Source organism: Megascapheus bottae, chromosome X, assembly GCF_031878675.1.
Source record: "Megascapheus bottae isolate mThoBot1 chromosome X, mThoBot2.hap1, whole genome shotgun sequence".
In the NCBI taxonomy this organism is placed as follows: Eukaryota; Metazoa; Chordata; class Mammalia; order Rodentia; family Geomyidae; genus Megascapheus; species Megascapheus bottae.
Window position 1 is genome coordinate 26,633,330 of NC_143547.1, and position 72,089 is coordinate 26,705,418.

General features: G+C 41.1%; 2 protein-coding genes and 1 long non-coding RNA gene across 12 annotated transcripts in view; 2 read left to right on the forward strand and 1 right to left on the reverse strand.

Moving 5' to 3' along the window:
- Window positions 1-12,879: 12,879 nt before the first annotated feature.
- On the reverse strand, window positions 12,880-36,402 carry LOC150040631 (uncharacterized). Of its 2 annotated transcripts, none has more exons than XR_016533885.1 (3): window positions 36,160-36,402; window positions 32,641-32,739; window positions 12,880-12,964 (listed from the first exon to the last, which is right to left on the reverse strand). It is a non-coding gene; the product is annotated as an uncharacterized LOC150040631 (long non-coding RNA). The 2 variants fall into 2 exon arrangements; XR_016533886.1 differs by lacking the exon at window positions 12,880-12,964 and adding an exon at window positions 21,035-21,169.
- A 195-nt stretch (window positions 36,403-36,597) lies between these two features.
- On the forward strand, window positions 36,598-37,475 carry Dusp21 (dual specificity phosphatase 21). Its single transcript, XM_090325670.1, has one exon. The coding sequence runs from the start codon at window positions 36,732-36,734 to the stop codon at window positions 37,281-37,283; it is 552 nt and encodes a 183-aa protein (XP_090181796.1). The 5' UTR covers window positions 36,598-36,731; the 3' UTR covers window positions 37,284-37,475.
- Window positions 37,476-55,199: 17,724 nt separating this feature from the next.
- Window positions 55,200-72,089, forward strand: part of Kdm6a (lysine demethylase 6A) — a 140,226-nt gene continuing 123,336 nt past the window's right edge. For all 9 annotated transcript variants that reach the window (XM_090327071.1, XM_090327064.1, XM_090327072.1 and 6 more), the window contains exons 1-2: window positions 55,200-55,696; window positions 55,904-55,967. In XM_090327071.1, the coding sequence (XP_090183197.1) occupies window positions 55,536-55,696; window positions 55,904-55,967 (225 nt within the window). In that variant the 5' untranslated portion in view covers window positions 55,200-55,535. The remainder of the gene's footprint in view (window positions 55,697-55,903; window positions 55,968-72,089) is intronic.

Sequence of the window (72,089 nt, forward strand, 5' to 3'; positions counted from 1 at the left end):
AACTTCCGGCCCTCTTTCATCAACCTTAAGTTTTGTTGATGAGGTATGGTGTCTTTCCATTATGTTCAACTCATGTCCCTCAACATACCTACTTGTGAGAGGAGTGTTGATAGTTGAACTTAATGTCAAGGGGCTTAGAATTGATCTGGAATCTATTTCCCAGTTACCCTAGGGAACAGACTAGCATCTTGTGTAGTCTATAGTGCTATGGAAGCCTTGTTCTCAGGCAATAGGGTTTCCCATCTATTTATTCATAATTGATGATGAGCCTGGTATGTGTTCTGTCTTATGATTTTTAAGTAACTGTTGTATTTTATTAAATGATTATTTTACTAATTGCTATATTTATTAAAGTAAAATATGCACACAGTTACAAACAAGAAATGCTAAATAATAGCTTAACTTAACCCTGATTATCTTTTGAGATTTATCTCTGTATCTCTAAACAATCTTTTCATACAACCACATCTTCCTTTTGACATTTTTAGACGTGACTTCCTGGTATGACAGTGGAGAATTTAACTCACTTACACAACCCCCCTCCATTACCGCTTCCTCTCCAAATACAGTAAGAGCATATTTTTACTTTCCTCTTTGGTTTCCTTATATTTTCTTTCCTTTGCATATTTTAAGCTTTCTACAAATGTCTGGCAAATCTTTATTCTCATATATAAGAATGAAGCACTACAAAATCATATTAATGACTGTACATTTGGTAAGTATATTAATCAGACTTTTCATTACTATAATAGATCTCAAAAGAAATTATTTTTAATATATTTTATTATTATTGTAGAGATGATGTGCACAGGAGTTACAGAAGTGAGGTAATTAGTACATTTCTTTTTGGACAATGCCATCTATCCCCTTGCACTTTCCCAGTTTTTCCCTCCCAACCCCACACATAAGCTATACAGTTCATTTTCCCCATAGTGTCTAGTGAGTACCGTTGCTGCATTCATTCACCCTTTTCCCACCTTTTCTGTGCCCCTCTTACCCTCCCAAAGATAATCAGATAACAAACAAGACCAAAATAAAAAGACAACAAAAACAGCAACAACAACAAAAATCTGGCTTTCTTCTAAAAGAATTGATTTAGAAGAGAAAAGTTTGTTTTGGCTCATAGTTTCGGAAGTTTCTGTGTATGGTTAACTGGTTCCATTGCTTTGTAATCATATGCAATGGGGCATAGCTGCTCATCTCCCTGCAACCAGAAAGCAGGGTAAAAAGGCTAGGGAAAAATTCACCCTTCCCTGGGCATTGGTAGTTCACAGCTATAATCCTCTTAAGAGGCTGAGATCTGACGAATGACGTTCAAAGCCATTCCATGCAGATAAGTCTGAGATTAATCATCAAAATGCCAGAAATGAAGCTCTGGCTCAAAGTGGTGGAGCATTAGCCTTGAGCACAGAAGCTCAGGGACAGGAACAGAACACAGGCTGTCAATTCTGTCAATTCAAGCTCCAGGACCCAGAGAGAGACAGAGAGGGAGAGAAAGAGATAGAGATAGACAGAGAGAGAGAGAGAGAGAGAGAGAGAGAGAGAGAGAGAGAGAGAGAGAGAGAGAGAGAGAGCGAGCCTTCAATGACCCCTCTCAATGACTTACTTCTTCCAGCACCTTCCAATAATGCCATCATGACACAAATCCATCACAAAATTTATCTATTGATTAGGTCAAAGGCCCCACTAACCAATATATGAGCATTTGGGAGAGAGAAACCCTTCACATCCAAGCCATAACTTAAGGTAAATGGGCTATTGTCCTGGGATTCCTAATAAATGCTATAACTGTAACCCCTCTGTATATCACCTTTATACTAACATTTTTTGCCAGTCCTGGGCTTGAGCTCTTGGACTTTCTCAAGGCTAGAGCTCTACCACTTGAGCTTCAGCACCACTTCTAGCTTTTTTTTTTTCTATGTATGTAGTACTGAGGAATTGAACCCGGGTCTTCGTGCATGCTAGGCAAGCACTCTACCACTAGGCCAAACTCCCAGCCCTACATTTTTTTTTATTTTAAAGAAAATGAACTGAGCCGGGTGATGGTGGCTCACGCCTGTAATCCTAGCTACTTAGGAGGCTGAGATCTGAGGATCGCAGTTCAAAGCCAGCCGAGGCACAGAAGTCCTCCACGACACTCTTATCTCCAATTCACCATCAGAAAACCAGAAGTGGTGCTGTTGCTCAAAGTGGTAGAGCAATATAATATTGAGCTGAAATGCTCAGGGACAGCACTCAGGTCCAGAGTCCAAGCCCTATAACCAGGAAGAAGGAAGGAAGGAAAGAAAGAAGGAAGGAAGGAAGGAAGGAAGGAAGGAAGGAAGGAAGGAAGGAAGGAAGGAAGGAGGGAGGGAGGGAGGGAGGGAGGGAGGGAGGGAGAGAGAGAGAGAAAAAATAACACATTCTAACTAAAACAGATTAATTTCAGGAGTGCCAGAATGATTTAATATTAGGAAAACAATTTATTCACATAATTTTCTGCATAAATGCTAAAGGTATTCTATAACATCTGATATCATCTTTTATTGCTACTTTTTTGTAGTGGGGTGTGTGAGTGTGTGTGTGCGTGTACATGTTCAATCAGGAAATGTAGCTATCTCAGAAATAACCAACACAGGGCCAGGAGTGTGGCCTAGCAGTAGAGTGCTTGCCTAACATGCACAAAGCCCTGGGTTCGATTCCTTTGTACCACATACAAAGAAAAAAGCCAGAAGTGGTGCTATGGCTCAAGTGGTAGAGCTCTACCCTTGAGAAAGCTCAAGAAAATTGCCCAGATCCTGCATGCAAGCCCTAGTCCTGGCACAAAAGAAAAAAGAAAAAAAAAGGGAAGTGGGAGCCGTGGCCTAATAGTAGAGTGTTTGCCTAGCATGCACAAAGCTCTGGGTTTGATTCCTAGGTACCATGTGCACAGAAGAAGCCTGAAGTGGTGCTGTGGTTCAAGGGGTAGAGTGCCTTGAGCAGGTCAGGGATGGTGCCCAGGCCTTGAGATCAAGCCCTAGGACTGGCAATAAATAAAATAAAATAAAATAAATAAATACCAACACAAATGAGTGCTGGTGGCTCATACTTTTTTTTTTTTTTTGGCCAGTCCTGGGCTTGAGCTCAGGGCCTGAGCACTGTCCTTGGGCTTTCCTCAAGGCTAGTGTTCTACCCTGAGCCACCACACCATTTCTGGCTTTTTCTATGTATGTGGTACTGAGGAATTGAACCCGGGTCTTCGTGCATGCTAGGCAGGCACTCTACCACTAGGCCAAACTCCCAGCCCCTCATACTTCTAATCCTATCTACTCAAGAGGCTGAGCTCTGAGGATCTTGATTTGAAGCCAGCCTATGCAGAAAAGCTCATGAGCTGTTTATCTCCAATTAACCAGCAAAAAGCTCTAAGTAAGGGTAATTGTGTCTTAAGTAGTAAAGCACTAGCCTCAAGTGAGAAAGCTAAAGGACAAAGCCCAATTCTTGAGTTCAAGTTCCTAACTGACAGACACACACACACACACACACACACACACACACACACACACACAGCACAGCACAAAAAGAGGGCTGAACAAAGTGGAGGTGTGGTTCAATAGTAAAGGTAGAGCACCTGAATAACTCTGAGTTCAAACCCCAGTACCAAGGAGAAAAAAAGTATACTTTTTTGTTTTGAAAAATCAAAACAATCAACTACAAAACATTATAATATAATTCAAATGTATGTAAAATTAATAAAAAGGAATTGTATACAAAAGTAATATATAACCTTCACATACCCCAAACAGAAAAGCTATTGGAATAAAAAATTCCATTTACAAAAGCCATGAAAATGATAAAATACCTAGTAATACACTTAAAATACTTGCATGATTTATATGAAGAAAACTTGTACATGTTCCAAGAGGCACAAAAGTCTTATAAATGGCAAGAAATAGCCAATTTGAATAATAAAAGCATCATAGAAATGGTTCCTTTTCCCCAGATTAATCTGTAACTTTAATGTGAACTCAATGAAAAAAAAAATGACGACAGGGCTTCTGCTGGGAATAGACGGACTGTTTCTAAAACTTGTAGGCAAAAAAATAAAAGAAAAAAGAAAACTCAAGAGTAGATAAGAAGATCAAGGACGGTTTTAAAAAGAACTAGATTTATGACATATTAAAATTAAAATTTATTTAAAAGCTATTACAAGGAGCATCGTGTGATAATGATACATGGATTGACAGCTCGCTTCAACAGAAGGTTCAGAAATTTGATATTTACACACAAATTTAGTATATGATAAAAGCTACATGTCAAAGCAATGTGGGGATGCTGTAAGCTTCAATAAATTAGAATGAGACTGCTGGTGAGCATATGGTTATTTCCTATCCCTCGCTTATTACACACAGATCCAAGATTTAGATGTCAAAATTGGAGCCATAAACTAGTAAAAAGAAGCATCCATTACAGAATAGCCAATGAAAGGCCAAACCCTAGAGCCATAAAAGAAATGATTGATATCAATGACTATAGATTAAATATTTCTGCATGACAAAAATCACCACAAGCAAAGTCAAAAAAGACAAACAATAAACGGGGAGGGGGAAATGGTTGCAATTCAAATGACATATTTAAAGGGCTGCTACATATCAAAAATAAAATACCATCCATCTGAAAGAAAAATGGGTGGTGGCAGTTTGCAAGGAGAGGGAAACACAAATGGCTTTGAAATGCATGAAAAAATATTCACCCTCAGCCTCATAAGAGAAATAAACAACACAGAAACTTTCTTCTTGGAGATTCACAGAGCACAAACATTTGATAATCCAATTATTAGCAATGAAGATGGAGAGAAACAGGCTTCTTCTAGCATTGCTGGTTGGAAATATAAATAGATACAAGCCCTGGAAAGGGAGAATGAATGCCTGTGAAAACTGTGGGAATGTATCTTACAGATATTCTTATACATACACAGAATGGGATCTGCAGCACTGTTTGTGATAACAGTTTGGAAACAATCTAAACACTGCTCGCTAGGGAAAAGATTTCAGAAAACTATCTTATAGGCATACTGCACAGTAGATAGCACCCAGACCCTGAGTGCAAGCCCCAGAACCGGTGCAAAATTGATAATGATAATAAAGAGGAGGGTTAAGGAAAGAAGGAGGGAAGGGAGATAGAGAGGGAGGGAGGGAAGGAGGGAGGGAAAGGAAAGAAGGAGAAAGGAAATCACAAACTTCAGAGGTCTTACTTTTTATTTAATTATGTATTGTACCCGTCCTGGGGCTTGAATTCAGGCCCTGAGCACTGATCTTGTGCTTTCTCAAGGCTAGTGCTCTACCACTTGAGCCACAGCACCACTTCTGGCTTTTTCTGTGCATGTCGTACCAAGGAATCGAACCCAGGGCTTCATGCATGCTAGGCAAGCACTCTACCACTAGGCCATGCTCCCGGCCTTTATTTATTTTTTTTAATACTGAAGATATCCAGTGCTAATGATCTTCAACAGGGACTCCATAGGTGAATTTTAGTATGTCTACCAACCTCTACATTGCATGACATTTTTTAAACTTAGGGTTATTTCTACATGCGAAGACTCCAGTATTCCCATTAGATTCTCATGGACTTGTGGGCACACTTCTACTAAATTAATGCATATGGCCCAAATTCATCTGCTATGGCTTCAGAAGATTTTACATTCAAGGCAGCTTAGAAGGAAAAAAAATCTGAAGCACTTACTTTAGATTCACTAATATTAGCCATAATAGAAACGCATCATTGCCTGAAGAAAAGCAGATTTTGAACATCTAGCCTCCTCCACTCCACCACGTCAACGTACCTCCATTTTTACTCTCTCCAAGGAAGATCTGGAAATAATCCTTTGTTTATTTACCTGTTAAAGCCACTGAGCATGAAAAGAATCTCTAAGGCATTTGGCATCTTTATCCTTCATAGTAACTGTTTACCAGGAAGCACTGGCAGTTCTGCAGAACTGCCTTCAAAAAACTGTTACAAGAGTTGAGTCTTGGAATTTATTTTCTCAAAACAATTGGCCAGTTTCAGGACTTTGATGAGGAACAAATGCACAACAGCTCAAGTATATATTTTGAAAATGAACTACACAACTTATAGGTGGGGCTGGAAGAGAAAAACTGGGAGAGAGCAAGGGAAGGAGTGACTGATACCAGTGGCTCACACCAGTAATCCTAGCTACTCACGAGGTTGAGATCTGAGGATCATGGTTGGAAACCAGCCTGGGCAACAAAAAGTCTGTGAAACTAGTATCTTCACTAAACTACCAAAAAAAATCCAAAAGTGGAGCTATGGCTCAAATGGTAAAGCATTAGCCTTGAGTAAAAGAAGCTCAGCACTAAAAAAAAAGGGAAAGTGGGCTGGGAATGTGGCTTACTTGGTAGAGTGTTTGCCTAGCAAGCATGAAACCTGGGTTCAATTTCTCAGTACCACATAAACAGAAAAAGCCAGAAGTGTAGCTGTGACTCAAGTGATAGGGTACTAGCCTTGAGCAAAAGAAGTTGAGGTATTGTGCCCAGGCCTGAGTCAAGCCGCAGGACTGGTTTTAAAAAAAGAAAAAAAAGGAAAGAAAGAAATGTATTCATTTCCTTATTTATATAACTGTAGCCCTTCTGTTCATCACCTTTATATATAATAACATTTTTAAAAAATAGCCAGGTGCCAGTGGTTCACACATGTAATGTTAACTACTCAGGAAGCTGAAATCTGATGGTTGAGGTTCAAAGCCATCACAGACAGGAAAGTCCATGAGACTCCTACCTCCAATAAACCATTAGAAAACCAAAACCAAAAGTGGTGGGTGCTGTGGTTCAAAGTGGTAGTGTTAGCCTTGTTTGGAAAAACCTCATAGAAAGAGCACATGCCTTGAGTTCAAGACTCACAACCAACCAAAAACAATAAATAAATAAATAATTTAAATTTTAAAAAAAACCTTATCTTTCTGTTCTCTGTGCCTCTGTCTCTCTGTGTGTCTCTGTTGTCTGTCAGTCTGTCTCTCAGACACACACACACACACACACACACACACACACACACACACAAACACACACACATACTCTTGTGTACAAAGGTACAATCAGGATAAAATACCACGTACTCTTCTGGGAAGAAGACACTCTTTATGTAGTAATAGACCAAACTAGAGCATTTATTTTCTATGTAGCTTTGGGCAAGTCATATGCTCTATCTCAGGCCCAGTTTGTTCACCCATAAAATAGGAGTAATATCCAACTTTCAGAGTTGTGCCAGGCCCTCAAGCATTCAGTAATGGTGGCTATTATTGTAACTGGGTGCTGTTCCCAGCTCCGGGCCTCAGCTAGATTATCTTCTGTGGAGCAGTCCAGAACAATATCCACATAAAGAGAAAAGAAATTGACTTAGGACATGGAAATGGAATTATAGTGCATACTCTTTTTCCTAAGGCTTCTTCATTCAACACCATACTTTTGTATGTGGGGTGAGGGGTCATGGGGCTTGAACTCAGGGCCAAGGCACTATCCCTGAGCTCTTTTGCTCAAAGGCTAACGCTCTACCACTTTAAGCCACAGCACCACTTCTGGTTTTCTGATGGCTAACTAGAAATAAGAGTCTCACAAACTATTCTGCCTGGACTGGCTTTGAATTTTGATCCTCAGATCTCAGCCTCCTGAGATTATAGGCTTGAGCCACCAGAGATTAGCTCAACACTGTATTTTTTTTGTCAGTCGTGGGGCTTGAACTCTGGGCCTGGGCACCTCAAGGCTACCTCTCTACAACTTGAGCCACAGGGTCACTTCCAGTTATGCAATGAATATTATGACTGCCTTCTCTTCCACCCTTCTTTTCATTCATCTAGTGCCCTCCCCCCACACACACATACTTGACCTTCCTTTTCACACACATTTCAAGTTCCAACTTGCTGGTATTAATTTTGTTAGACTGTGACTTAGTTGTTCTAAGGAATTACACCACTGGAATTCTCCCCTGTGTAAACCACACTTTCAGTTAATATATTCATGTGTATATGCATACAAGGTCTTTTGTTAATGACCTATGAACTCTTCTTCAATCTCCGGTAGGCTTTAAAGACACGTAACTCCCTCTCAGAGAGGAGCTAACTTGAGCTAATTGAGATTTTTTGGAAATACACAAAAGATGAAATGTATATCAAATCAGCCACTCACTCATCATAAGAATCACCGAGCCTTCAATGGTTTCCCTCATTTGTCATAATCAGTAGATACCTTGGGCTGTCCTAGCAGAAATTTACAATAGAGCAAAACCTAGATACATAAGGCCATATAGTATGATGCTAAATGAAAGGACCTCCAGGATATAGAAACAAAAGCCATATAATGAGTGATTGTTGACCTTAATGTACTATGCTATTTCCCATCTCTTTTGCTGTCCCTTGGTTTTTTCATATTGTTACAGTATTTTACCTTGTTATCTGATATATTGTATATATGTGTATTTGGTTATTTGAAATTGGATAGGGAAGGGGGGAAAACAAGATGAGGGGTGGGGGTGTGGAAGGGAAATGGGGACCAAGACATGAGAAAGGGTATCAATGTTTGTGAAGTAATGCACCTTCTATCTGGTGAATATAATGTAACCCTTCTTGTTGGGGGCCGAGTAACGCCATTCTATAACTTTCTGCTGAGACCTGTAGTAGGGGTAAACAAGTGGACCTCTTTATCCTGCCCACCTGTTGTGCTGATGGGCTCCCGCACCCAATATAAGGAGGGGAATTTTAGAGAGAGAAGGAGATTCCTGCCTTGATGAAGCTTAGTGGCATCTCTGTTCGTGCTCCGGAGAAGCAAGGCTGAGTGCGGGAGGACAGTGGGCCCTCTCCTCTCACAGCTTGGACTGGTTGAGGTGTGTTTTTCCCCATCCCTCCTCAAGAGGGACTGGGGATGAAGGACCCCGACATATTGGTGCCCAACGTGGGGCACGAAAGAGGCACAAAATGGGGCATGAAAGGGGCACGACTGTGAGTTGAGCCAAGTGAGAGATACATGGAGGAAAGACTGAAAAACCAGAGAAAACCTGAAAGGCACAAAAAGACTGAACAACCAGGGAAACCTGAAGGGAAAATGCAGGCTGAAGTCGCTCACAGGGAAAAAGAAAATGACAGGAAGACAAGGAGAAAGAGAAAAAGAAAAAAGGTGATAAACAGGAGAAAGGGAAGCAACTACCTGCAAAAGTCAAACTCAGACTGAAAAACCAGAGAAACCTGAAAGGAAAATGCAAAGAAAAAGAAAAAGGGACTGAAAGGCCAGGGAAACCTGAAGGGAAAATGCAGGCTGAAATTGCTCACAGGGAAAGAGAGAAAGACAGGAAGACAAAGACAAAACTACTCAAAGACTGAAAAACCAGCGAATGTGTGTGTGAAAGGGATTTTAATCATTCCCAGATCACCTGGGTCATGTGGGTCACTTCGGGTATGGTAGGGAGGAACCTCTCGGAGGGCGAGGCAATGTCCCAGGAAGGGAGGAACCTCGAGGGAGTCTCTGGCCAGAGCAGTAGGGTGAGGCTAATGATTACCTCGTGGAGGGAGATTTTAGAATAGAACCGAATGGGTTCAGACTGGAACGACCTCGAATGTGTGTGTGAAAGGTAAATCTAAGTCTATACGGGAGTAAACAGTTTAAGAACAGGTGAAAAGCACAGACTTGAGAAAGAGAATTAAGTGAAGTGATTTAGAAAGCCTGTGCTCGGGTTCAGAATAGTTGAAAACAGGCTAAAGCTTTTTAAAGTCCCTGACAAAATATAGAGACGACACCCCTGAGTCAGCTTGAAGAAGTTACAGAAAATGGATCTTCGCCCATAACTCCCTTAAAATGAAGGGACCAGAGTCATTTTTGGACAGTAGTTTAAAACAAAAAGTGGGGGGGGGGGGACTGGAAGACTCCTCTAATTCTTCCATTGCCCTGCTGTTCCCTATGGCTTGTGTGAATGTTGTTTTCTTAGTTAATGTTGGAATGTTTCCCTATTTTCTCTGTTGTAGTCAGAGCCACTCAATATACTAGTGCCTGTACAGGCAGAGGAGAATGCTTTCCAGCTCATCAGTAAAAAAGACTTTGGTATTTTCCTGCCCTTACTGCTGCAAGTATTGTCCTTGCCACTGTGGTTCCTACAGAGAATGCTTTGAATGTGAGGACTGGAATTGTTATGTGCACAAATGACAATATTCTAAGTTTGGGTGATTGTTATCTTGACACTATTTTGGGATTGATCAGTTTGGATTTGTTTTTATGCACTATGATTGTAATATGTCTATTGCCTGCCTACAAGTCAACGCAGAAAGTGTTAATGAGACAGGCATCTGCTCCCATGGAAGTAGGTGCATCCCCTCAGGTCTGATTTGCTTAAATGGATGGCTGGTAGTCAAAGTCGGGCAAGTCCCAGCTGTTAGCCAATCAACCTAAGACAGGAGCCAAGTAAAAAGGACTTGGTGATCCCCCATGACGGGTACTAGTGAGCTTGGAGACACCTAAGACAGGCACAGCCGATCTAATATGGTGGTAGCCCCACATATCCTAAGTTTTGTCTTTTTTTAAGATAAAAACAGGGGAGATGTTGGGGGCCGAGTAACGCCATTCTAATAACTTTCTGCTGAGACCTGCAGTAGGGGTAAACAAGTGGACCTCTTTATCCTGCCCACCTGTTGTGCTGATAGGCTCCCGCACCCAATATAAGGAGGGGAGTTTTAGAGAGGGAGATTCCTGCCTTGATGAAGCTTAGTGGCGTCTCTGTTCGTGCTCCGGAGAAGCAAGGCTGAGTGCGGGAGGACAGTGGGCCCTCTCCTCTCGCGGCTTGGACTGGTTGGGGTGTGTTTTTCCCCATACCTCAAGAGGGACTGGGGGTGAAGGACCCTGACACCTTCTGTTAATTACAATAAAAATATATGAAAAAAGAATTACTGAGCCTTGTGTTACTGTGAATGAATATTTAAGAGCTATTTATCTATACAATTCAAGGTTGACTATATCGCTATATACTGAACCTTGTCTGTTAACTGAATTCCATTCCAAGAAACCCTTTTGAGCTGGGCACTGGTGGCTTTTGCCTGTAATCTTAGCTATTTAGGAAACAGATCTGAGAATTGTGGTTCAAAGCCAGTCCAGGCTGGCACCAAAAAACAGCAAAAGTGGAGTTGTGGCTCAGGTGGTAGAGTACTAGCCTTGAACACAATATCTCAGGGATATTGCCCAGGCCCTGAGTACAAGCCCCAGGACTGGCACCAAATAGAAGAGGAAAGAAAAGAACCCCTTGCAGATTTATTAAATCTAATACAAGAGAGAAAAGGAATTTTTCTGTTACCAACAAGCTTACATTTGGAAAGACTCTGTCCCTTGCAGAATTTTATAGGATGAAAGGGCCCTCAGATTCATTTAACCCACTGAATCTCAGCCTCTGATATGCATAAGAAGTTGCCTCATTTAAAAGATGGGCCAAACTCAGACAGTCTAAGCCCAAGGATTGTCTTCTTTTCTTTTCTTTTCTTTGCCTGCCTTTCTTAGCCAGTTCTGGGGCTTGAACTCAGGGCCTGAGCACTGTCCTTGGGCTTTCTCAAGGCGAGCACTCTACCACTAAGCCACACTCCTGGCCCCAAGGATTTCCATAATTAATAAGCCTCTACTTAATTCTCTTGTGAGTTCCTCAAGATCTTAAACTACAATTTGGGGAGAAAATTGATTCAATCCATCCCCTCTTTCTCTGTGAAAAACCAACTGATGATGGAATAGTGATGAATCAGAACAAAAGAAGAAAATGGATTTCCTTTAGTTTACAGCTCTTAGAATTTCGAAGGCTCCTCAGGCTGCCTTGGGGAAGAAAAAAAATTAAGAGCTTATGATGCTTTTCAAAGTCTATTTGCAAAGCCTCTCCATTGTATACATTCTTACTCTCAAGCTGTTATAATGTATTGTTTTCTGAATATCATTCAAGGAATAATTTTTAAGAGATCATTGCCTCTGACCAAGAAACAGGGTCTGATTCTCAGCATACAGAATGAGAAGACAGAAGGGACCAGGACCACACAATCTCCAAGAATCTCAGTATGGTACCTATACATTGTACCACAAGGCTCTACTTTGCCAAGCTCTTTAAACTCTCTTAGGAAACAAGATGACTTGAAATGTGATATGTGGCAAAGGTCAATGAGAGATCTAAGTTTTCCATAATCCAACTCACATGTACTAAAAGCTTTCCTCTGTAATAAGGTCTCAGGTAAGCAGCATGACAGAGGCTGATTCTGCATATACCATTTAATTTGCCCAGGGTTTGCTCAACTTAATACTTCAGAACATTAAAAATCATGCTAACAAAAGAGAAGATGATGATAACCAGGCATAAGCATGTCACTTCTGTTAATCCTAGCTTTGATCTAAGGATCAGAGTTCAAAGCCAACCCAACTAGGAGGGTCCAGGAGACTCTTATGTCCAATTAATCACCAAAAGCTGGAAGTGGAGCTGTGGCTCCAGTGATAAAGCTCTATCCTTGAGCACAAAAGCTCAGCAACAGCACTCAGGCCTTGAGTTCAAATCCCAGGAACAGTGTGTGCATGCGCGATTGTGATTGTTTATGAATTCATACATAATTCAGCATGTATGTGATATGCTATTGTTTCTTTATAGATATTTGGAAGATTCATTCTTGATTATATCAATGTCTAAATAGTCTCTGAGTGATGAATCCAGAAATGCCTGCAGTCCATACACAGCTGCTATATTGTTGTTCATGGTGAAATTGGCTCCATTTGCTTGGTTTATTCTGATGCAGAGCATAGAATAGATTGCATGATTATGCAGGTATCCCTCAACTGAAGGCATGCCTGAATTCCAACAAAGTGTGCTGTATAGCAAATTTAAGTTAAATGAATTTGACTTACCCATTGATGATATTATAAAAATCAGAAATTCATACTGCAGAGATGGGAAAAATTGGTCCTTGGATGTAATACATTCATACTTAATAATGCAGCAGTGCCTGTAATGAGATACATTCAAAGGAAAAACAATAACTCTCTGATAAAATATTAACAATAATGAATTTGTACTGACTACAAGTCACATTATTTTACAAACCACCATGAGGAGAACTGCCAAATGCTAGATTTGATTGTGTTCTTTATATATGGTTTCCAAGACACAATCAACTGTTAAACTTCCACAGTTTACCAGGCTTAAGCTGAACACTTCTAAATTTCTGTTAGAAGTAGTTAGCTTAGGTTAAAGTAGTCAGGTTACCTTTTTTGCCCTATTTTGAGATGGTGAAGTAGTATTAGAGTTCTTGCTGCTTTGGAAATTTCATTTGGAGAGCTCAAAAAATAAAAACAAAAATGGAGGTTTGGGTGAAGGGTTGACCTGGATGCATTAATTCACTCATTCACCCACTCAGCTGAATGTTTACTGGGTCTCATTGCTGAGGTTAAGAAAATGAAACACAACCTGGCACCGGGGGCTCACATCTGTAATCCTAGCTAAACAGGAGGCTGAAATGTGAGGACATAGTTTCAAGCTAGACCAGGCAGAGAAGTCCATGAGACTTATCTCCAATTAATCACAGAAAAAGCTGGAAGTGGTATGGCTCAAAATGGTAGAGTGCTAGCCTTAGGCAAAAGGAGCTCAGGAAAAGTGCCTAGGCCCAGAGGAAAGGAAGGGAGGGAGGGAGGGAGGAAAGGAGGGAGGAGAGAGAGAGAGAGAGAGAGAGAGAAAGACAAAGGGGCTCAGTGGCTCATGCCTGTAATCCTAGCTACTCAAGAGGCTGAGATCTGAGGATCAAGTATCAAAGCCAACCCCAGGCACAAAAGGACCTGTGACTATTATCTCCAATTAACTTCTAGAAAATCCAAGAGTAGGGTGGTAGCCTTGAGCTGAAGAGCTCAGGCCAAATTCAAGCCCGATGACCCATCCCCCCCAAAAAAAAAGAAAGAAAGGAAGGAAAAGAAAGAGAAAAAGAGGGAGAGGGAAGAGACCGGGCGGTGGGGAGGGGGGGAGAGGGGAGGAGAGAGGGAGAGAAGGAGACCTGGTGCTTGTGGTTTTTGCCTGTAATACTAGCTACTAAGGAGGCTGAGCTCTCAGATTGCAGTTCAAAGGCAACCTGGGCACGAAAATCCATAAGACTCTTTCTTATCTCCAATTAACCACCAGGAAACCAGTGATGCTGTGACTCAAAATGGTAGAGCATTAGCCTTGAGCTGAAGAGCTCAGGGACAGCACCCAGGCCCAGAGTTCAAGCCCCATGACCAGAAAAAGAGAGAGAGGGAGGCAGGCAGGAAGGAAGGAAGGAAGGAAGGAAGGAAGGAAGGGCGGAAGGGCAAAACCGGGAGCTTGGTAGAGTGTTTGCCTACCATGCATGAAACCCTGGGTTTGGTTCCTAGGTACCACATACACAGAAAAAGCCAGAAGTGGTGCTGTGGCTCAAGTGGTAGTGCTCTATCCTTGAAAAAAAAAGCCCAAGGACAGTGCCCAAGGGCTGAGTTCAAGCCTCAGGACTGGTACAAAAAAAGAATTCTGCATTCAGAGAGAGCAATAGAAAAGCAGACAAGAATTCCCATAACGCTCACACAAGATGTCAGTGCAAATATGAAATGCTTTCAAAGTCTTACGTCAGATTTGAAAATGTACTGCTAACCCCCAAACTGGTGATCCAATAGCTAAAACCAGCTGGAAGTTATGAGAGTGTGTGTGTGTGTATGCTTGCATGCCTGATATGTTCATGCTGGTACCAGGCCTTGAACTCAGTGACTGGGACTTTCCCTTAGTTTTGTTGGTTTTTTGTGGTTTTTTTTGAACTGTATTTTTTTTGTCTTTTCTTTTTTGGCACTGGGGATCGAACCCAGGACGTTGCACTTGCTAGGCAAGCGCTTTGCCAGTGAGCTACATCCCAGCCCTTTCCCTTAGTTTTTTTCACTCAAGGCTAACTTGCGGTCACTTGAGCCAAAACTCCAGTTCCAGAATTTTGAGAATAAGTTGGAGATAAGAATCTCACAGACGGGCGGGGAGTTTGGCCTAGTGGTTAAAGTGCTTGCCTAGCATGCATGAAGACCTGGGTTCGATTCCTCGGTACCACATACATAGAAAAAAGCCGGAAGTGGTGCTGAGGCTCAAGTGGTAGAGCTCTAGCCTTGAGAAAACCCAAGGACAGTGCTCAGGCCCTGAGCTCAAGCCCAGGACTGGCAAAAAAAAAAAAAAAAAAAAAAAAAAAAGAATCTCACAGACTTTCCTGACCAGGCTGGATTTAAACTATAAAACTCAAATATCAGTCTCCTGAATAGCTTGAGCCAAGAGTGAGTGCCTGACTAAAGTGGCTTTTGACTTTAGAATAGAGCTAAATGCATGCACTGGAAGATTTCAAATACACAAAAAGCAAATGATCTAACTGTGTGTGTGTGTGTGTGTGTGTGCGCGCATATGTGTCATAGGACTGAAACTAAGGGTCTGGGCACTGACCCTGAGCTCTTGCTCAATGGTAGTGCTCTAACACTTTGAACCATATCTCTACTTCCAGTTTTCTGGTGGTCAATTGGAAATAAGAGTCTAAGAGACCTTCCTGCCCAGGCTGGCTTTGAACTGTGGATCCTTAGATCTCAGCCTCCTGAGTAGCTAGGATTACAGATGTGACACACCAGTGCACAGTTCATCTGACAATATTAATCATTAGGCAATATGAGACTGGAAATGGTGCTGTGGCTCAAGCAGTAAGGTGGTAGCCTTGTGCTGAAGAGCTCAGGGACAGCGCCCAGGCCCAGAGTTCAAGCCCCATGACCAACAAAAATAAAAATAAATAAATAAATGAAACTTGAAGAGATAATAGACAATATTAGATTGGCACGCTCTCATGTGACAGCATTTGATAGAATTGAGTACTGTTTGCTCCCAACAATCCTGTGTTCAAAAGGGGATCTGGATGCCATTGATCAGCACACTTGAATCGTTTTTCTTTCAGTTTCTTGGTGAACTAATCCTTGGAACCTGTGTCTCTATATGAAGTATGAAAAATGAAAGGTGATGGGGCTGGGAGTTTGGCCTAGTGGTTAAAGTGCTTGCCTAGCATGCATGAAGACCCGGGTTCGATTCCTCGGTACCACATATAGAAAAAAAAAAAAAAGCCAGAAGTGGTGCTGAGGCTCAAGTGGTAGAGCTCTAGCCTTGAGAAAGTCCATGGACAGTGCTCAGGCCCTGAGCTCAAGTCCAGGACTGGCACCAAAATAATAATAATAATAATGATGAAATGGATAAATTCATTTAATTGATTTCTGTAGAACTATGGGAATCTGAACTACAACTGCACATAAGAGCATGAATTTCAGAATCATACTATCAAGTACAAGAATCCATCAACCAAAAAAAGTCAATGATACATATTGCAATTTATATAAAGTGGGAATCATCAAACTATGGCCTGGGAACTGGCCACCCATTTTTGTAATTAAAGTTGTATTGGAAGATAGCCACATACTCGTTCTTGTATTATCTTTGATGGCTTTAGTGTTATAACTGCAGAATTAAACAGATGTGAAAGAGACCATCTGGCTTGTAAGCCTAGAATATTTGCTATCAGACTCCATAATAAAAAATTGGCCAACCCTTGAGACAAAGTTCAAAAACAAGCAAAATTAAAATATAGCATAATGAACCAAGGTAATATCAGACCAGAGAATGGTAAACATAATATTTATGAACTTATTCTATTCTCAAACCCACTAAAAAACATTTCTCCTAGACTACAAGAAGTGGTAACCATTACCAATAAGAATTTCTGGGTTTTATTCATTGCTACTGTGTACATAATGGTGACCTCATTTTGACAGGTTTCCATGGACACATTTCTAAGGCTAGAAGCAGAGGTTAAACATTAATCCAGAAAACAAAGAATGTCTCTAAATTTGAGAGTAAATCAAAACATAAATTTCCTCTATGACAAGGAGTTATTGTTTTGATTAGTGCTTTTCAACCAAGGACTGTTTTGCAATCCCAAGCAACACTTGGCAATATCTGAAGCCATTGATGGATTGTCACAGTTGGTGTGAAGGTTTCTGAAGGCATTTGGAGGGTAGAAGCCAGGAATTCTTTTTGACATCCTGCAATGCAATGGACAGGTACTGTGTTCATCAGTTTATTTTACTATTTATTTTATTTTATTTTTTGCCAGTCCGGGGCCTTGACTCAGGGCCTGGGCACTGTTCTTGGGCTTTCTCAAGGCTAGAGCTCTACCACTTGAGCCACAGCATCACTTCCGGCTTTTTTCTATGTATGTGGTACCGAGGAATCGAACCCAGGTTTTTGTCCATGCTAGACAAGTACTCTACCACTAGGCCAAACTCCCATCCCCTTACTATCTATTTTTAACATTCTGACACAGTACCTGAAAACATAAAAGGAAGAGATTTCTCCTTTTTTGCCGGGGCGGGGGGGGGGGGGCGGTGAGGGGAGCAATACTTTCATAGGTTTCAGTCCATGGCCCTCTATCTATACTACTTTTAAGTCTCAGGTAAGGTTGCGTTTCAGAAGGAAGAGCACATGGCAGAGGCTGCTCACTGCTCACTTCATGAAGGCCAAGAAGCAGAGAAAATAAGAGGAAGAAGGCAGGGTCAAGATATATCCTTCAAAAACATTCCCCACTATGCCAGCTTTGGGTTGAAAAATTGTTCTCCAAACTTTTTTTTTTCCTTTGTTAGTCCTGGGGCTTGAACTCAGGGCTTGAACTCGGGGCCTGAGCACTGTCCCTGGGTTTTCCTCAAGGCTAGGACTCTACCACTTGAACCACAGCATCAATTCTTGCTTTTTCTATGTGTGTGGTACCGAGGAATTGAACCTGGGTCTTCATGCATGCTAGGCAAGCACTCTACCACTAGGCCAAACTCCTGGCCTTCAAATTTTTTTTATCTGGGCTGGCCTCAAGCAGTGATCATCCTGATGTCAGCCTCCCATATATCTAGAATTACAGACATGAATCACTGGTTCCTGTTTGTCAAACTCTAAAACACCTAATCTTTTTTAATATATTTTTATTGTAATTAATAAAAGGGTTACATGATATTTGCCAGATAGAGGGTGCATTAATTCACATACATTGATACCCTTTCACATATCTTGGTCCCCATTACCCTCCCCCCCACCCCACCCGTGTCTTGGTTTTCCCCCCTTCCCTATCCAATTTCAAATAACCAAATACAAATAAATCCAATATATCAGATAACAAAGTGAGATACTGTAACAATATGAGATACCGAAGGGACAGCAAAAGAGATGAGAGATAACATAGTACATTAAGGACAACAATCATTCGTTAGATGGCTTTTGTTTCAATATCCTGGAGGTCTTTTCAATTAGCTTCATACTATATGGCCTTATGTATCAAGGTTTTGCTCTATTGCAGATCTCTGCTAGTAGAGCCCAAGGTAAAACATCTAATCTTTTTTACATCTTTGATACTGCTTACCCCTATTTATTGTCCTAATACCAAATTATTAAAAGATCCAAAGAAACTTTGTGTTTGGGAACTGAATAACTTTTGTGATGATTTTATGTTTATTTTTAGTGGTCGGGGGATTTAAACTCAGGGCATCACATTTTTTTCAGCTTTCTTGCTCCATTCATTGGTGCTCTACTATTTTTGAGCCACACTTTCAACCTGGTATTTTTCTGATCATTGTTGGAGAGAGAGTCTCACAGGTTTTTCTGCCTGAGATGGCTTCAGACTAAAAACCTCAGTATCTTCTCCCCCTGAGTGGTAGGATGCAAACCAGTTGTACTTGGCTTTTAATTATTCAACTGTGAAATATTTCACACTTAACATGTATAAGAAATAATCCATCAGGCATCCATATACCTACCTATTGGCTAGATTAGCATTCTAAGGCTTGGAGTATTTTTAAACATTTTTATTATGGAAGTGTTTCATAAAACATGTAAGTAGATAAGAGTAGCATAATGAATTTCCATCACCCAGTTTCCATAATTATCAACATTTTGTCAATATTGCTGGTTCAAGATCTTTAAAACAAAAACATGACAGATGCACTTGAAACTAAGAATTTAATCATGTATTAACTTTGAAATTTTTATGGGTGCACTGATAAATGTTTTTCCCTTTTACTCTGTTGTTATATTGCATGGCATTAATAGATTTATTTTTCTTTTTGTGCCAGTCCTGAGGTTTGAACTCAGGTCTTGAGTTCTCTTACCTAGCGTTTTTGCTCAAGGTTAGCCCTCTATCACTTGAACCACAGTTCCATTTCTGGCTTTGGTTGGTTAATTGGACCATAAGAGTCTCACAGACTTTCCTGACTGGGCTACCTTTGAATTCAGATCTCAGCCTCCTGAATAGCTAGGAATACAAGCATGAGCCACTGGTCTTGGCCTCTATCAGTTTTAATCTATACTATTAGTTGAATAAAAGCTCATGTTATAATACTATTTAAAAGCTTTCTATGTTTCTTTGTTTACTTATTAATTTTTTTTTTGCCAGTCCTGGGCTTGAGCTCAGGGCCTGAGCACTGTCCTTGGACTTTCTCAAGGCTAGAGCTCTACCACTTGAGCCTCAGCACCACTTCCGGCTTTTTTCTATGTATGTGGTACCAAGGAATCGAACCCGGGTCTTCATGCATGCTAGGCAAGCACTTTAACCACTAGGCCAAACTCCCGGCCTTACTTATTAATTTTATAAGACACATATAGCTGGATTATGTTTTTCAGTCAGTTGTGGGGCTTGAATTCTGGGCCTGAATACTGTCCTTGAGCTCTTCAGCTCAAGGTTATTGCTCTACCACAGTGCCACTTCCAATTTTCTGGTGGTTAATTGGAGATAAGAGTCTCGTGGACTTCTATGCCCAGGGTGGCTTTGACCACAATCTTCAGATCTCAGTCTCCTGACAAGCTAGGATTTCAGGTGTAAGCCACTATGCCCAGCTATAGCTGGACTTTGCTAGTGTCTGACATTTGAGTTCATCCGTAAATATTCCTGATGATTAAAGATATTTGGAACAATTTTGTCAGCTTATTGTTTCCGGTTTACAATCCTTTCCGTTTTCCTTTTATAAAAATCTTGTTCTTTTGCATTTTTGTTTTCTTTCCCCTTTTTTTCTATCACTTTCCACCCACTTGCTTGAAATGGTCCATTGCATTTCTACCATTTTAATGGTTACCCTCAATGTTTACATCCATACTTAATTGGAGATAAGAATATATTGAATTTTCTGGCCTGGCCTGGCTTGGAACCTCAGATCTTAGCCTCCTGAGTAGCACAGTATTATAGATGTGAGACACGCATGCCTATGTCCCCTTAAAGGCCTGAACAACATTTCAACAGCAACCCTGTGCTGTTCAGAACCTACAAAATTGTCTAGCACATAGTATATGCTCAGTAAATGTGTTTGTTTATTTATTTTTAGTCAGTTCTGGGCTTGAATTCAGGGTCTGAGTACTGTCCCTGACCTTTTTTTTTTTCCTTTATTTTATTTTATTTTTTTGCATATTTTTATTGTAATTAGTAAAAGGGTTACATGATATTTGCCAGATAGAAGGTGCATTAATTCACATACATTGATACCCTTTCACATGTCTTGGTACCCATTACCCCCCCACACACACCCCACCCGTCTTGGTTTTCCCCCCTTCCCTATCAAATTTCAAATATCCAAATACAAATAAATTCAGTATATCAGATAACAAAGTGAGATATTATACCAATATGAGATAACCAAGGGACAGCAAAGGAGATGAGAGACAACATAGTACATTAAGGACAACAATCATTCATTATATGGCTTTTGTTTCAATATCCTGGAGGTCCTTTCAATTAGCTTCACATTATATGGCCTTATGTATCAAGATTTTGCTCTATTGCAGATCTCTGCTAGTAGAGCCCAAGGTTTCTACTGATTATGACAAATGAGTCCCTGACCTTCTTTTGCTCAAGATTAGCACTCTACCACTTGACCCACACCGCACTACTTCTGTCTTTGTGTATGTGATACTGAGGAATTGAACCCAGGGCTTCATGTATGCTAGGCAAGCACTTTACCATTAAGCCACACTCCCAGCCCCAGTAAATGTGTTTTATTAAACTGAAAAGAACTGACTGAGCAAAATTCCCAAACAGCTTCAAGAGGGCTGTGTTTCAAATGCTGGTATCCAGCCTCTTAAAGCTTTGGTAATGCTGTACTGCTGTCTGAACATAACCTTCAGTCTGAAAAAAAAAAAAAAAGAGGACAGTCAGGAATTATTTCACTAGTAGAATCAATGAAACTTGATGTCATGCTAGCTGTGATAGAGCAAGGGAGTGAGAGGAAGAAGAAGACATTAGAACTAATTTCAGAAAGCAGGATGCGGTGGTTCATACCTGTAATCCTAGCTACTCAGAAGGCTGAGATCTGAGGATCAAAGTTCAAAGCCAGCCCTGACACAAAAGGACCTGAGACTCTTATCTCCAATTAACCTCTAGAAAACATGAAGTGGGGCTTGGCTCAAGGGTAGGTGGGTAGCCTTGAGCTGAAGAGATCAGGGACAGCACCCAGTCTCAGGGGTAGGGCTGTAGCCTTGAGCTGAAGAGCACAGGGACAGCGCCCAGGCCAAGTACAAGCCCCATGACCAACCCCCACACCCAAAACAGAATTAATTTCAGAGTTTGTAACTCAGATAAATGCTAGCTAACAGAATGGAAACTAAGGAGAATACAGATTTATAGGAAATAAATATGAATACAGATTAGATTAAGCTATGGAGAAAGGTATGCCACCTTTCATACATTACACATCTGTGCTTTAGATTGCTGTAGAGGTGTCATACATATAGCATATTTGAGAAAAAAAATCTCTGAACATAAAATTTCATTTGGGATATAAATGGTGTGATATGTTGATAAAGTTATTGGAAATTATCCACAACAATTTAGGAAATGTAATAAATAAAAACATCTTGTATAAAATTGTCATTCTCCTAGAGTTTGCATAATTTCTCTTGATGAGGCATATAACTGTTGAAGCATTTGCTTAATTGATAATTTGTGCATAATTTTCTAAACTTTGGAACATAATTATCATCACTTGTGTCAGAGTTAACACTGAAATGAAACACTTTGGTGAAATGTTTTAGGCACCAACAAAGTTTTAAAGACAGAAAATAAGGAAGAAAGAGAAAAAAATTTAATTAACTAAGAACAGCAGGCTTCTGTCAAAACTGTATATAACTTAGTATGTCTCAGGGTGAAATAAATTTGGACATAATCAGAACATTAATCTAAAGCAAAATGGGGTAAGATTTTAAGTTAAGCCAAGATCAGAAGAATGGAGGCTTAATTCCAATTTTCCATTACCTATTTGACTGAGAACAGAACAAGTCATTTAAAATTCCCATGCCTTTAGTTTAATTATCTTTCCAATGAAATTACCACTGAGCACCTTTCCAGTCCCACCAGTTTGGTTTTCAAGCATCTAATCTACATATTTCCTTGTCTTTTGATTTTTTATTCATTAATATCCACCTTGCTTATCTCATAAATCTCTTGGAAAGGTTAGCTGAAATAAGACATATAAAGGATTTTGCAAAGTTGAAAACGCTTTGCAAAGTTAAAATACAATGATGAGGCCAGGTATGGTGGCTCACGCCTGTAAACCTAGCTTCTCGGGAGGATGATATCTGAGGATCAAGGTTCAAAGCCAGCCCAGGCACAAAAGGGCCTGAGACCTGAGACTCTTATCTCCAATTAACCTCTAGAAAACGGGAAGTGAGGCTTGGCTCAAGGGTAGGGCAGTAGCCTTGAGCTGAAGAGCTCAGGGACAGCGCCCAGGCTGAGTTTAAGCCCCAGGACCCACTTAAAAAAAAAATACAGTGAGTAAGCCAGACTCAAAGGAACTTAGGCTCAATGGTTTCCCTCATTTGTCATAATCAGTAGAAACCTTGGGCTCTACTAGCAGAGATCTGCAATAGAGCAAAACCTTGATACATAAGGCCATATAGTATGAAGCTAATTGAAAGGACCTCCAGGATATTGAAACAAAAGCCATATAATGAATGATTGTTGTCCTTAATGTACTATGTTATCCCTCATCTCTTTTGCTGTCCCTTGGGTATCTCATATTGTTACAGTATCTCACTTTGTTATCTGATATATTGGATTTATTTGTATTTGGTTATCTGAAACTTGATAGGGAAGGGGGGAAAACCAATACGGGGAGTGGGTGGTGGGTGGTGGGTGGGGGGAGGGTAATGGGTACCAAGACATGTGAAAGGGTATCAATGTATGTGAATTAATGCACCTTCTATCTGGCAAATATCATGTAACCCTTTTATTAATTACAATAAAAATATTTAAAAAATACAATGATGATATAGGATTTTTTGTTGTTGTTTTCTTGTTTCTTTTTCTTTTTTTTTTTTTTTTTTGCTTTTTTACTGGTCCAGGGGCTTGAACTCAGGGCCTGAGCACTGTCCCTGAGCTTATTTTGTTCAAGGCTACCACTCTACCACTTGAACCACAGCGCCACTTCCAGCTTTTTCTGTGTACGTGATATCAAGGAATCCAACCCAGCGCTTCATGCATGCAAGACAAGCACTCAACTACTAGGCCACATTCCCAGCTCAGGTGTTTTATTTTATTTTACTTTATTTTTCCCAGTCCTGGGGCTTGAAATTAGGGCCTTGGCACTTTCCCTGAGCTTCTTTTCCTCAAGGCTAGCATTCTATCACTTGAGCCACAGCACCACTTCTGACTTTTTCTGTTTATGTAGTACTGAGGAATGGAACCCAGGGCTTCATGCAGACTAGGCAAGCACTCTACTACTAAGCCACATTCCTAGCCCATATAGGAATTTTAAATCATACTGATATAAGTGTTTTGAAATGGAACAGGGCTCAATTGGTTACTAGCAGAATCTAAATGCTTTAATTGAGGCAGAAAAGTGAACATAAGATTCTTTGCATAGCAAAGGAGTTTAGATAGCCCTTCCAGAAATGAAATACAAATACATCATACGGAAAGGTCTTTTGCTGTGGTTACTGTTACTACATAATATATCATTTGAAACTTAGAACAATAACAATCTTTTTTTTTAATCTTTCATGGCTTCTGTGGGTCAGGAATGTGGAGAAAGCTTTTCTGCAAGTTTCCAGTTCTCTGTTTCACATTGAATTGCAAATGATGGTTGGTATTGGAATAGAAGGGAAGAGATGAACTGGAACCGTTGTACTGTTCAGAGTTACCCATTCATTTTAGTAACCTTCTCTCTCTCTCTTTTTTTTTATTTGGTTAGTTATGGGGCTTGAATGCAGGGTCTGGGCACTATCCTTGAGCTATTTTTGCCTAATGCTTATGCTCTATGACTTTAAGCCACCACATCACTTCCAGGTTTTTTTTGTTTGTTTGTGGTTAATAGAAGAGTCTCACAGACTTTCCTTCCCAAGATGGTTTTGAACCCTTATCCTCAGATCTCAGCCTCCTGAGTAGCTAGGATGACAGGCATGAGCCACCAGCACCAGGCTATAACTTTTCCTCTTTAGCTGCTTTGGCTTCCTCATTGTATGGCAATTGTATAGCTGCTGACAGCTATTACAAGAGAAAATGAGAGCTACATCAGACTCTCATGAACCTGTCTCATGGCCTTGTCTTGGGAATCTCACTGTGCTGCTGATTCTAGAATCTAATGGGCCAAAACAATGATAAGAGCCCACCAAATTTCTAAGGGATGGTGTATAAACTCCACTTCTTGATGAAAAGAGTATTGAACGACAAGATCATATTCTAAGAAGCATCAGTGGGATGGTATATAATGTGCAGCTTTCTTTCATAAATGTAACTGGTAACAGTACAATTAGTAATATAATAATATTATACAGCTGGGTGCTGGTAGCTCATGTCTATAACCCTAATCACTCAAGAGGCTAAGATCTGAGGATCACAGAGTTTCAAAGCCAGCTTAGGCAAGAAAGTCTTTGAGACTCTTATCTCCAATTAACCACCAGAAAGGTAGAAATGGCACCCTGCTCAAAGTGGTAGAGTGCTGCCTTGAGCAAAAAGAGCTCAGAGACAGAGCCCAGGCCTCAAGTTCAAGCCTACAACTGAGGAAGGCAGAAGGGAGGGAAGGAAGGAAGGAAGGAAGGAAGGAAGGAAGGAAGGAAGGAAGGAAGGAAGGAAGGAAGGAAGGAAGGAAGATATAACACAATCCTAAATATAAAATAACATAATTTGGTAAATATAATTGTTATAAGTTGATTTGGTTTTACGTAGTACTTTTTTCATTCACTTTTCCACATACTTTGTTACAAACATACAATTTCTTTTTTTTTTTTTTTTTTTTGCCAGTCCTAGGCTTTAGCTCAGGGCCTGAGCACTGTCCTTGGACTTTCTCAAGGCTAGAGCTCTACCACTTGAGCCTCAGCACCACTTCCAGGTTTTTTCTATGTATGTGGTACCGAGGAATCGAACCTGGGTCTTCATGCATGCTAGGCAAGCACTTTAACCACTAGGCCAAACTCCCGGCCCATAACATACAATTTCTTAAATATAGAAAGTCTGCAGTTGTAAGGAGTACACAACAGGAAAAGGATTCTCAACTTGTTCTGTGAGTTTTCGGTCAGTTTTGCTAGTTACTGGTAAATATGGGGCCTGCCATTTTACAGACCCATCCAAAGCTTCTGACTGTATTCACACTGCTCTTTTGAAGCAGCTCTGCTTGTCGAGAAATTGTTCAGAATCTGAGTTTCAACCTACAGTCAGTGAGAGCAACAGTCTGTTTGGATTTTGCTTCTGAATGGTTTTCAGAAAGCGTAATTTCTGGAAGGATATTGTATTTCATGGATTTGTTTGACTTGCCTATGAAGCTCTATGGCAAAGTGCAAAAATAACCAAGGTACTTAAAATAATGATCTTTTTGGTCTTTCAGCAGATACTCTCAAATCCTGCCACCTCAATTCCCATAATCTATTTACAACATCTTTACAGTTCTGGGTAGAGGAGACCTTATAAAATGACAGGTGCAGCTTCACTTGAAGCAGAAATTAGCTCTATACAGGCTGGGGTGTGTCTTAGTGGTACAGGCTGGGAATGTGGCTTAGTGGTAGAGTGTTTGCCTAGCATGCATGAAGCCCTGGGTTTAATTCCTCATTACCACAGAAACAGAAAAAGGCAGAAATGGTGCTGTGGCTCAAGTGGTAGAGTGCTAGCCTTGATCAAAAGAAACTCAAGGACAGTGCCCAAACCTTGAGTTCAAGTCCCTGGACTGGCAAAAGAAAAAAAAACAGCTCTACAAATTCATACATAGGCATACACACTTGCCTTACAATACATAAGGTTGCTGGTATTTACACAGAGTTTGAAGATATCCCTCTCCTCCCTGCCAAAACAAAACAACAACAACAAAAAACACTTCTTTTAAAGTAATTACCAACTTAAACTCTAATTGTACATTTAGATCAAGAAGCTGTCTCCTGATATTAAGATTTGGTTTTAATTCAAATAACTTCAGTAGATTCTCTACTGGAAGGATGTGAGTCCTCATTTTAGAGTGAAGAGCTGAGTCTAACAAAGGTACCGATAGAACTGTCTGTGAAGATTCCCACGGAACAAAAACATGTTATGTAGAATTGTATCATAAAACAGGTGATTTTAAAATATTTTTATTATGATTAATAGAAGGGTTACATTATATTCACCAGATGGAAAGTGCATAACTTCACAAACATTGATACCCTTTCTCATGACATGGTCCCCATTTCCCTCCAACCCTCCCCCCATTTATCTTGATTTTCCCCCCTTCCCTATCCAATTTCAAATAACCAATTAAGCACATATAAAATATATCAGGTAACAAGGTGAAATATTTTAACAATATGAGATAACCAAGGGATGGCTAAAGACATGAGAGATAACATAGTACATTAAGGACAACAGTCACTCATTATATGGCTTTTAAAACAGGTGATTTTTAAAAATGGTTTTAGAAAGACTTCTATATGAAAGTCCAAAAGGAAGAACAAAAGCACCTATAATACAAATGTTCTATGACTTCAGGGGAAAAAGTGCAGATATACTGATAATCTTATTTACTACTGATATTGATGCCATTGAAAAATAACTCAAATATGCTTGACTCCTACCAGAATGTGCAAAGCCATAAGACTATAAAAAGTGTGTCTAGCCAGGAGTTTGGCCTACTGGTAGAGTGTTTGCCTAGCACAAACGAAGCCCTGGGTTCGATTCCTTGGTACCACATACATGAAAAAACCTTAAGCAAAAAGTGTCCAAGGACAACACTCATGCCCTGAGTTCAAGCCCCAGGACTGGCAAAAAAAAATTTTCCCGAAGTAGGACAAGGTGGCTCATGCCTGTAATCCTAGCTACCCAGGAGGCTGAGATCTGAGGATCATGGTTCAAAGCCAGCCCCGACACTAAAGTCCCTGAGACACTTATCTCCAATTAACCCCTAGCAAACAGGAAATGGGGCTTGGCTCAAGGGTAGAGGGGTAGCCTTGAGCTGAAGAGCTCAGGGACAGTGCCCAGGCCCAGCTCAAGCCCCACGACCCACCCACCCACCCCACCCCCCAAAAAAATGTTTCTACACTGATTGAAAGTCAGTTTCTAGACTTTATGTCTAATATATTGAGTTTTAAGAATCCAAGGTCTTGGGCCGGGAGTTTGGCCTAGTGGTTAAAGTGCTTGCCTAACATGCACAAAGACCTGGGTTCGATTCCTTGGAACCACGTATATACAAAAAAGCCAGAAGTGGTGCTGAGGCTCAAGTGGTAGAGCTCTAGCCTTGAGGAAGTCCAAGAACAGCGCTCAGGCCCTGAGCTCAAGCCCAGGACTGGCAAAAAAAAAAAAGAATCCAAGGTCTTTTTTTCTTCTTGGTAGAACTGGTATTTTGAACTCAGAGCCTTGTGCTTATTTTGACAAATGCTCTACTACTTGACCTGTATGTCCAGCTCTAATTTTTTTGCTTTATTTTTCAAATAGAGCCTCTCTCTTTCTCTCTCTACCAGGGCTGGCCTTGGACCATGATCCTCCTACCTCTGCCTCCCAAATAGCTGGGATTATAGGCACCACCAGCTCAGTTTTACACAGTATTTAGAACAAACTTGGTTATCAAATTGAATACTAAAATATTTTTATCATCTTTTCTTATGGAAAAAGTACTATTAAGTTACTTCAGACATGGATCACACGGTAGAGCACCAGCCAATGAATGAAAATATCAGAAACTGAACTCAATTCCCAGTCTAGACAAAAAAAAAAGAAAGAAAAAAGAAAGAAAGAAATTACTTCAATGCAGTAATCTGATTACAGCAGCAAAAGGAAAATCTAATCCCATGCATTTGATTTTCTCTTCATTTCTCCATCTTTTTCAATAGAAAGATAATTGTGTGTGAGTGCAAGTGAAAATGAAGAAAATAATGATACAAACACATTGTCTAGAGCTACTTAAACCAACATAATAACCACTAACCATGTGTATTTACTGAATATATTTGAAATATGGGAATGAGAAATTTAATTTTTAACTTACTCTGTTGCAGGTTCTTTTCAGCTCAAAGTAAAATGAAATGAGACTCGTGCAGGCTGATACAGAGTGTGACAAAGATAGTGGTCATGTTTTATTCAAAACTATATAGCTGGATGCCAGTGACCCATGTCTGAATTCCTAACTACTCAGTAGGCTGAGCTGCACCCGACTTTCATGAGACTGTCATATCCAATCAACCAGCAAAAAAATCCAAAACTGGGGGCCAGAGTTTGACCTAGTGATGGAATGCTTGCCTAGCTTGCACGAAGACCCAGGTTCGGTTCGATTCCTCGTTACCACATACATAGATAAAAGCCATAAATGGTGCCGAGGCTCAAATGGTAGAGCTCTAGCCTTGAGAAAGTCCAAGGACAGTGCTCAGGCCCTGAGCTCAAGCCCAGGACTGGCAGAAAAAGAAGCCAAAAGTGAATGTGTGGCTCAAGTGGTAGAGCACCAGATTTAAGCAAAATAAGCTAAAGAATAGTGCTCAGGCCTCGAGTTCAAGTCCCAGTACCAGAACAAAAAGAAAGGATGGAAAAAAGGAAGAAAAGAAAAAAGGAGCCAGGCATGGTGACTCATGCCTGTAATCCTAGCTACTCAGGAGGCTGAGATCTGAGGATCAAGGTTCAAAGCCAGCGCTGGCACAAAAAGACCTGAGACTCTTATCTCCAATTAACCTCTGGAAAATGGGAAGTGGGGCTTGGCTCAAGGGTGGGGGGGGGCGTAGACTTGAGCTGAAGAGCTCAAGGACAGCACCCAGGCCTAGGGGTAGGATGATAGCCTTGAGCTGAAGAGTTCAGGAACAGGGCCAGGCCAAGTTTAAGCCCCATGACCCACAAAAGAAGAGGAAGAAGAAGAAGAAGAAGAAGAAGAAGAAGAAGAAGAAGAAGAAGAAGAAGAAGAAGAAGAAGAAGAAGAAGAAGAAGAAGAAGAAGAAGAAGAGGAAGAAGAAGAAAGAGGAGGAGGAGGAGGAGAGAGAGAGAGCGAGAAAGAAAAGAGGGAGGGAGATAGAAAAGAGGAAGGGAAGAAAAGAGGGAAGGAAGCAGCAAGGAAGGAAGAAGAGATCTCAAAAAAAGAGATACCTAATTCACAGTAGCTATAAAACTTTATGAATATTTTGTGATACTGCAAATTTGTCATGAAGCACAGCAATCCTCTGTAACACAAAGTATAAATTTTATGGAACCATTGAAAAGAAGACCCAAACATATTACACCCTTGAAAGGAATGAGTATATAGCAACATAAATTTGTACCAGATTTATTTAATATAATCTCACTCAAAGTCCTAGTGAAAGTATATGTAAATATTTAAAATACAGAAAACCAGTCTGGCAGTTCTTCAAAAAGAAACAAAGAATTACTATATGATCCAACAATTCCACTTTTGGGTAGATACCCCAAAGAATTGAAAGCAGAGATTCAAGCAAATAGTCGCATGCACAGTATTATTCACAACAGTCAAGAGGTGGAAATAATCCAAATATCCATCACCACCTGAATCTATATGGTATATACATTTAAAGTAACATTATCCAATCCTTAAAAGCAAAATCTAATGCATGTCATATTGCATTAGACATATTCCCGTGAAAACAATGTGCTAAATGAAATAAGCCAGATGCAAAAAGATAAATATTACATGATTCCATTTATATGAGGCACCAAAAATAAGCAGAATCATAGAGGCAGAAAGTAGACTAGTGGTTACCAGAGATTTGAGAGAGACACAAGAAAGTTATCATTTAAAGAGGACAGATTTGCACTTTAGGATGATGAAAAAGCTCTGAAAATAAAAATAGATAATTCTGGAAACAAACAGATGGCTACACAACAGTCTGAAAATACTAATACAGCAAAATTGTACTTTTGAAGAGGTTAAATGGTAGTTTTCTTTCTGCATGCTTATGTGATTCTAGCACGATGTGGACAGTGTTTAATCCTGGGATACACAACAAGAATCTGTCTCAAAATACCAATAGTAGCTGGGTGCTGCTAGCTAACACCAGTATTCCTAGCTACTCAGAAGGATCACAAATCTAAGGAGGACAATCCATGAGATTTTTTCTTTTTTTTCTTTTTTCTGGTCCTGGGGCTTGAACTCTGGGCCTGGGTGCTGTCCCTGAGCTCTTCAGCTCCGTGCTACTGCCCTACACCTTGAGCTACAGTGCCACTTCAGGTTTTCTAGTGGTTAACTGAGATAAGAGTCTCACAGACTTCAGTGCCCTGGCTGGCTTTGAACCACAATCCTCAGATCTCAGCCTCCTGAGTTGCTAGGATTACAGGCACCAAAAAGCCAGAAGTGGAGGGAGATGTGACTCAACTGGTACAATGCTAGCCTTGAGGAAAAAAAGCATAGGGACAGCACCCAGGCCCACAGTTCAAGAGCCCGAAACTAACCAAACCAATCAACCAAACAACCAACAAACAAACCAGCTAGAATAAAGCAGATGCATGGCTTTATACACCACTATAAGATATTTTTAGGCATTTTTAAGTACAAGGAAAGTTTGATCTAGTCACGTTGAATTTATAATCTGATTTATGGGATTAAACCTGTTTGAACAACTATTTAATTTAAAAAGAAAAAAATTTTTAGTGGGCTGGAAAAAAAATAGTTTGGCCTAATGGTAGAGTGCTTGCCTAGCATGCATGAAGACCTGGACTCAATTCCTCAGTACCACATTCATAGAAAAGCTGGAAGTGGTGCTGTGGCTCAAGGGGTAGAGTGCTAGCCTTGAGGAAAGCCCAAGAACAGTGCTCAGGCCCTGAGTTCAAGATCCAGGACTGGCAAAAAAATTAAAGGAAATAAGAAACTGAACTACGAGATGCTGGGACCAAATATAAGAGAGCATTTGTTTAAATCTTGGGGTTGGAAAGTCTTTCTAAAGAAAACAAACCTTGGACAGGGAGTTTGGCCTAGTGATAGAGTTCCTGCCTAGCAGGCACGAGGACCTGGGTTCAATTCCTCAGTACCACATACATAGAAAAAAGCTGCAAGTGGTGCTGAGGCTCAAGTGGTAGAGCTCTAGCCTTGAGAAAGTCCAAGGACAGTGCTCAGGCCCTGAGCTCAAGCCAGGACTGGCAAAAAAGAAAAAAGAAAAGAAAAGAAACCTCAGCAGCTACAAAGGGAATGATTTACAGATTAAGTAATATAGTCATTTTAAATATACAAATGGCGAAATAGTCTAAAAATAAAATTGAAAAAGAACAGATTCAGAGAAAATATAATTCCCATACATAACAGATAAAAGATTAATGTCGGTCTGTCACTGGTGGCTCAGGCCTGTAATCCTAGCTACTGAGAAGGCTGAGTAAGATCTGAAGATTGTGGTTTGAAGCCACTGGGGCAGAAAAGTTCCCATGAGATTCTTATCTCCAATTAACCACTCAAAAACCAGAAGTAGCTCTGTGGCCCAGAGTGGTAGAGCTCAGGCTTTTAGTAAAAAAAAAAAAAAAAAAAAAAAAAAAAAGCTCAGGGACAGCATCTAGGCCCTGAGTAATAGCCCCATGACCAACATAAGAAAAAGGAAAAAAGATTACAATCCCACAATTTAAGTTTCTACATATCATCAATTAAAAGAACTAGAGTCGGCCTCATGTAATCCTAGCTACACAGGAGGCTGAGATCTAAGGATCTCGGTTCAAAGCCAGCCCAGGCACTAAAGTCCCTAAGAGTCTTATCTACAATTAGCTACTAGAAAACCAGAAGTGGTGTTGTGGTTCAAGGTTCAGGGTGTTAGACTTGAACTGAAGAGCTCGGGGACACTGCTTAGGACCAGGGGTAGGGCAGTAGCCTTGAGCAGAAAAGGTTAGGGACAGTGCCGAGGCCCAAAGTTCAAGCCCCACACCAACAAAAAATAAATAGACTTGAGGGCTGGAAGAGTGGCTTAGTGATAGAGTGCTCACCTAGCATGCACAAAGATCTGGGTTCTATTCCTCAGTTGGACTTGAGTCCAACACCAGTGACTCATATCTGTAACCCTAGCTACTCAGGAGGCTGAGATCTGAGGATCAGGGTTCCAAGCCAGCTGAGGCAGTAAACTCCAAGAGACTCTTATCTCCAATAAACTGCTCAAAAAAAGCCAAAAGAGGGACTGTGGCTCAAGTGGTGGGGGGGAGGAGAAGGACTTGAAAGTTATTTTGGAATGTGTAGGGACATTTACCTGTGTGCACACACATTTAAGGTGCTGGGGATGGATCCCAGGGTCTTGAGCATGCTCAGTGAACACTCCACCACTGAGCTACATTTCCAGGGCAAGATACTTTGGTAAATGAGAAAGAAAAGAAGAAAAAAATATGTTGTTATTCATCTAGTAATCCCTAATTTCTTCAATATTAAAGAATCGTAATTCTTTTAAATTTTGACCCATCATTAACAAATCGCTGCTGCTATAGTATGCTCTATTGGAGAATCTTTGAGTGTACTGGAAGGACCCATTTCAAAGCACTCTTCATTGAATTGCCCACAGGAGAAGCTCTGTCAGAAATCAACGCCTGAAAATTAGAGTCTACCACTGAGCTATCTAACTGAAAGCCTTTGTTTTTTCTGAACACAATATATATGTGCATCTTTCTTGTCCAACATTCCCAGAGGCTCATTTTTTTTTTTGCCAGTCCTGGGCTTGAGCTCAGGGCCTGAGCACTGTCCTTGGACTTTCTCAAGGCTAGAGCTCTACCACTTGAGCCTCAGCACCACTTCTGGCTTTTTTCTATGTATGTGGTACCGAGGAATCGAACCCAGGTCTTCATGCATGCTAGGCAAGCACTTTAACCACTAGGCCAAACTCCCGGCCCCCAGAGGCTCATTTATATATTGTTTCCACCCTTCCATAAGATAACTGTTGTATGCCTCTCTCTGTCTCTCTCTGTCTCTGTCTCTGTCTCCCCCTCCCCTTTCTCTCTGGCTCACTTGCTCACTCATTCTTTTTACAGAACTGAGGAACTTAGGGCCAGGCAACTGCTTTTCCACTGAGCTAAGTCCCCAACCTGTTTTAGGTATCAGAATTCCCTACCATGAATTTCAGGTATGCCTTGTGACCTATGGTATACCTTAAACTATCTTAAATATTCTATCTAAGTTTAGTAACTGAGTGTGTGGTGTGGTGTGGTGGTGGTGGTGTGTATACATACGTTCAGATGAAGATCAGTTACTTCTCAGTAAAGGTACAGGATTGGGAAGTGAGTGACAAGAGGCAATTCAGTTCTGTTTTGATGGGGTTTTTTCCTGGTCTGACACTGGGACTAGAACTCAATACCTCATTGGCTATTATTCTACCAACTTAGCCATACCTCCAACTCTAGGAAATTCAGGTTTTACTGTAAAGTTTCTATATTAGTATTATATTGAAAATAAGCATGTATTGAAGTCTATAAATTATAACATAATATTTTGTACTATGTCAACAATTTCAAATTAATTTCAAATCCACCAAACAACTTACCTAAGGTTGCCCATGAGATTCAAACTGCTACTTGTGACCCCTGGTAGGTCTTCTCAAAATCCTTTGTTCTATGGCTTCTTTCCTCAGGAGAGCCTAAGCTACTTCAGATACATGTTCTAAGTGACAGAACATCCAAAATACTCCAACAGGGGCCAGGAGTTTGTCCTAGTGGTAAGAATGCATGCACAAAGGCCTGGGGTCGATTCCTCCGTACCACATACATAGAAAAAGCCAGAAATGGTGCTGTGGCTCAAGTGGTAGAGCTCTAGCTTTGAGAAAGCCCAAGAACAGTGCTCAGACCCTGAGTTTAAGCCCAGGACTGGCAAAAAAAAGTGCTCCAACAATGAGTCTGTTGTCTCATAACAATAAATCTAGATATATATAGACTGGAGTAGGTTGCTTTAAAAGACAAAACAAACAAACAACAAAAAAAAACTTTGGTGTGCCTAGTGCTTGTGGCTTATGCCTATAATCCTAGCTACTCAGGAGGCTGAGTAGATCAGATCTCAGGCTGAGATCTGATGACCATGGTTCAAAGCTAGCCTAAACAGGAAAGTCTGTGAGATTCTTATCTCCAATTAACCACCAGAAAACCAGAAGTGGCACTGGTTCAAGTGGTAGAGCACTAATCTTGAGCAAAAGAAGCTCAGCTACAGTGTTCAGGCCCATAGTGCAAGCAAATCAATTCTAAGGGAGGGAAAAACGGAGAGAGCCAGGGAAGGAGTGACATTGTTCAAAAAGAAATTTACTCTTCGGTCATGGGGCTTGGACTCTGGGCCTTGGTGCTGTCCCTGAGCTCTTCAGCTCAAGACTATCGTTCTACCACTTGAGTCACAGCACCACTTCTGGTTTTGTGATGGTTAATTGGAGAGAAGAGTCTCACAGTCAGGTGTGGTGGCTTACGCCTAGCTATTCTGGAGGCTGAGATCTGAGGATGGTGGTTCAAAGCCAGACCAGGTACTAAAAAGTCTGTGAGACTCATCTCCAATTAAACATTAGAAAACAGAAAGTAGGGCTGTGGTTCAAGGGTAAGGCAGTAGCCTTGAGCTGAAGAGTTCAGGGACAGTGCCCAGGCCCAAGTTCAAACCCCATGACCCACAAAAAAAAAAAAAAAAAAAAAAAAAAAAGCATTATGGGGTTCTTTGAAAAGAAAGCAGTAGAGAAGATAATTCAAGTTGTTGTTTCAGGTAATAAGGTAGAACTGAATGATAAATCATTTGGGCTGTATATATAAATGGGCTGTGACACAGCTAAATTAGTCATGAATATCCAATACAAGCCAACTTCAGGATAGATAAAGGGCTATATAAGGCCGGGAGTTTGGCCTAGTGGTTAAAGTGCTTGCCTAGCATGCATGAAGACCCGGGTTTGATACCTCGGTACCACGTACATAGAAAAAAGCCGGAAGTGGTGCTGAGGCTCAAGTGGTAGAGCTCTAGCCTTGAGAAAGTCCAAGGACAGTGCTCAGGCCCTGAGCTCAAGCCCAGGACTGGCAAAAAAAAAAAAAAAAAAAAAAGGGCTATATAAATCACTGTTCTTTTACAATCAGCTGTCATGTGTTTGTAAGCAGGAACGTAATTCTATGGTTGTAAACAACAAAGTTATGCCACCTACTAAGCGCAGTCAAACCCTTATCTCTGAGTTTTTTGTAGGGTTATGATATCACCTGATCCAACAGTTTCAACTTAAAATATCACATACACACACCTGTAATCCCAGCTGTTCAGGAGGCTAAGATCTGAGGATCACACAGTTCAAAGCCAGCCCACACAGGAAAGTCTGTGAGACTCATATCTCCAATTCGAAGAATTGACCCTCACTCTATTACCTTAGCCTGTAAGGCCCTGAGACTGAGCTATGAGGCCAGGAAAGGGTTAAAGAGGTTGAAAGATAGAACTAAACCCTGTGAAGGTCAAATTTGCTAGGCAAGAGAGACATAGAGCTATCTGAACATTTTAAAAGTTTGAGACCTTGGATAAAGGAATACTTACCCTATTCTTTGCCAGTGTCTGCATTCACCCCCCCCCTTCCCTTATACTAAAGTCAAGTAACCTCTGTGTCCTTGCTCAGGCTCTGTAACACCCTTGATTTACTCCCCTGCCCCCCAAGCTCTGCCTCGAAGCCTTCAGGAAGGCTGGCTTCCTTGCCGTTGTACCTCAATAAACAGTCGTAGCCTGTTGTGAAGGGAGTCCAGCCTTTTTCTTTTCCTTTCTCTTCCATTTTCCAAACACAGATACTCACCAAAAAGGCTGGAAGTGGAGCTGTGGCTCTTACTGGTAGAGCACAAAAGCTCAGGGACAGCACTCAGGCCCTGAGTTCGAGCTCCATGACCAACTAAAAGAGAGAGGGGGGAGGTGGGAAGAGAGGAGAGGAGAGGAAAGAAGAATGGAGGGGAGAGGAGCAGAGGGGAGAGGAATGGAGGGGAGGAGAGGAGAGGAGAAGAGAGGAGAGGAGAGAAGAGAGGTGAGGAGAGGAGAGAGGAGAGGAGAGAGAAGAGGAGAGGAGAGAGGAGAGGAGAGGAGAGGAGAGGAGAGGAGAGGAGTGATGGGGGGAGGGGGGAGGGGGGAGGCATGTTCATCCCAATTTCTGGCTGCAGTTGCCTTGGAAACTGTTAAAGCAGGGAAGGGCGCTTGAAGATTGTGACGCCAGCAAGCTGGCATCATAGAGGTAGCTCGGGGGGATACTTGGTGCTTGATCCTCTGGCCACTCAGACCCTTGCCTGAGGCCTCCCAGCGCGGTCGCTTTGTTGAAGTAGCTAGCAAAGATCCCAACCCTGAACGTGGCACGGAGAAACTGCAGAGCCCACGGCCTCGATGACAACCCTTTCGAGTCCTCTTGCATCTCAGGCTGTCCAAGAGGTCACCAACCAGGATCTCTCCCAAATAACAAGTACCCTTTATATTAGTAATGGGGCTGCCGCCAATAATCAAGAAGTGTTATCCAGTAATCGCATCACCTCCGTGATCAATGCCACCAAGGAAGTGGTGAACACCGTCTTTGATAACATCCGGTATGTACAGATACCCGTGGAAGATAGTCCCACGGCCTACCTCTATACTTTTTTTGATCCAGTTGCCGATCACATCCATAACGTGGAACTGAAATTTGGCCGAACCCTGCTGCACTGCGCTGCAGGAGTGAGCCGCTCCCCTTCACTGTGCATGGCGTACCTCATGAAATACCATTCCATGTCCCTGCTGGACGCCCACACCTGGACCAAATTGTGCCGCCCGGTCATCCGGCCCAACGATGGCTTTTGGGAGCAACTAATCTATTATGAGTTCAGGCTGTTTAATAAGAACACCGTACGCATAGTCAACTCCCGGAGGGGTTTAATCCCCAGCGTCTACGAAAAGGACTGCTAACTGACCATCGAAAAACACCTAGCCAGCCCCTAACATCTATGCTAGATCTATGAACTGTACTCGAACTTTGCTCGTAGATGGACACAAACAAAAAAAAACGAAGAAAGAAAAGAAAAAGAAGGGGGGAAGAGGCTCAGGAGTTTTTAAACACGTGCAGTAAATCCTAAGTGAAAAAAAATAAAATTCAGTGAATGGAAGAATATGAAATGTCTCTTACTCGATAAGGGGAGATCTGGTTGTGGAGACCTGCTGGGTGGGGGTGGGACAATGATACCTACTTTATGTGGATCTGATAGCAGTGTCAAGTGGACATGGCACATTTGCAATCCTGAGCCTTGCCTCAGGTAGGCTAGCCCACAAATGAGCTCACTAGCTACTCCTGACCAAAGTCACAGTGTTTGAAATGATGGAATTTCCGGTTGCATAAATGACCTTCAAATCTTCTAGCCGGATTCCAGCATCCTTTGGAGAAGGATACCCATTCCCCCACCTTCAACAACAGTACCCCAACTCTAGTTGCCTAATATATATTTAATTAATTTAGGACTGGTTCTGGCACTTGAACTCAAGGCCTAGGCTATGTCTTTGACTTTCTTTTGCTCAAGGCTAGTGCTGTACCACTTGATTCACAGGTTCACTTCCAGCTTTTTCATAGTTCATTGGAGGTAAGAATCTCTTGTACTTCCCTGTTCTGTGTGGCTTTGAACCAAGATCCTCAAATCTCAGTCTCCTGAGTAGCTACAATTATAGGCATGAGCCACTGGTGCCTGTCAATATGTTTAAGAAACTATTTCTAAGCCAGGCACTGATGATTCACATTGTATTCCTGCTCAGGAGGCTGAGATCTGAGGATCATGGTTCACAGCCACACCAGACAGGAAAGTCTGAGACTCTTATCTTCATTTAACTTCTAGAAAACCAGAAGTGGAGCTATGACTCAAAGTGGTAGAGCACTACCCATGAGCAAAAAAGCTAAAGGACAATGCCCAAGCCCTAAATTCAAGCCCCATGACTAACCAAAAATAAAGAAATAAATAAATAAATAAATAAATAAATAAATAAATAAATAAATCAGGCTGGGAATGTGGCTTAGTGGTAGAGTGCTTGCCTAGCATGCATGAAGCCCTGGGTTTGATTCCTCAGTATCACATAAACAGAAAAAGGCAGAAGTAGTGCTGTGGCTCAAGTGGTAGGGTGCTAGCCTTGAGCGAAAGAAGCTCGGGGACAGAGCCCATGCCCTGAGTTCAAGCCCTAGAACTGGAAACATAAAATAAAACAACAAAAAAAAAGTCTTTCATCTATAAAACTTCTTTGACCTTTGATGGAAAGGTCTTGCGATGGCCCCACCAGCTTCTGCAAAAAGGGACATTAGTTTCTTTCACAGGACATACACTGAAAGCAGCCCTGAGATGAGTCTTGAAGTAGAAGACTGGAGCTGCCAGCTACGAACTAGCCCTGTGACTTTTGACACCCCCTTCCATTGAGAAATGGGCCTCTCAAAACCTCTGTTTCCTGTCAAAGCAACCACCAACTTTCTATCTATCACAGAGCTATAATAAAGGTTAACTTCCTTCAGTACCAGAACCAACATCAGAGTAAAGCATAAATATAACCCTTTGGCTCTGTTGGTTAGGGGGTGGAAGGTTCAGCATATTCATCTTAATGACATTTCCTCCCTGTCCGAGCACAGTTTTTGTTTATAACATACTCTTCCAATAGCATCATCTAATATATAAAAACAAATAATTTAAGATGTTTATATACTGCCTCCAAAGAGACCATGATTGAGAATCTTTTCAGAGATCTCATTGACTTAAATATATTTAAATATCTTGTTTAGAATCACTCACCACCAAGGGCTGGGAATGTAGTTGTCTTAGCGTGCTTGCCTAGCATGCATGAAGCCCTCAGTACCACAAAACATTCCTCAGTCCACATAAACAAAAATCACCGGAAGTGCCATTGTGGCTCAAGTGCTAGAGTGCTAGCCTTGAGCAAAAGAAGCTCAGGGACAATGCCCAGGCCCTGAGTCCAAGCCCCAAGACTGGCAGAAAAAAAAAAAAAAAAAAAAGAATCACTATCAGAGCCAGCCCCTTGATCTTGCTAACTACAGGATCTGTGGAAGCATGTGGTAAAGAGATAGATGAATGAGCCCCTGGTGAAATAAGGATACTGAGTCTAAGTAACATTGCCTTGTTCTCAGTCATTCTGGTGCCTTGCTGGGCAATAGGGACCTTTCACCCAGCTGTCATTCAGATGTCATGCTGCTCAGCCCCAGGTAAGTTTTTTTTTCTTTCCAGGTAAGTTTTGTTCCTGAGAATGCTGGCTCCTAACTGTTCCCCAACCCAAGCACGTGGTTTCTGCCTTAAGACTTTGTGTTAACAGTATTCTGGGCTGCAGGTCTTTTGTGACAAGAGTCTATCTGCAGTGTCCACCTTTCTTATAAAGACTCCCAGTTGGACCTTTCAAAATGTCTTCTCTGTTTCTGGAGACTGGATTCCCATATATCCCTGGGGCTTAAACTTGGGACCTGGACACTGTCCTTGAGCTTTTTTACACAAGGCTAGTACTCTACAATTTGAGCCCCAGAGCCACTTGCAGCTTCTTCTACTCATGTGGTGTTGAGGAATCAAACTCAGGGCTTCATGCATGCTAAATATGCACTCTATCACCAAGCCACATTTCTAGCTCCAATATAAGTTTTTGTAGTATAGGTCTGCCTTGAATTACACCTCCAGTTCTGGCTTTTTCAGTGGTTAATTGGAGATAAGAGTCTTATAGTCTTTTCTGCCCAGGCTGGCTAGGAAATGTGATGATCAGATCTTAGCCTCCACAGTAGCTAGGATTACAGGTCTCAGTTCAGTAACTCTAACCTTTCCATATACCTGAGCTTGGATCTAGCTGTTCTAAACCATTGGTGTGTTTTGTTTTGCCAGTACTGGGGCTTGAACTTGGGCCCTAGGCACTGTTCCTGGGCTTCTTTTGCTCAAGGCTAGCGTTCTATCACTTCGAGCTTTTTATGTGGTATTGAGGAATGAACCCAGGGCTTCATGCATGCTAGGCAAGCACTCTACCACAAAGCCACATTCCTAGCATTCTGTCACTTCGAGCTTTTTATGTGGTACTGAGGAATAGAACCCAGGGCTTCATGCATGCTAGGCAAGCACTCTACCACAAAGCCACATTCCTAGCCACAATTCATAGGTTTTTAAACAACAGAACAAAAAATATATATGAGAAAACACAGTTTCCAGGTTGAAGCTGACCTGTGAATTCAGCGCCTAGTGAAATCCAGAAGCCCCTTTGTCCATAACCATCCCATCCCTCCCTATTCCTGTTGTCACAAAGGAACTATCAAGAGAGCAAGGAGCTCCTGGTTCACACCTGTAACCCTTGCTATTCGGGAGACTGAGGTCCCAGGATTGCCATTCAAGGTTTGAAGCCTGCCCAGGCAGGAAAGTCTGCGAAATTCTTTATCTCCAATTTAAGTACTAAAACAAAATTTCAGAAGTGGTTCAAGTGGGAGAATTCTAGCCTTGAGCAAAACAAGCTTAGGGACAGCACCCAGGCCCAGCACAAAAAAAGAAAAAAAGAAAAAAGAAAAAGAAAAGGAAGGAAGGAAGGAAGGAAGGAAGGAAGGAAGGAAGGAAGGAAGGAAAAGATAAAAGAACTACAAAGAGAAAGGGGAAGAGAATGACAACCACTATTCTAGACAGAGCCTCTCCTTTTATGTATGGAAAAAGAGGCCCACAGAACATTAAGGTTGATGTGGCAGAGCACCTCACAAAGTAACCTTTCTGACAGAAATCATGATTGGAAATTTCTTTTGAAAGTATCTCTTAAAGGAAAGTTATTTGAGCATAATGTGCATGTGTTTTAGGCTTTTCTGTTTTGTTTTGTGTTTTGCTTGGTAATGGGACTTGAATTCAAGGCCTGGGTACTGTCCCCTGAGCTTTTTTTCTTTTTTTAAATTACCAGTTCTGGAGCTTAAACTCAGGGCCTGGTCACTGTCCTTGGGATTTCTCAAGGCTAGCACACTAGTACTTAAGCTACAGCACCATTTCCATTTTTTTCTGTGTATGTGGTACCAAGGAATTGAATCCAGGGCTTCATACATGCTAGGCAAGCACTGTACCACTAGGCCACGCTCCTGGCCTGACCCTGAGCTTTTTTGCTCAAAGCTAGCACTCTACTACTTGAGCCAAAAGTTTACTTCTGAGTTTTAGGTGGTTAATGGGGGATAAAAGTCTCACAGGCCGAGGGTTTAGTGGTAGAATGCTTGCCTAGCATGCATTAAGACCCTGGTTCAATTCCTTGGTACCACATACACAGGGGAAAAAAAGCCAGAAATGGTGCTGTGGCTCAAGCGGTAGAGCTCTAGCCTTGAGAAAGCCCAAAGACAGTGCCCAAGGCCCAGGATTGACAAAATAAAATAAAAATAAGAAAAAGAAAAGGGAGCTGTGAGTTTAGCCTAGTAGTAGAGTGCTTGCCTAGCATGCATGAAGACCCGGGTTCAGTTCCTTGGTACCACATACATAGAAAAAAAAAAAAGCCGTAAGTGGTGCTGAGGCTCAAGTGGTAGAGCTCTAGCCTTGAGAAAGTCCAAGGACAGTGCTCAGGCCCTGAGCTCAAGCCCAGGACTGGCAAAAAAAAGACAAAGGAAAAAGACAGAATTTGGGGCTGGGAGTTTGGACTCGTGGTAGAGTGCTTGCCTAGCATGCACGAAGACCTGAGTTCGATTCCTCAGTACCACATACATAGAAAAAGCCAGAATTGGTGTGGTGGTTCAAGTGGCAGAGTGCTAGCCTTGAAGAAAAATCCCAAGGACAATGCTCAGGCCCTGAGTTCAAGCCCCAGGACTGACAAAAAAAAAGTCTCACAGACCTTCTGCCTGGGCTGGCTTTAAACCATGATCCTCAGATTTCAGCCTTCTCAGTAGGTATGATTATCGGTATGAGCCACTAGCACCCAGCAATTCTGTTAGTTTTAACACATGATACTACCATCAGGATACAGAACAGTCATATGACTCTAAAAAAAAAACAAAATCCCTTGTGCTTGGAGTTCGGCCTAGTGGTAGAGTGCTACCCAGCATGCACAAAGACATGGGTTTGATTCCTCGGTACCACATACATAGAAAAAAGCTGCAAGTGGTGCTGAGGCTCAAGTGGTAGAGCTCTAGCCTTGAGAAAGTCCAAGGACAGGGCTCAGGCTCTGAGCTCAAGCTCACGACTGGTGAAAAAAAAATTCTTTTTAAATCCCTCATCCTTTCCCTTTCCAGTCCAAGAAACCTTAACCTCTGGCAAATGCTGATGCGTTTTCCTTCCCTTTAGATTTGTCTTGAACAGAATGTCACATAAACAGACTCATACAGGTCATAGTCTCTGAAGACTGACTTCTTTCATTCCGCTGAGATCTTTGAGAGTCATTCATAAAATGCTCCATTGTGTGACTGTACCATTATTTATTTTAGATCTACCTGTTGATAGATATTAGGGTTCAAATTATTTTCCTAAAGGATGCCTTAAAAACATCAAAAACCGGATGACTTAAAACCACAGTAATTTATCTTCTAGAGGCCAAGTCCAAAATCAAGATGTTGGCAGACACCTGCTTACCTCTGAAATGTTTAAAGTTGAAGCTTTCTTTTTCCCTTTGTAGCTTCAGGCAATTCTAGGTGTACAGCACTTGATTTGTATCTTTCTATTCTCTGCCTCAGTGATCACATGGCCATCTTCTCATCTATCTTCCCTTGATGTATATTTGTGTTCAAGTTTCCTTTTTTTTTTTTTTTTTTTTTGTGGATCATGGGGCTTGAACTCGGCCTGGGCACTGTCCCTGAGCTCTTCAGGTCAAGGCTACTGCCCTACCCCTGGGTCTGGGCATTGTTGTTGAGCTCTTCAGCTCAAGGTCCTTTTGTGCCTGGCTGGCTTTGAACCTTGATCCTCAGATCTCAGCTTCCTAAGTAGCTAAGATTACAGGTGTGAGCTGCTGCACCTGGCTTATCCTATTTGTAAATAAGATAATTTTCTGAGGTTCTGGAATCAAGACTTCCACCTCTTTGGGGGAGTATACAAGTGAATTTATATTAGAGTTGTTTCCAGCTTGGAGCAATTGTACATGAAACACCATATAGAAGATGGCAAAAGGAGAGTATTACTGGAAATATAGCATGGCTAAGCAAAACATGAATATAGTAAAAGTGAAAGCAAAGTTTATTAGGAAAGACATGGAGTTCATACGCTGGTGGCTCACTCCCGTGGCTCTATCTCCAATTAACCACCAGAAAACTGGAAGTGGCACTGTGGCTCAAGTGGGGAGCACTAGCCTTGTGCCGGAAGAGTTCAGCGACAGCTACCAGGCCCATAGTTCAAGCCCTGTAACCGACAAAAAAAAAAAAAAAAGATATTTGGAATAGAGATTTTTAGACATGCCATGGAAAGAGCAGATTACCTCCAACCATATTCTGCTTTTGCCAAGGATTGGTCTTCAGTTAAATAGGGGATTATGTAAACCTTCCTGCAGGGTGCAGGAAGGTATGTATAATTAACAGTCCCAAATCTGCAGTAAACTCAGAAAGGACCTAGGTAGTAGTCTGCTAGTCCATTGTCTCAGTGAAGATGGTCAGGCAGAGGCTTGGTACAATGAGTTAATACCTGGCAAGTGGTGTTAACAACTTGGTATCCAACCCTTTCCTGGATTCTAAAATGGCTGCAAAGTCATTGCAGTAAAGAATGGCTCAGCAGCACTAAGACTTCCCCAAGGGCTGGGAATGTGGCTTAGTAGTAATGTTTTCCTAGTATTTATGAAGTAGATTGATAAAAGGAAAAATTTGAGTCCCATTCCCCGTCCCCCTTTTTTGGTGCGGTCTTGACGCTTGAACTCAGGGCCTGAGATCTGTACCTGAATTTTTTTTTTCTTTTTTGTACCACTTGTGCTACAGTTCCACTTCCAGCTTTTTCTAAGTAGTTTATTGGAGATAGTCTTATGGACTTTCTTGCCCAGGCTGGCTTTGAACTTCGATCCTCAGATCTCAGCCTCCAGAGTAGCTAGGATTACAGGAGTAAGCCACCAGTGCCAGACTTGATTCTTGAATCTTGTAATAACAAACCACTAGGGAAATTCTTATTATATGGATATATAGCCTTACTTCAGAATCTGTAGCTCTAAAGCTATCGCAGCCGACGGCTCCTCCTCCTTCTCCTCCTCCTCCTCCTCCTCCTCCTCCTCCTCCTCCTCCTCCTCCTCCTCCTCCTTCTTCCTCTTCTCTTCCTCCTCTTTCCTTGTTTTTGTCTTGATCTTCTCTCAACTATATGAGCCACACCTTCAACCTTTTTTGGCCTGTTTGTTACTTATCAAGTAGAGTCTCACATTTTTCCCCAGGGCTGGTTTTTTCCCGTACCTGCAGTTTCCCAAGTAACTAGGACCACAAGCATGTGCCAACATACCCAGCTTTATAAGTTGTGGGTCTCACTAACATTTTGTTTCAAGTCACCTTAAATGATGTCTCCTAATCTCTGCTTCAGGACTGGCTGGTATTACAGGCATCAGCCACCATGCCATCTGGAGCTGGTTTTTTAAATTTTTTTTTCCAGTCCTGGGCTTGAGCTCAGGGCCTGAGCACTGTCCTAGGTTTTCTCAAGGCTAGAGCCTACCACTTGAGTTATAGCACCACTTCTGGCTTTTTCTATGTATGTGGTACCAAGGAATCGAACCCAAGTCTTCCTGCATGCTAGACGAGCACTCTACCACTAGGCAAAACTCCTGGTCCCCCAAGCCCAATTTTCCACAAATATTTTACTGATAAAATTGGAAATCTATCATTAATCATAGTGTAAGTTTGTTGTTTTTTGTTTTGTTTTGTTTTTGTTTGTTTTTATGGGTCCAGGGCTTGAAATCTGGGCCTGCATACCATCTCTGAGCATTCCAGCTCAAGGCTACCACCCTACCCTTGAGCCATAGAGCCACTTCATATTTTTGAGTGGTTAATTGGAGGTAAAAGTCTCATGGACGTTAGCGCCCAGTCTGGCTTTGAATCCCGATCCTCAGATCTCAGCCTCAGGTTACAGACATGAGCCACCATGCACGTTTTTTGTTTATTTGTTTGTTTTTTGGCCAGTCCTGGGGCTTGAAATCTGGGCCCTTGGCACTGTCCTTGAACACTTTTTGTTCAGGCTAACGCTCTGCTACTTGAGCCACAGCACCACTTCTGGCAATTTCTGTGTATGTGGTACAGGGGAGACGAACCCAGGGCTTCTTGCATGCTACGGAAGCACTCTACCACTAGGCCACGTTCCTGACCCACAGTAAAAGTTTTTGTTGATTTTTGTTTTATTTTGTTTTGTTGCCAGCCCTGGGGGTTGAACTCAGGGGTTGGGCACTGTGCCTGAGCTACTTTTGTTCAAGGCTCTTTTTTGTTTGTTTGTTTGTTTGTTTGTTCCTTTGCTCTAGGGGCTGGTACCTAATCGAGTGGTAGAGTGCTTGCCTAGCATGCATGAGGCCCTGGGTTCAATTTCCTGGAACCACATACATAGAAAAAGCAGGAAGTGGCACTGTGGCAGAGCACTAGCCTTGAGCAAAAAAAAAAAAGTCCAAGGACAGTGCACAGGCCCGGAGTTCAAGCTCCAGGACTGAAAAAAAAAAAGTGTATCTAGAGGAGATCAGCTGAAGATGGCGGTGGTTCAGTGTGAGTCTTTTTGAGCTCTCGCCAAGACATAGCTAGCAAACTAACTAGAAAGCCTACAGAGTGGGAGAAGATCTTCACCAACCATACAACAGACAAAGGCCTCATATCTAAAATATATCAACAGCTCAAAAAATTGAATCACTCCAAAGCTAATCTCCAAAGAAACAACCATCCCATTAAAAGATGGGCCAAAGACTTAAAGAGAGTCTTCTCTGAAGAAGAAACAAAAATGGCCTATAGACACATAAAGAAATGCTCAACATCTCTGGTCATAAAAGAAATGCAAATCAAAACAACCCTAAGATTCCACCTCACTCCACTTAGAATGGCCATGATCCAGAAATCTAATAACAGATGCTGGTGGGAATGTGGCCAAGAGGAATCACTACTACACTGTTGGTGGGAGTGCAAACTCATTCAACCACTATGGAAAGACTAAGCACAGAGCTCCCCTATGACCCAGTAATTCCACTACTTGGCATTTACCCAATCGTCCAGAAACAAGGACATACTAAATCCACTAGCACAATGATGTTCATTGCAGCACTATTTACCATAGAAAAGAAAAGAAAAAAGTCCTTAATGTACCATGTTATCTCTCATCTCTTTTGCTGTCCCTTGGTTATCTCATATTGTTACAGTATTTTACCTTGTTATCAGATATATTGTATATATGTTTATTTAAACTATTTGATATAGGATAGGGAAGGGTGGAAAAAAAAAGATGAGGAGTGGGGATGGGGGGAGGGAAATTGGGACCAAGACATGAGAAAGGGAATCAGTGTTTATGAAGTAATGCACCTTATATCTGGTGAATATGGTGTAACCCTTCTATTACTTACAATAAAAATATATGAAAGAAAAGTCTATTAATTACAATAAAAATTTATTAAAAAAAAAAGTCTAGCACTCTACCACTTGAGCTTCAGTTCAGCTTCCTGATTTTTCTGTTTATGTGGTACTGTGGAATCAGTCCCAGGGCTTCATGCATTCTAGGTGAGCACTCTTCCACCAAGTCACATTTCTAGTCCCAATATAACTTTTTGTATTGTAGGTCTGCTACAGAGAAAAATGGGATTCCTTGTGTCAGAACTTATTTTGCTTGCTTGAGGTTCAAAATTAGTGTTCCTTATTAGCAGATTGGATTACAAATGTACATTTGATAATGCTGATCTGTAATGAGATTTTATATATTTCAATTTCTGAAACTGTCTTTTCACACAGACACTGCCAAACATTCAATCAGTCCATGTGCATACAATTTTAATTGAGCACATCCATTGTGTGGCAGGCATTTGTAAATTCTAGTAGATTTTTTCTCTTGATATTTGCCTTTTACATTGCAGATTAATCACTTTCAATTATGGGTAGATGGACACTCCTCAATTGTACAGTTAAATTGAGAGACCATATCAAAATGATTTTCTTTTTTTTTTTCCTCTTTTTTCTTTCTTTTTACTTTCCTCTTTACTTCTTTCTTTCCTTGTTTCTTTTCTTTTTTTTACTGGTACTACAGCTTGAATTCAGGGTCTGGACTTTCCTGTCTGGGATGGTTTTGAAACTTGATCCTCAGATTTCAGCTTCCTAAGTGTGAGCTACTGGTACTAACTCTTCCAACTCTTTAAGCAACTGTTCTAGTTAAAAGTCTAAGGGCTGGGAACATGGTTTAATGTAGAAGGCTTGCCTAACATACATGAAGCCCTGGGCTAGATTCCTTAGTACCACATAAACAAAAAAAGCAAGAAATAGTGATGTGGCTCAAGTGGTAGAGTGCTAGCCTTGAGTAAAAGAAGCTCAGGGACAGGCTTAGGCCCTGAGTTCAAGCCCCAGTATTGGGAGAGAGAGAGAGAGAGAGAGAGAGAGAGAGAGAGAGAGAGAGAGAGAGAGAGAGAGAGAGAGAGAGAGAGAGAGAGTGGGAGGGAGGGAGGGGGAGGAGGAGGGGGAGGGGGGTATTTTACCACAGCACAAATTTCACAGTAAAATAAAATAGGGCTGCAAAATAGGAATTGCTCATTTCCTAACCAAAGAAAACTGTATATATTTTTTTTCAGTAGTAGAATTTGAACTCAGGGCAGGTTCTTTACAACTTGAGCATCCAATCTGAAAATTACGATAAAATTGTTCTCGAATACAACAGCTCAAGAAATGTATCCAGAAAATGTAAGGTTAGGACTATCAGACTTTTTTTGTGTATGGGTTGTTGGACTTGAACTCTGGGCCTGGGTGCTGTCCCTGAGCTGAAGAGCTCACTTGAGCTACAGCATTACTTCCAGTTTTCTGGTGCTTAATTGGAGATAAGAGTCTCAGTTACTTTCCTGCCCAGGCTTGCTTTGAACTGTGATCCTCAGATCTCAGGCTCCTCAGTAGCTAGGATTACAGGCATTAGCCATTGGCACCCAGCTCCATCAGACTTAAATTTTTTAATATTTATTTAATTATTTGCCAGTTCAGGGCTTGAACTCAGGGGCTGGGCACTGTCCCTGATATTGTTTTGGTCAAGACTAGCACTATACCACTGGAGCCACAGAGCCCCTACTGCTTTGTTGTTGTTGTTTGTTTGTTTGGTACTGAAGAATGGAACCCAGGGCTTCATGAATGATAGGCAAGCACTCTACCACTATTTCACATTCCCAGTCCTTTAGAAAAATATTCTGTTTGTTCTCACTGTTGTTTTCCCTTCACTTGATAATATTGTGACAAGTTCTTAGTATGGTAATATTGACATATATTGCATTATTTTAGGAAAGCCACAGTGTTGTTATATAAGGCTTTTGTCATCAAATTTGATAAGAAAGTGATCCACATTCTATTGCACTTTATTTTTTATTTTTGCTAGTCCTGGGGCTTAAACTCAGGGCCTGGGCACTGTTCTTGGGCTTTCTCAAGGCCAGAGCTCTGCCGCTTGAGGCACAGCACCATTTCCAGCCTTTTCTATGTGTGCGGCACCAAGGAATGGAACCCAGGTCTTTATGCATGCTAAGCAAGCACTCTACCACTACGCCAAACTCCTGGCCCTCTATTGCACTTTAAAGTATGACATTTTAAGTCCATTTCTCTTGTTTTTCTTGTTTTGACATGATAGGTATGCAGTGGTAATAAAAATGTCATAGTGACTATGTAGCACTCAAACTATTGCCAATTTATACTAGTATCTCTGATTTGTAGGGCAGAGAGCAGCAATGCAAAGCAAAGGGAACGTCAGATAGGTTCTCTGTCCTAACAGCTTAATTCTGTGTTGTTACACCAAGTAGCTATACACATGTAAAATATAAACAACCTTCAGTTTTAGTACATTTTTTTCCTGTCTATCATGGGGCTTGAACTCTGGGTCTGGGCACTGTCCCTGAGCTCTTCAGCTCAAAGCTACAGCCCTACCTTTGGAGCCACAGTGCCACTTCCAGTTTTCTGATGGTTATTTGGAGATAAGTCTCACAGGCTTTAGTGTTGGGCTGGCTTTGAACCCTGTTCCTCAGATCTCAGCTTCCTGATTACAGGTGTGAGCCATCTTGCCTGGGTACAAAATTTTAATGACCATCAAAATGTGAGTTTCCTAGCTGGATGTGGGAGTTCATGTCTGTAACCCCAGCATTTGGGGAAGCTGAGGCAGGAGAATCCAGAGTTAAAGGCCAGCTTGGATTTGCTTTTTAGAACAAAACCAAACAGTATGGAATTCCATAACAGTTTTCTATTTTTCTTTTCCTTTCTTATCTCTTCTCTTTCCCTTCTCTTCTTTCCTCTTTTCTCTACCTCTGGCAGTGCACCAAGACAAGCAGACTCTATCTGAGAACTCTAATATTTAAGGATAAATGTTCATGTGTGACAAAATAGCTGTAGGAGACAGTTGGCAACCTGGATTTAGTAAGGAGTTTGTAGTTTTCTGATTCCTGGTAGAGCATAATGAATAGACTGGCAGCCAATATCCACTGAACTTGATACTAACTGATATGATACTAAGTCCTAATCCCACTTCCTTCCTTCCTTCCTTCCTTTTTTTTCCCCCTTCCTTTTCTTTTCTTTTCTTTTTGTCAGTCCTGGGGCTTGAACTCAGGGCCTGGGTACTGTCCCTGAGCTTTCTCAAAGCTAGCACTCTACCACTTGAGCCACAGTACCACTTCCAGCTTTTTGTCTGTGTATATGGTACTGAGGAATTGAATCCAGGGCTTTGTGCATGCTAGGGGAGAACTCTACCACTAGGACAAGCTGCCAGCCCCTCCCTCCCTTCCTCCCTTCCTTCCTTCCTTCCTTCCTTTCTGTCCTTGAACTCTGGGCCTGGGTGCTGTCCCTGAGCTCTTCAACTCAAGGCTAGCGTTCTACCACTTGAACCACAGCACCACTTCTGGTTTTCTGGTGGTTAATTGGAGATAAGAGTCTCACAGACTTCAGTGCCTGGACTGGCTTTCATCTTGGTGATCCTCAGATCTCAGCTGCCTGAGTAGCTAGGATTACAGGCAGGGGAGCCACCAGTGCCTCGGTTGATTTGCATTTTGACACCTCCTTGCCCCTCTCCTCGCCCCCCCTCCCTCCCCCCCACAGGGACCCAGATATTTACTTCTCAACAGATGGAGTTTTTGCTGGGCATGGCAAGGTGTGCCTGCAATCCTAGCCATTAGGAAACAGAGGAAGAGAAGATTGTTATTTAGAGTCCAGCCAAGGGTCAGTCCCAGCCTCAAAAACAAACTCAAAAAAGCCTTAAAAGTTGGTGTCTGTTCCTTTGTCCTGCTAAAATACTGAGCTCCTCCCTGCACCTGGCTTATACCAATGCAAATTCTCTCTCCTGCAGGGAGGGAAATGAGATTCCAACTCTACTGCACCAGAGAAATAGGGATTCACTGAAGCTCAACTATGCTGCTGACTTTGTGTCTCTAGGTGAGTTCTGTAAAGCATTGTTTCATTCAGTGCTTGACTATGTTGTATGTTCTTTGGGTACTTGGATTCCAAGAAGCTGTGAGCAGAAGTGCCTGAACTTCATTCAGCTCCTAATCACTTTTTTTTTGAAAATCAGTCTTTGTGTCTTCTATTTCTTTGTGGAGACCCCTTTCTCTGCCGAGAATTTCTATGTTTTCATTTATTCCAAGTGAATTTGCAATCGCCCCTTGATGCATTTTGCATTCTGGCTGATTTGTCTTAAGGTTTTCATCTATTAATGATCTTTTCTCATTTAAGGTTATCCCAGTTCTTGGTATGAGGAGTGATTTTTAGATTAAAACCTGCACTTTTTTGGTTATGAGACTCAGGATTTTATTTAAACCTTGTTTTTGTAGGCTTCCCTTAACATTGCTAGGGGCTGGGTGGGGCATTCCGGCTACGTGTTGACCGAAGTCCAGGTTCCTCACTCAGTCTACATTGACTTGTATATATATATATTTTTGTCTCCTTAGTATTTGGTCTGCTAGGTCTCCAATAATATTCTTAATATTCTCTTAGCTGAAAGGTAAGAGTGCTTCTATCATTAATCCAGACATGGATTCCACTAACATAATGGGGTGGTAGATAGCCAGTGGCAGTGGTGAAAGTCTTGACTTAGTGCTAGGCTACCTCTGACTGCGACTCAGCAGGGGGGCAGGAATTTAGGCTCCTCTCTGCAAGTTGGGGGTTGGGATGGAGTTGCAGTGAAGCTGAAAAAGTCTAGAATTTTGAAAACTTAAGTTTTCTATGAATTGCATGTTTGCTTATAATTGGCTTTCTATTTAACACCTCTCCCCCACCCCTGCTACTTTTCCTGGTCATGCATGGGGTTCAAGGCCAGTGCTCTACCATGTTGTAGCTGTGGTACAAGTAACAGAGCACTAGACTTGAGCTAAAGATGCTTAAGGACAGCATCCAGATATGAATTCAAGTCCCAGGACGGGTGCAAAACAAAACAAAACAAAACGCAGTTTCGGGGCTTTTGTGACCTATTTTATAGGGAGAATTCAAATCAGAATGTGATTGATAGAGTGGTGACCAGTGCATCTCCAAATGTTGTGAAAACATGATTTCAGAAATCCTAATCTCCCAATTTTATTAATTTTATTCGTATGTGTGTGTGTGTGTGTGTGTGTGTGTGTGTGTGTGTAAGGATGGAAACCATGGCCTTAAGTTTATGAATCACATGTCTACCACTGAACTACACTCCAAGTCTACTGAGGGTTTTGAATTCATATGATGTATCTTGCATGATACCTACTTTATGGAATACAATATTGAAAATAATATTACATGGCAATAGTATCTCTTTTTAACAAGTGAGGGGATGAAACTCAAGTTATAAGTAATTTATTGAAGGTCATCCTGCTATCAAGTGGTAGAATTAGGATTTAAACCAGATCTGTATGTTATACATCATATATCTATTTATATATAAATATAACATCATGCTCATTTGGTGACACTACTCTGCCTTCCACATGGGTTTTCAAATTCACTTTATATAGAAACTTTTATAAGATCATTTATTGCATTTTCCCCAATTTTCTTTCCACGGGAGAGGTTTCACATCTATTTTTTTAAGGTAGAATCTCAAAGTTATTTTTATTTGCATTTCTTTTTCTTAAAGAATTTATTAACATTGATTCTTACATCATATTTCAAATGACATGTTTAACAAACAAGTGTTCAAGAAGGGAATCTATATACAATCACTGGCACCTAGTTTTTAGAACATAATCAAAATTAGGCTAAGGGTTTGTATATCATAGACACATATTAATTTTTGAAATAAAACATTATATCTATAAAGTCATAGTCACATCTATTTTTGCACACATTTCACAAATAAGTGAAATAAGATCCAACAAATTACATAGTGATATAAAGATTAACATTAGTATGAAAACGACCACATGCTTGATTAAGGCTAGCTCTTTGTATGCGGTAATTATTTTTTCCCCTTTGGCGGTACTGAGGTTTGAACTTAGGGCATTGTGGTTGCTAGACAGATCGGTGTACCTTTTGGGCCACGTCTCCAGCTTAGATTCTTGTATTTTGAACAGACTTAAAGTCCTGGTTTAGCTGAGCATGGCGGTGAACACATGAAATCACAGCACTCTGGAGGACTTGAGATTTTGAGAACAGCCTGGGCTACACAGGGAGAGCCTAATCTTAAAAAACAAAATTAAGGCTTTTGGTTTAGAGGCAAAGTTTTCTCAAGGTCACACAGCTTGTTCGCAGTAAAGACCATAAGCCCTCTGGAGTCAGCTCTGCCTGACACCAACCCCTCCCCATATTGCATTCTAGATGCAATTCTGCTGCAATTACCTAGCCATGGTAGGAAAGGCAGCCAGGGGTGGACAGTGTGTAGCCTTATAATTCTCGGAAAGGGCCTGAAGCAAAAAATCACTAACTACAGGAAGATGGCCAAATACTGGCAGATTTGTTATTTATGCTTGTACAAATTGTGTGTGTGTGGGAGAGCGAGAGCGAGCGAGCGAGCGGGCGAGCGAGCCAGCGAGTGAGCGAGCGAGCAAGCAAACAAGAGAGGAGGAGAGCAGGAAAGAGAGCCAGAGGGGGAAAGCGCCAGAGAGGGAGATCGGGAGGGGGAGATTAAGAGGGGGAGAGAGAGACTGAGAGACCGAGCTCACGTTTTTAAAGGTCACTAATTTAAAACAAAGTTAACAATGCATATGTTAAATTAACTGTAGAAAACATTCAGCTTCCAGTAATCATTCTTTCGAACAAAACGGAATACCATAAAGAACAGAAGAGGTGTTTTAGAGAGTAATTAAACATGGAATATAGTCTATATAAAACCCGACTTTGTTCGTCTAGTTAGTAGTCTCAGGGGAACAATTTAAAACTGCAAAAATCATTTGGGATTTCCATACTTTCTTACTGAATACTGCTAGCATTCACTAACTAAGCATTGGATTGTCTTCCTTATGTTTTGAAATCCCAGTTTAAATACAACATTGTCGATTGGCTACAGGTGGAAGGTTACTATTGAAGTGTATAAAACTTAAATCATGTGAACGAATACTTTCCTATTAGAATATAACAGATTTGCTATATGAGATCTATTTTTCCTAAATTTGTTTTTGAAAATAGTCTACATAATACCAGGTTTCCTTTTTCTCCCAATTATACTATGGACTGAGCACTAGGTTAATGTTATTTTTTTATTTTTATTTTTTGCATCCTATGAAGAAGGAACAAGATAGGGTTTCTGCATGTAGTGGTGGTAGAAAAAGGTTTTCGGGGCTGCAAGCGGCCCCACATCTTCGATGCAGCATTCATGGAGATCGCAACAGAATAGAACATTCTGGAGATTCTCCTTAAATTTTCACTGATTTTTTTTTTTCCTTTTATTACAGAGAGTTACTGAGAGGACGCAGGGTAAACCCAGGCGGCACGAAAATTTGGTCCGAAAGTGCCACCAACAGATCTTTGGCGGTGGGGTGCTATGGTTAGCGCGCCAGTTCCCTTAGGAGACGCTTCCGTCCTTCTGGGCTGGGGGTTGTGGATGGGGGAGGGGGATCAGAAGACTTCCCCGCCTCTCCCCCTCCACCCCGGCACTTTCGGTGCTGGTGAGGGGGTTCGGCTTCTAGCCCGGCCCGGCCTAGAGCTCATGGAACCAGGGGTTCGCAACTGCTCCCCGAGCGCAATATTCGTGGAGGCCATTATTTCCACTAAGTCTGAGCCTTCTTTAAAGGGCAGAGGTCTAGAACCCCGCGCCGCATCCCGGCGACGCGACTTGTACCTGGTCCTGTGAGGACCCAGACCTCCAAAAGGCGCGCGCGCAACGAACAACCGAAGCGGCAGGCTGGGCCTATCCCGGAGCTCCCGGGCATGTAAAGACTGTCCAAGTCGGGTACCAAGGCTGCTCCAGCCCGTCGCGGGCGGTGCCGGACCTCGCCCTTTCCCCACTGCACCCCTCCCCCCCCTAAGCCAGCCGTAGCTCCTGAGGTGACACGGGCCGGACCCTCCATTCTCTGCCTGTGTATTTAACTAGCACAACCTAACTAGCTGCCTTCCTCTCTGTGACAACCTTCCCACGACAGACGTGTCCATCAACCAATCATAGGTAAGTATTGGAGCGCGTCCCTCATTCTATTGGGTGAGTGACTCGGTGGGTGGGGCTCTAGAAACTAGCAAGTTCAGTGGAACCATGGCTGACGCGAGTCAACAAAGGTCACGTGAGGAGAGTGGGTCACGCCGATTGGCTGTGTTGGCCGGGCGGGGAGGAGGGGGGTCACGGCGGCGTGGGGTTCGCTGTGTGACACAATTACAACAACTTTGTGCTGGTACCGGGGAAGTTTGTGTCTCCACCGAATTCCCCCCAGTGCTCCCGAACCCCGCGCGCTCCGGCCATTCCTGCCCTCCCCGCCCGTGGCTGTTCCCTTCCCGCCCTCGCGATGTGACCCTACAGCCGCGCTACCGCCGCTGCCCGACTCAGTGGCTCCGCAGCCTTCGCTGCTTCTGCCTTCGCTGCTACCGCGTTGGGATTTTTCGTTGGCGCCGTTTGCGGCGCAGGAGGAGGCGGCGATAAAGTTGATCTACCGGTCCCGTGCGGAGATTGGGGGCGTCGTAGCGGGTCCCAGCCCTAGGAGGGGGGGGTGTCGGCGTTGGAGTTGTGAATTCGCTGCGCTTCCATGAAATCCTGCGGAGTGTCGCTCGCTACCGCCGCCGCCGCTGCCGCCGCTTTCGGTGATGAGGAAAAGAAAATGGCGGCGGGAAAAGCGAGCGGCGAGAGCGAGGAGGCGTCCCCCAGCTTGACAGCCGAAGAGAGGGAGGCGCTCGGTGGACTGGACAGGTACGAGCCACCGTCATCTGCCTGGTCGGCTCCGGACAGGCAGGCGCCTCTCTCCGGGGAGGACAGAACGCCGCTCGCCTCTGGTGGGGCGGGCACCTCGGCTTGGCGCGCCCGGCGCCGCCAACGCGGGGCCTCGGGTTCGGGCAGGGACGGGAGATCGGTGTGGTTCCCGAAGCATTAACGAGCTGCTTGTATCTTTTTCTATAGCCGCCTTTTCGGGTTTGTGAGATTTCATGAAGATGGCGCTAGGACGAAGGCCCTACTGGGCAAGGTAAGACTACTGCGGGCCGGAGCGCGGACACGGTCTCCCCAAACCCGCGCCGCGCTCGCCCCGGGGGCCCTGTGGCCCGGGCCAGCTCTCATTGTGGTCGGGGACGATGGCCAAGGGGCTTCCGGAAAACTATTTCCTGCTCGTGCTCTTCTACCCCCTCCCCACTCCCGGGTACCTTGCTTGCTCCCTTGCGAAATCGCTCTCTCCTCTTGCAGCTAGAAGATCGGTAAAAGCAGCCCTTTGGGGCCGAGCTCAACTCGGTCTACAGAATTGTCTCCAATTTTACCGTTTTGTGGGTTAAGACCGATGATCCCTTAAGTCCCTGGGAGAGGGTCAAGGAATACTAAAATGTGGGCAGATCCCCTCAAATTTGTACCTCTTGGTTTATATTCTTTTCCTCCAAGGCAGTCTGTTCATGATGTCTACTGTTCACCCAACGTTTGGGGCTTTCTTGAGTCTCTGTTTCCAGAAGAGGGAAGTTGCCCGTAGTTTTAGGTCCGTGAAGAGTTTGCCTTGGGCTGTTGACATGTATCTCATTTGGTATGGGTTTTACCTGAAGTTAGGTGACTTGTTTACTTTTTGGAGCTTTTCTGTTAGAGAAATACCAGACTTTCATGGGAAGGTGTTTTCCTCCTGGAGCTTTCTCGCTTGTATGTCACACATGGGAACTCAGGGAGAATTCGGGGTGTAGTCTCTTTATTTGTGTGGAAAGTTGTTGGCACTGTCATTTAGTTAAGTAATGGCTGCTCCTATCGGCCCAAGATGGCGGGACAGGGTGGGAGGAGAAAGTGAAGGGGGGGGGTTTGTGGGAGGGTGGGGAGGTAAACATGGAAATAAATAGTAGCGACGAATAGGCCTCTTTTGGAGTGTTTAGCTCGGTGGTTAATCACTATTATTTCAAGTTATTTGCATATGGAATTCACATACCTCTTTAGCTTGGAAACAGCGTGCATATGTCTAGTAAATGCTTATCAACCTGTAGCACATTTAGTTACCCATTCATAAGCTATTGAACAAAGGCTGGAGTCTCCTTCTGGCTGCATCACTTAGTATCTTCTCACCAAAATCTGGTAGAAATGGAATTTAGAAGTCTTTCTTGTTCATTTAGGATGTGAAACTTGGAGTGTGTGCCATAGGCGTTGCATCTACTAGACATTTTCTTTAATGGCTAAAATGTACCTTTGCATTGGACACTTAGCTTCATTGTTACAATTGACAAGTTTGAAATAACCAAAGCCTAGTATTTTTTCTTGAGGTTTTTTCTTTTTTAATTGTTGTTGTTCCTGTTAGCATTAAATTTTCTTTGTAGTTTGGTTTAACAGTCATTGCGGAAAAAAATCTGTATTTGCACTTTTTTGAAATTTAAAAGTAACTTAAGTATAAGGAATTCTTTGGCTAACAATAGCCAAAGAGCTTTACAGCAGTTGTCCTTTTCTGTAAGCCTTGACCAGTAGAGAAAACTCAATTAAACTTCAACTATGTAGGTATTAATTGGCTTCATTAAAATTATTGCTGGAAAAATGAACAGTGTTAGCTTAGTAATGATTTAAGCATCAGTAATGGTTAGTTTCCAATGTTGAGTCTTTTTTTTCCCTCCAGTATATTTGAAGCATTTTATTAAAAAATAAAACTGGACTACTGTGAAAATTGTCGTTTCAAAAAATGAAACAAACGACTTAAATTTAAGGAGCATTTTATTTTGGAGCGAATATTGCTGGTCTTACCATTAGGTTGGTAAAGTTCCTTGCAAAGATAATTCATTAGGAAAAGTTAGTTTAAATATATTCCTTTTGGTTTTGGTGATGAACAAATAAATGGATTGTGTTCTTTTGTGTCAGTAATGTGTAACATGCTAGTTGATTTCGTAAGTCCATGTTCAGATAGAGTCACTGTGGATGGCGCTTTATTAGATTCCATATTATACTGAATTCTAAAGTTATTGTGAACTGAGTTTAATTTAAAAAAGCAGCATTTTCAAAGATCTTTATGAAGTTGTGCTTTTCCTTTTGGACACTTGAACACGGTGAGGGCTTAATAATAGGACTTGTGAAGCTTCATTATGGGATAATTTGATCAACTTAGTCGTTTGTTGAGCCAAAAATTTTTTCACTTCCAGCTCGGTGCTTGTGAAGTCCTACTTGCTTATAGATTGAGACTCATCAGTTTTGAGATTAAAATAAAGCAATCTGTACTATGTGTTTGAACCCTTATGCAGGTTGTGTGAGCCTAAACATGCCAATGAAATATATAATGTAAAGCTTGATGTTATATAACCTCATGTCTTCTATTTGAATTGGTTCCTGAATAGAATTAATGAACTAGCATCTTTCTGAAGGAAGTTTTGAATTATTTAGCTTTGTCCCTCTTTTCAGTTTTCCTGAAAAGCAGTTTTTCCCTTTGTGTGTGTGTGTGTGTGTATGTGTGTGTTTAATGTCGAGCCGTGTTGGCTTCAGAATTCTTTTTTCTCTAAGTCTTAAAAACAAGATGGCTTTTTCCGTATTGGAGTGAGTGCAGTCTACTTAACTGAAGACAGATAATGGAGTCAACTATTCCTCAGAATTCCTTTTTTAGATATAAATTTTGTTGTCACCTGACAATTTAGTTGGCATTTTGTGTAACATTTTTCCTTTCTGATAGAAATAGTTAGGACTGCAGGACTGCTTGCTTTAAAAAAATTCTCACTCCTACAATGTATTATTAATCACATTACTTTCGTGTTTGAAAATTCACATTTGTAGGTTTTAGAAAATATAACTTGATGTAAAACTTATAGTAAACTGAAAGCCTAAGTGGGTCTTACTTACCCCTTGCTTTCTAAGTTTTCCAGGCATGAGGCTGCTTTATCCAAGCAGATTGTGTGTGTGTGTGTGTGTGTGTGTGTGTGTGTGTGTGTGTGTGTGTGTTCACTTCTCAGCCTTTTGTTTAGCTAGGATTATAGGCATGATCCCTGTGTACCTGTACAAATTAGAACTACAGCAAAAAATAAACAAGTATATTGTAAGTTCTGGTTTTATTTTTAATGAATAATTTTACTGTAGAATTAGTTGTAAGTTGAAATGACCAGGTAAAATCTGATGGCCACCTTAACATTGTTAAAAAGTGCTTCAGGTTGAATTTTTGATATTTAGGTGCTAGAGTGAAATAAGTGAAGGCTTATTGTTTGAGTAGGTGTAGAGTAAAATTTTACTTGACTTAGATTATGTAATCTTTTAGTTTTGCTGATATAATACTGACATTTGTACATGTGAAAGGTTTTTAGAATTTATTTTTACTTTGAAAATCATTGTGATGCTTTCTGAGGTTTTGGAAATTGATATTAATGACAGATAACTGCATTAATATTTTTAAAATGTAGCATTAGAGAGCTAATTTGTGTTTTTTTTTTAAAGTCCCCAGATTGTCTTAGAATTAGAGTAGTGTTAGGTTCTGTGTAAAGTAATGGAGTTTATTTAAGGAATTCATAATCAATAGTCTTATGTATTCCTTCTGAAATTTCACATGTACTTGTATCAGTTTTTCATGTTGATGGTTAAGCTGTGACAAATTAGAGCATCAAATATTTGAGTGTATACTAAGTTTGTCGGAATTATTAACATAACATACGTACGTATCAATTGCAGTGTCAAATTTTAAAGCTGCCTAACAGGGGTGTTAAGCATAAGAAATACTAACTTGAACATCTGTTACAGAGGAAGAATGTGACTTATTCTGAAAGTTTGTAATAAAGGTCAGTCTAACAAATTAAAAATTAACATGACTCTTAATAAGATTTTTTTTTTCTCTTGGTTGTTTTTTGGAGATAGTGTTTCTCAATTGAGATAGGAGCAAGTTGTCTTTCCATTTTGTTGGGGAAAACATTTACAAATCAGATTTTAGCTGGGAACTAGTGACTAGCACATATAATCCTTACTACACAGAAGGTTAAGATCTGAGGATTGAGGTTCAAAAGCAGCCCAGGCAAGAAAGTTTGTGAGACTCTTTTGTCTCCAGTTAATTACCAGAAAATACTCAAACAAAACAAAACCAAAAATGGGAAGTGGAGCTGTGGCTCCAGTGGTAGAGTGCTAGCCTTGAACAAAAGAGCCCAGGTCCTTACTTTAAGCCTCAAAATGTCAGATTTTAGTTTTTAGCAGCTTTTCAAAGGATCTATTGTTCTATACCTCCTTCCTCTTATAGTGATAAATTTCCTTTGCTATGTGTTTTTAACTTGAGAATCCCTAAGTGTTCATGGGTCAGTTAAGAAGTTATCTTACTACCTCGGGAAGGATACTCTGGTAGTAATTAAAGAAGTGTTTTGGAGTACAAAACACTTCTAGGGTTCTAAGAAGGATGGAAGGGGATTTGAAACTACACATTTCTGGACTTCTCATTTAGGAGTATTACTTTAAAAATGATAACACCAGATTATTTTCGTTGATAAAGAAGTCTTTGTGTTATGTCTGTGTAGTTGAAAGAGATGTGTTTAAAGGCTTTATTACATTTTATTACATCTCAAATTAGAAAACTTCTGAACTTGTTACTGGTCTTTCAGTGGGGTATAGTAGTGAATGAAGTAGAAATGTGAGGTGCTATTTTCTTGTGCTTTGAGTGCTTTATGGTAGTTTTAATTTTGATCACTTTTAATTTTGGTTCCTAGCATGTTAAATTGCTGATTTTGCTTTTGAGACAGGTGGCCCCAGCCACTCTAATCTCAACTTGAATGTATGCCTGTACTTGCCATTTTGAGTGTTTTAAAGGCACCTCAGATTGAACATTGACAAACTGAATTTATCATTATCTTTAATGTCCATTATCTTAATAAATTGCCACTTATCACTACCTTTCCCAGAAACTGGAATCATTCTGGACTTATCTTTTTCTTAACTTACAGTAAGTTGCTGTAGTGACCAGATCTTGTAATTTCCACATTTCAAATCTCAAATATGTTTGCTTTTCTCCATCACTGCCACTGTGAGAAAAGCTATCCATCACAGCCAGTCTCTTCTTTTCTATGTTGTGATAATTATAGTTTTTTTTTTTTTTTGAAAAGTTTCTGCTTTGGCCAGATAGCTTGGCCTTGATTATTGTATTTTAGTTACATCCTGTTGTTATTACACTTTAATTAAGACATCCTGTTCCTGTTAATTAAGACATCCTGTTGGCAGATTGTGAGCATAAATTTTGCTAATCTGAGCAGAGTTGCAGGGCCTGCTGTGATAGGGGTAAAAGGGGAGCAGCCACCTGCTCCCTGTATTTGCTTGCTGGATTTTTGATTGATGGTGCATCCTTCTGCAGAAATAATCTTTGTTTTGCTGAGTTCCTTTTGAGTTGGTGTCCTTCTTCCTATGTGTCATTCCAAGGTATATTTTACAGCACCATCTTAGTTGTAACTGTAGTTATTCTATATTTAACTTTGGAAATACTTTATTTTTAATAAGGCACACTTTCATATAGTGCACAAATTGAGAAGTTATGGAAATAATGTTAGAGTGAAAATTTTTCTCTTATCATCTCCCAGTTCCTGTTCTCAGAGGCAACCACTAAAATGTTATTGGACACATGTTATTCAACACATGTATGAGTATATTCTGCTACATTGTTTTCCCACACAGTTGAGATTGTATTGCATATAGGTAGTTAAAATGCTTTATTGTTTTACAGCTTAGTTGTTTCTATGTTGAATTGTCTCCCCCCACCCCCTTTTTCCCCTTTTTTGGTGTTAGTGCACTGGGGATTGAATTTAGGGCCTTGTGTTCTTACTTGGTTTTCCTGCTCAGGACTGGTGCTCTGCCATTTGAGCCATGCCTCCACTTATGACTTTATGCTGCCAGAGCTGGCTTTAAAAAAGGCTGGGATTCTATATTCATTGATCCATCTAAAAACATTCAGTCTTCTTTACCTAATTTACTTTTTTGTCCCTTTTTTGGCTGGTTCTGGGGCTTGAATTTGGAGGTTGGGCACTGTCCCTGAGCTTTTGTGCTCAATGTTAGCAAAGCTTTACTTCCAGGTTTTTGGTGGTTAACTGGAGAGAAGAGTTTCATGGACTTTTAGCCCAGGCTGACTTTGAACCAGGATCCTTGGATCTTATCCTTCTCAATAGCTAGGATTACAGGCATGGACCACTGGTGTCTGACTTAAAAACTAAACTTATTGTTGATGTGTGTCTGTAAGTTTGAGTGTGAGAGTGAGAGTGGTATTTGGGAGTGAGGGGAGATTAATTCAAAAGGCCAGGATTGGCACCAAAAGAAAAAAAAGTTTGAAAGGTAGGTTTGAAGTTTGAAATTAGATTTAGGGTATAGTCCTTAGGAAGTTGTACTACTTATTTATTTTGCCAGTCCTGGGGCTTGAAATCAGTGCCTGGGCACTGTCCTTGGACTTTCTTAAAGCTAGTGCTCTACCACTATAGCCATAGCACCACTTCCAGCTTTGGAACCCAGGGCTTCCCAAGCACTCTACCACGAGGCCAGGCTTCTAGCCCCTTGACTTAATTTTTTTTTTTTTTTGTTGGTCATGGGGCTTGAACACTGGGCCTGAGCTTTCAGCTCAAGGCTAGTACTCTACCACTGAGTCATAGTGCCTCTTCCAGTTTTCTGGTGGTTAATTAGAGAGAGTCTCAGGGTCTTTTGTGTCCAGGCTGGCTTTGAACCTCCATCCTCAGATCTCAGCCTCCTGTGTAGCTAGGATAACAGGCATGAGCCACCAGCACTGGGCCTGTTTTTTTTTTGCCAGTCTTGGGCTCAGGGCCTGAGCATCGTCCTTGGATTTTCTCAAGGCTAGCTCTACCACTTGAGCCTCAGCACCACTTCCGGCTTTTTTCTATGTATGTGGTACCGAGGAATCAAACCCGGGTATTTGTGCATGCGAGGCAAGCACTCTACCACTAGGCCAAACTCCCGCCCCCCCCCCCTTTTTTTTTGTGGATCATGGGGCTTGAACTCAGCCTGGGTGCTGTCCCTGTGCTCTTCAGCTCAAGGCTACTGCCTTACCCTGGGCCTGGACATTGTCCCTGAGCTCTTCAGCTCAAGGCTATCGCCCTACCCTTGAGCCAAGCCCCACTTCCCATATTCTGGAGGTTAATTGGAGGTAAGAGTCTCAGGTCCTTTTGTGCCAGTGCTGGCTTTGGGCCTTGATTCTCAGATCTCAGCCTCCTGAGTAGGATTACAGGCGTGAGCCACCACACCCAGCTAGGTTTTTTTTTTAACCAAAGATTTTACAGTTTTTATACATATGCCTTGTATCAGATATAAAGTTTGCTTCTGTTGTAGGACGTTCAGTTACTCAATGTTTCTTGAAAAAGCTGTCCTTTTTGCACTGAATTACATTTGGATCTTTGTCAAAAATTAATTGAGCATATTTATAAGTGTTTGTTTTTGGGAGTTCTGTTTGATTTGTTGATGTAGACTATTCTACATTGCTTGATGATTACTATAGCTTTATAGTAAGCCTTAATACTAAATGTAGTGATTTGATTTTTTTTATTAGCACACATTAGTTGTACAATTTGTAGATGGGGTGTGGGGGAGACAACATTTACACATATGTGTGCAATGTATCCCTATCAATGTCACTGTCTCTTCCTCCCTCCATCTCACTCCTCCTTATCTTAAAAAAAAAAGTTTTAACAGATTTCGTTCCATTTTCAACCTGTTTTTGCTTTTTTAATTGGCCAGTTTTTTTTTTTTTAATTGGCTTGAACTCAGGGCCTTAGCACTGTCCTTGAGCTTTCTCAAGGCTAGCATTCTACTACTTGAGCCACAACACCACACCACTTCTGGCTTTTTATTAGTATGTGGTACTGAGGACTGGAATCCAAGGCTTCATGCATGCTAGGCAACATTCTACCACTAGGTCATGCTCCCAGCCTGCTTTTTTTTTTTTTTTTATGTATCAACCAGTTATTCTCTCCCCCCTCCCCCTTAGGATGTACTAATTGCACTGAGGAGTTCTGTGGTATTTTGGATCCACATATATTATTACAATTTGCTCAGACTATTACTTTTCTTTTCCAGCCTCTTATTGATCAACAACTGTTATTGAATTATATGTTGTTTCATATATAGTCATTTAGCCTCCACCTTTCTTTTTTGTTTATTGATTCTCATCCTGCATAATTCCATAATTAGAATCATGTTCCCTCTCTGTCCCTCCACATATGTGTGTGTACTGTATGTATGCATATAGGTATGTATATATATATGTATACACATAATATATAGGTATGTATATATATATAATATATAAGTCTAGCCATATACAAGCAAAAACACGTTAATATTTGGCTTTTTTTTTTGCCAGTCCTGGGCTTGAACTCAGGGCCTGGGCATTGTCCTTGAGCTTTATCAGGGCTAGCACTCTATCTTTGAGTCACAGCACCACTTCTGTTTTTTTCTGTGAATTTGGTACCATAGAATCAAACCCAAGGCTTTGTGCATACTCTGCAAGCACTCTACCACTAGGCTACACTCCTGGCCCCATATTTGGCTTTTTGACCTTAGCTCATGTCACTCGACATGATATTCTCCAGTTCCATCCATGATTTCATTTTTCATTTTGGCTGGAATATTCCATGGTATATGCCACATCTTTTTTCATCTGTTGTTATACACTTTCATTCCACCATTTAACCGCTGTGAATAGTGCTGCAGTAAATATAGTCATGTAGATAACTTTCTGGTATATTGATTTACTCCCCTTTGAAGATAAACCCAATAATGCTATGGTGAGCTCATAAATTTTGAGGAACTGCTATGATAATTTCCATAGTAGTTTACATTCCACTAGCAGTATATGATTCCTTTTTACCTCTACATATATTGTCACCAGCATTTGTTGTTTGTTTTCTTGGTTATTATTCTGACTGGTGTGAGAGGAAATCTTAATGTAGTTTCTTTTAAAATTTTTAATCATTTTATTGTTATTATAAAAGTGATATACAGAAAGGTTACAATTACATAACTCAAGTAATGACCACCTCTTCCTCTTCCCCTGCATCCTGGGGCTTAAACTCTGAGCCTGGGTGCTGACCCTAAGCTCCTTCTGTGTTGGACTAGCACTCTTCAGCCACAGTGCCACTTCCATCTTTTCTGTGCTTAACTGGGATAAGAGTGTCACAGACTTTCCTGTCCTGGCTGACTTTGAACTGTGGTCCTCACATTTCCTGAGTAGCTAGGATTATAGACATGAGCCATCAGTTCCCTTCATGAGTACATTTCTTTTTGGACAGTGTCACTTTGCTCTTTTCCCAGTTTTCTCTTTTGTCCCCACCCTAATATTTTATAGTACGTTATCACTGCTGCATTTGTTCTTAATGTAGTTTTTTTTTTTTTTTTTTTTTTTTTGCCAGTCCTGGCCTTGGGCTCAGGGCCTGAGCCACTGTCCTTGGACTTTCTCAAGGCTTAGCACTCTACCACTTGAGCCTCAGCACCACTTCCAGCTTTGTCAATGTGTGTGGTACCGAGGAATCGAACCCGGGTCTTTGTGCATGCTAGGCAAGCACTCTACCACTAGGCCAAACTCCCGGCCCTCTTAATATGGTTTTATTTAACTTTTTTTTTTTTTTTTTTTTTTTTTTTTTTTGGCCAGGCGTAGGGCTTGAACTCCAGGCCTGAGCACTGTCCTTGGACTATTCAGAAAATAATTTAATTACCTATGCTTATAACTTCCAGAGTTCTACCCTATGTTTTGTCTGTATTAGATTTAAATTTTCAGGTCATATTTTGAGTTCTTTGATATTTTTGGAGTTGACTTTTGTATCGACTTGGGAAATATAGGATTCAAATTTCAATTTCCTGCATGTGGATAAACCAGTTTTCCTAGCACTATTTGTTGAAGAGGCTGTCTTTTCACCAGTGTATGTTTTTGGCTCCTTTGTGGAAAATTAGGTGGCTATAGGTGTGTGGTTTTATGCCTGGACTTTTTCTTTTTTTCTTTTTTCTTTTTTTTTTTTGCCAGTCCTGGGCTTGAGCTCAGGGCCTGAGCACTGTCCTTGGACTTTCTCAAGGCTAGAGCTCTACCACTTGAGCCTCAGCACCACTTCCGGCTTTTTTGTATTTATGTGGTACCAAGGAATGGAACCCGGGTCTTCGTGCACACTAGGCAAGCACTTTAACCACTAGGCCAAACTCCCAGCCCGGCCTGGACTTTTTCTTTGTGCTTTCAGATCTTCTGTTTGCTTTAGCTATTATGAAATTTCAGATATGAATAAAATTTCTCTATAAAATAAAAATGAGATTGTTGGAATTGCATTAATTCTATCAATTAGGCGACAGTTTTTTTTACTATATTGACTCTTCCACTTCATAAGCATGAGATGACTCTTCATTTATTTAGGTTTTACTTATTTGTGTGTATGTGAGTATGTGTTAATCTCACATGCTGCTGTAACATTAGGAAAATGATTTGTGCTAGGAGCTTTTGCGTAGGTTCTTTGTGGAACATTCATATTACCTGTAAGTAAAGAAAATTTGATTTTTTTTCTTTTTCAACCTGTATGCTTTTTCTTTTTGTCTTATCGTAATGGTTAGAACTTCTAGTATAATAAGAATAAGAATAGAGTAGTATACAGTTTGTCTTATTCCTGAAGATAGCCTTTTGTTGTAATGTATATTACAGTTTTTATTTTTTTTTGGTTTCTCTTTCTTTCTATTTTAAATGCAATTTACTCAGATGAGGCAGTTCCCATGAAGGATAGATTTAGTCATATGCTTTTCCTAGGTCAGTTGCAGCTATTTTTCTTTTTTATTTTTCTTTTCTCTTTTTAGTTGATGTGACTTTATGATTTTTCTATTTAGCCTTTTGGTATGATAGAGTATATGGATGGATTTCATAATACTGAACCAGCTTTACATGACTAGAGTAATACTCAGTTGATCATATTCGCATGTTGAGTTTCTTTTTCTTTCTTTTTTTGATTGGTCTGGGGCTTGAATAAACTCTGGGCTTGGGCGCTATGTCTGAGCTCTTCAGCTCAAGTCTAGCACTCTACCACTTTGAGCCACAGTGCTGCTTCCTTCCTTTCTTTCTTTCTTTCTTTCTTTCTTTCTTTCTTTCTTTCTTTCTTTCTTTTGTATCATGAGAGATAGTGGATTTTAGGGATAACTTTATGTATAATATTAGACTGATACTAGACTCCTTAAAATAACTTGGGAAATTTTCCTTCTATTTTTCTGAATGAGAATGTGTTAAATTGGTTTTACTTCATCTTTAAATGTTAGCTAGAACCAGAATTTGGCATTGAAATAATTTTTATTTGAGCATGTTCCTGAGGGTTTTTTTTTTTTTTTTGGCCAGTCCTGGGTCTTGAACTCAGGGCCTGGGCACTGTCCTTGGGCTTTCTCAAGGCTAGCACTCTACCACTTGAGCCACAGCACCACTTCCGGCTTTTTCTGTGTATGTGGTACTAAGGAATTGAACCCAGAAAATTGTGCATGTTAGGCAAGCTCCCATTAGGCCATGCTCCCCACCCCTATCCCTGAGTTTTTGTGCTCCAGGCTAGCTAGAGGTCGGTCTTACCACTTGATCCACAGCGCCACTTCCAGCTTTTTTTTTTTCCTTTGCATGGTTAATTAGACATAAGAGGCTTACAACTATCCTGCACAAACTGTGATCCTCAGATTTCAGCCTCCTGAATAGCTGGGATTACTGGCATGAGTCACCAGCACCTGGTTTATTGAAGTCATTTGAGCTTGCTTTATTGGAACTTTTATTTAGAAATTCAATTTCTTTAGTGGCTTTAGGACTTTTGAAATTGTCTTTGAATTTTAACTTTTTTTTGGTAGTTTTGGACAAATTGGTCTATTCTAAATTGTTGGATTTATTAACATAGAATTAAATTCTAAGAAGCTGAGTGTGGTAGTACAAACATATAATCACAACATTCTGGTGATTGGGACAGGCAGATTGGGTTTGGACCGCCTGGGGAACCTAGCAAGACTGTCTCAAAAATTAAGCCAGGCGCCAGTGGCTCACATTTGTAATCCAGCTGTTCAGGAGGCTGAGGTCTTAAGATTAGGGTTTGAAGCCAGCCTATGCAGAAAAGTCCCTGAGAGTCTCTTTCTCTCCAATAAACACAAAAAAGCCTATGGCTCAAGTGGTAGGGTGCTAGCCTTGAGCACAAAGAGGCTCAGAGACAGCACCCAGGACCTCACCTCCCTCCCCCAATGGTATTTACATAAATATTTTTCTTTCTTTTGCCCCTCTCCCCCCATTTCTTTATGCTGGTGTTGGGCCATGAGCTCACTGTCTGGCTGCTGTCCCTTGAGTCTTTTTTTGCTCAAGGCTGGTGCTCTTACCACTTGAGCTAAAGGTGGATCCATTTTCTTTTTCTCTTCATGTTAAAGGTAAAAATAATTGTAGGCCTTAGGAATTACAGTTCGGAGACAGGTTCAGATAACTGAATCAGGGCTAGTGGACTCCTTATGTGGGCTTTGAATATTTAGAAGGGTGGGAATTAATGACTGATAGAGTAGTAAAGAAAGAATGTATACTTAGAATAGAAATGTACATAAAACATGAGTCATTTAGCATTTTGACATGTATCTTGAGCCTGTGGACACAGTAGTTCCAGGTGACTGGTCAAAGGGTGGAATGACCAAAGTTCACATTCCTGAGCAGCAGGTTAAATTGTATACAAGTCCTATCTTGTTTATGTTCTCTTGGTTCTGGTTTGTAAAGCTTTCCTTATTTCCTTTCATTATCTTTTTCTCTTAACAGAACCCAGGTCCTTGCATGTTAGGCAAGTTCTCTTTATCCTTTGCCTGATACAGGTTTTTTTTTTTTCCTTCATTCTTTTGCTTTCAACTCATTCATTGGACATACATTCATTCTATATTTCTATATTTTGGGGTTGTTTCTTTTTCTCTTTTTCTTTCCTTTGTTTGTTTCTTTTTTTTTTTAATTGTATTTCTCTTTCTTTACCTTTCTGTTTTAAACTTGGGGCTTTGGCAATGTCCCTGAGCCTCTTTTGTATTCATAGCTAGGCCTCTACCACTTGAGCCACAGTGCCACTTCTGGCCTTTCCTGTGTAGTTTATTAGAGGTAAGAGTCTCACAGACTGTTCCGTGTAGGTTGGTTTTGAACTGCGATTTTTAGATCTCTGCCTTCTGAGTAACTAGGATACAGGCTAAGAAGTCTATCTTGATTATTTCTTCCTCCTCCTCCTCCTCCTCCTCAAGTTTTGGAAGGTTGTCTTGCTTTTCCCTCACCTCCAGCTCACCATGTTAGTTTTTTTGGTCAGTTGTAGGGCTTGAACCAAAGTGCTAAGGGGTAGCACTCTGCCACTTTGAACCACAGCTCCACTTCTATTTTTTTAGGTGGTTAATTAGAGATAAGTCTCTTGGCCTTTCCTTAGCTGAGCTGCCTTTGAAACTTGATCCTCAGATCACAGCCACCTGTGTATTTAGGATTACAGACAGATATGAGCCACCAGCACCTGGCTGTATGCTTAATATTTTAAAATGTTTTTTTTTGTATAAATTTCCTAGTGGTGGCTATAGCTATTGCAGTATTTGTACATAACTTACCACTGTGTTGGTATTTTTATTTTATACCACTTTGAAGTGCAGATATTTGCTTCCATTCAGATTTTTCTGCCCTCTCTATTTGAAAAATATGTTTGTATCCTGAGGCCTGAGCTAAGGACCTGAGTGTTCTCCCAGAGCTCCTTTTTTTTTTTCTCAAGGAAAAAAGAGCCACACGTGTGTGTGTGTGTGTGTGTGTGACTATAACAACACAGTCTCAAAGCAAACATTGGAAAGACTTGTGGGTTGAAAAGACAAAAGCTAAAAACTCTACAATTCTGCTGCTGACTGTTTTTGATAGTTTATTGGAGATACAGTCTCAGGTTTTGACTGGCTTTTATCCACCATCCTCAGATCTCAGCCTCTGAGTAGCTAAGAGTAGGCACACCAAATATAATTTTCCTAAGTATTTCTGTACATACATAGAATACCACATTTTGCTTCAACTAGTGAATATGGTTGAATAAATTCATGAGTACGTATTCTAATGATCTTCTTTTCTGATATTTTAGCCTCTTCTGTTATCATTTCACTTTTTTGGCCAGTCTTGGGTAGTTCCAACTCATACTACCTTAACTCAGTCTAGTTGATCTTGAGTGGTAGTGCTGATTTAGCTCCTGGTTAGATACTGCTGACACCAGGTTGTGTGTTGTTGGTGATGGTGGTAAAGTCACTCTTGTGATAGTGATTAATGGGCTTTGTTTCCTTGCTGGTGGGTGGTGGTCTACTTTCCCTCTAAACTGCACTCACCTAACTAAATGGGTGAATCAGGCATTACTTGCATTTTACTGCATTGGATTTGGAAGATTAGCCTTTCCACTGACCCCAGCTTCTATATTACATGGAGGATCCTACTTAGCCCCACTGCTACTATTATGGTAAAGAAATCCATCCATTTTATTGTGGGGAATGGAGTATCAATCCCTTGTTTTGTTTTGCTAACTCCACTGGTGGGGCACACCTTGTCTTGCTTCTGAGTAGGGGGTATAGCACCCCCAGTATCTGCTTTGTTTTTTTTTTTGTGAGATTGGCTGTATGCTTAGCTTCACTGCAACTTGGGGCAATAGGAGAGAAGTTTTTTTGTTTTTGTTTTTTAATTGCCCAAAACATTTGCAACGTTTTTACATATTTTCTAGCCCTTTGACTAGCAGGACTGGTTTCTGTTGAAGTTCTTCCTACCTTGTGCTTGTTGGGGGATTCTGTAAACATTGGAGACAGTAAGAAATTCATTTCCTCGTTATTCTCCAAATCTTAATGTCTCTAGAAATTCTGCTGCCTTCTTCCCATTTTTCAGATACTATGTGTGTTATTTTTAGGATTTTTTTTCTAACTTTTTTTTTTTTTTGCCAGTCCTGGGCTTGAGCTCAGGGCCTGAGCACTGTCCTTGGACTTTCTCAAGGCTAGAGCTCTACCACTTGAGCCTCAGCACCACTTCCAGCTTTTTCTATATATGTGGTACCAAGGAATGGAACCCGGGTCTTCGTGCATGCTAGGCAAGCACTTTAACCACTAGGCCAAGTTCCTGGCCCCAATTTTAGGATTTTTATAGTTATGAAGATGGAAGACTTAGGTGTACTGAAGTTATTTAATTTTGGTGGAACTAGAAGTCCTTCATTGATGAACATTAAAGATATTATAACATGTAGATAGTATATGATGTATGACAATATTATATAATGTAATTATATAATATAATTGTATAATATATAATAATAGATATATACCATGTAGATAAAGTAAGTCAAATTTATAAGCTGGATCTGTAAGTGTATGTTTGTAATCTCAAGCTTTAGGAGGCAGAGGCAACAAGGTAGCCAGTTCCAGAAAGGGAACAATGGTGATTGTAACATTATGTAACATTATGTCAGCACTTGTATTATTTTGGTGGTCAGATTTAAAATAATTATAGTGCTTTTTAACACCAAATACGTTGTCTTATTTTTAAAAGAAAATACATATTTGCATAAGGAAAGAAAGTAAAAAACATCGTTGACTTATAGGAGAATGTCACCATTCAAAATTTACTTTTTTGTTTCCTATGTCAACATATACCAAGACAAATGAACATTGTGCTTCTTTCACCATAGTAAAGCCAACAAAGCAAAATTCCTCCTTTATATTCTTAAAACATTAAAAAATAGGTACAGTGCTTCTTCTTACATTTTGCTGGTTAATTAGATATGAGATCTTGTATAATATTTTGCCTTGCTAGCTTTGAACTGCAGACCTCCAAGTATTAGCTTCCTGAGTAGCTAGGATTATAATCATAAGCCCAGTTCCAGCTTTTTACAGTTTTTTTGTGGGTCATGGGGCTTGAACACTGTCCTTGAGCTGAATAGCTCTACCCACTTACTGTTTTCTGGTGATGAATTGAAGATAGTAGTCTCAAGATCATTTGTGCTCAGCTGCCTTTGAACCTTGATCTTCAGATCTCAGCCTCCTGAGTAGCTAAGATTACAGGGGTGAGCCACTGAGCTTGGCTTCCAGCTACATTTTTATATATCCTTTTAGTTTCAGACACTTTTACCTTCAATGTAAAGTGTGTTGTTTTTAAGAACCATATAGGGGGCTGGGAATGTGGCTTAGTGGTTGGAGTGCTTGCCTAGAATGCATGAGACTCTGGATA

Coding starts and splice junctions, on each gene's coding strand:
- Dusp21 (XM_090325670.1), top strand. CDS start 36,732: ATGACAACCCTTTCGAGTCCTCTTGCATCTCAGGCTGTCCAAGAGGTC.